Source organism: Molothrus aeneus, chromosome 6 (genome assembly GCF_037042795.1).
Source record: "Molothrus aeneus isolate 106 chromosome 6, BPBGC_Maene_1.0, whole genome shotgun sequence".
Lineage (NCBI taxonomy): Eukaryota > Metazoa > Chordata > Aves > Passeriformes > Icteridae > Molothrus > Molothrus aeneus.
In genome coordinates, this window is record NC_089651.1 from 57,604,431 (window position 1) to 57,665,378 (window position 60,948).

General features: G+C 41.5%; 1 protein-coding gene across 2 annotated transcripts; it reads right to left on the minus strand.

Annotated features, from left to right (window-relative positions):
* Nucleotides 1-20,828: 20,828 nt before the first annotated feature.
* On the minus strand, nt 20,829-55,464 carry PPM1A (protein phosphatase, Mg2+/Mn2+ dependent 1A). Of its 2 annotated transcripts, none has more exons than XM_066552378.1 (6): nt 55,280-55,464; nt 40,481-41,332; nt 38,644-38,761; nt 33,559-33,667; nt 30,820-30,877; nt 20,829-28,489 (listed from the first exon to the last, which is right to left on the minus strand). In XM_066552378.1, the coding sequence occupies exons 2-6, from the start codon at nt 41,312-41,314 to the stop codon at nt 28,460-28,462; spliced, it is 1,149 nt and encodes a 382-aa protein (XP_066408475.1). In that variant the 5' UTR covers nt 41,315-41,332; nt 55,280-55,464; the 3' UTR covers nt 20,829-28,459. The 2 variants fall into 2 exon arrangements, with proteins under 2 accessions (XP_066408475.1, XP_066408474.1); XM_066552377.1 differs by having other exon boundaries at nt 28,474-28,561.
* Nucleotides 55,465-60,948: the final 5,484 nt, after the last annotated feature.

The window sequence follows — 60,948 nt, forward strand, 5'->3', positions numbered from 1 at the left end:
TGCAGTGAGCAGTGCCTGAGTCCCACCCCAGCACAGCTGAAATGGAAATAATTGATGCTGATGGTACCTTTAAGTGAGAGTCCTTAATCCCTCCTGCCAGCAGCAGCTGAGTGTCTGAGCCAGAGCAAGGAGAGAGGGCTCTGACAGAAGACATTATGGTAATGTACTCTAATGGGACTTGCTGATTTGAATAAAGTAGCATGTTAAACACTCCACAGCCTCCTTGCTGTGTGCCATGACCCTATTTACAACTCCATATTTAAGATATTTGCACTCAATACAATTTGAGACAAGCCAACACGCCCACTTTACAGTATTTTTCCATTTGTTTTATTCTTAAAAATTTAAAAAGGGTGCATAGAAACTTTGTCCCTTGGTGGAAACCTGACAGCTCAGAACAAGCTTTGCAGCAGCATTCCCATCATTTACCTCTTGGATGCATCTTTGGCAGTGAAATGCTTGTCCCAAGCCCAAGGTCAGCACAAAGTCACCTGTCACTTGTAGGCAGCACTACTGATCTCAGGAAAGAGCTAACACTTGGGTTTGGAGTTGTTAGAGCAATAAACATGCTTTATTACCCACTCCTAATGGAAAAGAAGAGCTAATATTAATAACTGTACACGCTGGTGGCTGCAGAGCACCGTAACCTGTGTTCGCACAGGCCCTGGAGAGCATTGTGTTCCAGCTGAGTCAGAGCAGCCCAGGATGGGTGTGATGAAAATAATGATTAAATCACTAAAGATTACACTCTGCTGCTCCCCTGACCTGTGCAGGGCTTTGTTCTCCAAACACCCTTTGCAATGCAGCCTCTCCTTCCACATCTAGAGGGGAACATCCATTCTTCCTTCTCCTGCTGCACAGCCCCTGTCCCAAACACCTCCCTCCACCACCTTCACCTTCTGAAATCATGGCTGGCTTCATCACCAGAGGGGCAGGGGCTCTGGGTGCCTGTCCTGTGATGGAGCTCCTCCTGCTCAGCCCCTGCACTGCTGGTCTTGGACCAGAGGAGAATTAGAGCCTGATCTTCTTCCCAGAGGAAAATTAGGGCCTGATCCTCTTCCCATCCCCTCCATCCCCTCAGATTGCAGCCTGCATTTATAAAAAGCCAGGGTTCCATTAAGCTGCAAATGTCATTTGTAGTCTTAATTTAATCTTGTGTTTAACTTGAAATGAGAATCCTTTATTTTCCTCGAAGTCCCTTGACGCAGTTCTCCTTAAAAATAAGGGATCTTAAAATGAAAAATTCTCATAGAAATAAAAAAGTTTAATATTACTACTGGCAAAATGGCTTTTATGAACAGCTTAATTGCATCAATATGATTTACAGCTTTCAGAAATATTTCAACCAGTGATTATTTGTTTACTCATTAGATACCCATCTTGGCCAAGACATTTTGAAGCTGAATCTTTCTCCCTCTTTTACCTGGGGAGGCTGCTGAGCTCTCGTGCTCAGAGCTGTGTGTCACACAGGGATAGAATGGTTTGGGTTGGAAGGAACCTTAAAGATCATCTCATTCCAACCCCTGTCAAGGGCAGGGACGCCGTCCACCACCAGGCTGTCCACAGAAGTTGTGGCTGCTCCATTCCTGGGAGCCTTCAAGGCCGGCTTGGATGGGACCTGGAACCACCTGGGACAGTGAAGGATGTCCCTGCCCTTGGCATGGGGGTTGGAACAAGGTGATCCTTAAAGTCCTTTCCAACCCAAACCCTTTGATTTTGTGATTCCAGTTTGATGGCTGAGGGTTGTCTCTGGTGGCTGCAAATGGGTAACTTTAATCTTGAGAAGATCAGTGCTGATGAACAGGTTGCTGAAACCTGCCGAGCATGGCCAGCTGGGGAGCTCTGTGTGCAATTTCTCTGCTCTTTCTGAGAGGTGCAGATGGTTATGAGCTGACACCATCCACCACAGGATGCCGTGGGATGTGCAGCTGAACAGGACAACCACCCCCAGAGCCTGTGGTGGGGCAGTGCCCAGCTTCTCCCACCTCCTGCTGCTCGAGGAACCTTCTGCAATGCGAGTGCTGGGATGGGAAGGCAGAGGGGGAGCTCTGGGATGGGAAGGCGGGCAGGGGCTGGCATGGGGGCAGGGGCAGCAGTGACACTGCACTGCAATGTCACAGGCTGCTGTTGCTGCTGCTGCTCCTGGGGCCCTGGAGAATTCATGAGAATTGACAGTGAGGTCAGGGAGATAATCTGAAGGAGCTAAAGCAGCTGGAAACCTGGAGAGAAAAATGACAAGTTCTTTTGCACTTTTTGAAGCTGAACCTTGTTTACTTCTGGGGACAGATGGTCAGAAGGACTGATGCACACCAGGGGCTAAGGTGGAAATTCCAGGAGAGTAAGAGAGCATCCCTTTAGAAACAGTTGGGTTAGCAGAGGAAAATAGGCAAAGATAATTTTGGATCTGAGATCAATGCTACTGGAATTTTTCTTTTGATATAAGAAAATTTGCAGAAGATATCTCACTGTTCAGAAACCCCAAGCACACACCCAGATGCACTCAAGCATGGCCAGATCTGAAGTGTAATTCTCTCAGTGACACGAGCATCAACCTGGGTTTTTTTAGCAAATATGGGGCAGGAAGCAGACAGCAGGGAGGAAGAAGCTTCCCTGAAAAGGCAAATCTTTCATTTTGCATAAACCTAAGGTAATTCCATTCTTGTCACTGAATTCCTGGCTCATAGCCCTCTGTGAGCAGGTTTTTAGGGCACAGGTTTGTTCAACACAGAGAGGACTTGCTGAGTGCCCCAAGTTTAAGTGCATCACCTTTTGGGTTCTGTAAATACAGGAATACAAACTGGCCAACAAACTTTTGTGAATTGGACCATGAGTCATGATTAATTTATCAAGCTGTTCTAAATGCATCGACTGAAATAACAGAAATGTAAACAGAAGTTATGTAATTCCTCCTTGCCTGTGCTTGGGCCTTGCCTGTGATGGTGGAAATATAAACTGAACTAGAGGGTATAAAAAGATTTCCAAGAAAAAGCCTTTGTTTAATGTTTCCTATGCATCAGATATCCCACTTGCCTCCCAGACACATATATTCCAAATCATGCTTTTGCTGTCCACAGAAAATTCCCCCATCTATTTATACTTTCAAATCCATGATCTTATACATTAATAAATAGTAATGAAGTCCCCAAGTAAATACCAATGTGACTGTTTCACTGGAGATCTTGCTGACATTTATAAATATCTGCAGCTTTCATGGTTCAGGACACTGGCAGAGCTCACAGATTCTGTTAAACTTTATCATATAATTGTACATATGGCCCCTCTTTTGAAAGTATAATGCACAGGGCTGATGGAATATTTCTGTTAGGCAGCACTGCCTGTGTTTGCATGCTTTATGAAAAGCCATGTTCCTGTGCAGATGTATTTTAGCTAAACCCACCATTTTTCATCTCAGCTGACACCAAACAGCCCACACAGCCTGGACTTCCCCAAGCTATGGAAATGCTGCTATCTTGTGCTTACTCACTGCTCTGACTGAGTCATCCATTTCTATGTCTGTGCATTTATACTCCAGGAGATAATCCAACAGGACTAAAAGCCACTGCACTTGTGTGTGCCCTTGTGTGTCAAAGGGATTACAGGGCTTGGGTCCCCATGGTGGAAAGTTCAGCTCAGTGACCCAAGAAACACTTTCCAATTGAATTCTGTCATTGCCCTGCTCCAAAAGGTAAGACAGAGGAATTTCACAGGACAGCCCAGGACTGAACCTTGCATGGGGCAATCCTGGGCCAGGGATTTTGTTGCTGGGATAAGCCAAGGTAAAGAGCTGCAAAGTAGCAATGGGTTTGAGTCCAGCTTTTCCAGGTATTTAAGTGACCAAGAACAAAGGACTTGAGATGGAAATTCAATTCAGCCTCACATTCAGGGGTGGCACAGGGATTTCTGAGCCAGTTTCTTGCTGGAAACATTCAGTACTGCCTAACTGTGCAAAAAGACAAATTTCTCAACAGAAAGACCCCTACATAGTGTATGGGGAGGTGGGGAAGTGGGAGGGAATTCTCCACTCCAGAGAACTCTGACAAAGTAGGACTTTGCTCCTCATGCCAGCAGGGAAGGTCCTCACTGGCTTTAGTCTCCCAAAGCTCCTGTCATCTGAGCAGGAATCCAATAGTTGCCATCCCTGATGTCTGCTACAACTGGCAGGAAATGGATAACTTCCAGATAAAATAATGGCTAAAACTCCCTTTTTGTAAAATTTTCACACTCTGAGGGAGTTCTGTGCTCAGTCATCCCTCACCTGACATTTGGTGGAGGCCTTGGGACATCCAGAACAAAGGAACTGCTCAGAAAAAACTCCTCAGTTTGTGTGCAGATGAGACACAGACAGAGCTGCTCCCAGGAACTCTGGGATGGTGAAAGGAACTTCCATCTCCTCCTAGATGGATTCTGCCAGCACTTCTGGAGCCCCAGCACTGCTCACACTTAAGGTCAGTTTAAAGTGTTATGTGCCATCTCTCTGGGAAACTCCTTAAAAATGAACCTCTGGGAAGAGCTACTTTAATCCTCTGTCCCTAGGGACATGAGACCTGTGGCAAGTCACTGCTGCTGCTGAGGGTGAGACTGGAAGAGAGCAGCCAAGGCAAATGGGGTGGGCTGCTGCTGAAGTAAACACTGAACCCCAGATCTGGTGGGACTTCTGCTTGCAGGCTGCAGGATGGAGGCTCACTACACAAACCCAGCTTTTGCAAACAATGCACAAAGCACCTTTAGACTCTCTCCAGATTGCCAGAGATGTATTTATACTGGCCTAAACCAAATGTAACACAGAGGAAGGGAGAAGGGCTTGTGCATATGCCACAATACAGATCAAGTCAAGCGAAAAAGCCAGTGTTGGTGGCACATGAAAAATTAGATCCCTGGAGCAAAGTAGGCAACAACTTATTTATGCTGGCTGGAAAAACTGCTTGTTCTACACACTTGTTTTCCTCTTACCTACAGCTCTCCCCAGGTAAGGGTAACCAGCCTGGTAATTTTGCATGTCACATCTTTACATGCTGGTAATGTTTGCAGGCGCTGGATGTGCGACTTAAGCAGTGATTCACTGCCAAGTGATTTAAGACATGTAACCCATCCCCAGTTATCATTCTGATAAAGGGAGGAAAAGCAGTGATGAAAGTGTGTGCCTAAATGTCAGGATCTCTCGCTGGTCAGAGGGACCCCGAGAAGAGTTTGAAAGTCTCTTTTCCCAGCCTGGTGCTTGAAGAAGGAGTCAGAGCTCTTCATTTCTTGGTCTCAAGGTTGTTTATTGTATCTTATCTATAAAATATTTTCTCCTGTCCAGCCAAGGTCTGCTCAGCAGGGCAGTTCCAGGCACTCTGCCTGCCCCAGGGGCAGTGTTATGTCTTTATACCAAAAACTATGTGTACAATGTTTACAATTACTTTCCAATACCTATCACCTATGTTACACAGTGAGCTTCTACTCTAAACCAATCTAAAAGTGCCAACATCACAGCAGAAGATGGAGGCCAAGAAGAAGAAGAAGGAGAAAGGCTGGACATGCCCAGATCCCTCCATCTTGCCTCCTGAATCCCCATTCTAAAAACCCCAAAATCTGCTTTTTCACCTTGTGATAAATTCACTGTCATTCTACTTAATTTGTCATGGCTTGCAGATCTTCATCTAAGGTTGGTAACTTGCTCCAGGGGTCATAATCAAAACCACAGGGGCATCTTGGGCTCTGTGCCAGGGTCTCTGAGCCCCCTGGCAGGGGTCCTGGCTGCTCAGGACAGCCAGAGGGATGTCCTGGGTCCTGACACCTAAAGAAAGGTTGTGAAGTCTTGTTCTGATCCATATGTCACAGAGTCACAGAATCAGAGTATCCTGAATTGGAAGGGACCCACAAGGATCACCAAAGTCCAGCTCCTGGCCTTGCCTCTGCTTTGCCTCCTCTGTGGCTGAAGATTTTGTCCAGTTTGTAGACACGTGTGTGACCCCAACAAATGCTTCGTGTCACCATTTGAGACCCAGGGGCTGTGCAGGGCAGCTGGTTGGTACAACCTGCAGAACTGAAGTGTAGGATAACCTGGGGCAGGAGGGAAGGGTGAGGGCAGCTGGATGTGCCACCTCTGTATCCTACTGAGGGAAAGTTAACAAGGGGCAGGAGGGGTGGAAGGAGCCTCAGCTTGCACCAGGGGAGGTTTGAGATACATATTAGGAAAAAAATTCAGGGCTGAAAAGGAAGCTGGGCATTGGAACAGGCTTCTCAGGACTGTGGTAGAATCACCATCCCTGGAAGGGCTCAAAAAATGTGTGGATGTGGCACTTGGGGACACCATAGTTTTGTGGTGAACATGGTGGTGCTGTTAATGGTTGGACTCAGTACTTTAATTACTCCATGATTCTATGAATGCTGCTAAACATGACCACTGGAAAAATGAAGTTTAAACATGCTTAGGTGAACTCACCACATTAGTGCCCTGGTTGCCTCATTGCACTTTCTCAAGCTGTTCTCTTGCTAGCATGGATAATTACTCCCAGCTCAGAGAAGCCCAAAGGTACCAAAATAACATCCTTCCCACAATATATTTTTTTTTATATTTTGATTCTCCAAAGACGAGGTCTTTTAAAGGTCATATCTTGACAGAATTCCCCTTCCCACCCCCCTGTTGTGCTAAAGCAGATCAGTGTTATTGACCTTGACAACAATGCCTGAAAGGTTTAGTGACAATCCATTCTGTATCAGCGAGCACACAAAACTGCTGTTTATGGGCTGGGGCGCTCTCCCCGCGCAGAGATCGGCTTCTCCTGACAAGGCAGGGAGTAAAAAGATTTAATGTATCCATCTGAACGTGAATTGGATCGTACCCTCCTGACATGAGATCCCCAGCCCCGGGGAGAGCCCTGCCCGGGCTGTGGGGCCGCATTAGTGGCTCGAAATGGCCACGAGAAGAAACAGAGCATGACAAGAGGTAAAGAACATCAGAGCAGGGAATGGCCAGGGTTCCCCAGCCCCTCTGCTCCCCCAGACTTTTTAAAACCTGGAAAGCAATGAAATGCAACTAAAGGGGGTTTATTTTGCCTTTGAAACAGCTCTTTTTTTTTTTTTTTTGAAATAAGCATTGTGGAGGTGGATGAAAAAAAGGATCCATGCGTGGCTCATGTTCAGCTGCTCTCCTGTGAAAAACACCAATCACCTGTTTTTAAAATGTTAAAAGTTTAATAATAATAATAAAATGTTTATAAAATAGCAATATAATTAGAGTAATAATAATTTGGACAATTTGGATTAGGACAATATGAGACAATAGAAACAAAGAGTTACAGACTGTCTGGGTACCTTTTCTGGGCAAAATAAGCCTGAAAAAGGACCTACGTCAACAGAGGATTAACCCTTAAAAACAACAGCCTGTTGCATATTCATACACCTCATCCATGATGCACAAATTCCATTTAAACACAGGATTCTGTCTGGTCAGTGTCAGCTTCTTCCTCTGAATCCTGATGGCATCTTCAGGCCTGAGCGAGACAGGAAATTTGGGTTTTTTTGATAAGAGAGCAATAAATTCTCTTTCTCTGAAAGATTCAGGTGTCCTGTGGCTGCTATCTTGGTGTGAGTCCTTTTTTTTCTTTAAAAAAAAGTATCCTAAATAGCATAGTTTCTATTTTAACCTTATGTTATAACGTAAAACTATATTTAACACACTACTTAAGAAAATGAATACAGCATAACTTTCTAACATAACACATCTAATATTCATTTTAATATTTGTGAAAAGCCAATCATAAAATACACATTTTTCACATCTCCCACCCTTAACTCCAGCCCTCAGCCTGTGTGTGCTCTTACACCTGCTCTGGGGCAAGAGGTCCCTGTTAATGGAATTCTTCTTTTCCTCTTTTCTTCCTCGATGGCCTCTCCAAAATGATCAACAAAAATAAGAGTTGGATCTCTGGCCTCAACAAGGACAAATTGAATGTGCCCCTGGTGTCAGTGGGGGCAGGATTTCACTTGTTCAGTCAGAAACAGGTTCTGCCAGAATCCTGACTCTTTCCCCTCGAGTTATGGTGATTACTGGGGGAGAGGGGAAGGGGGAAGGGAGAGGGAAGAGCTATAATAGATAAAGAGGTGGATAAAACAAACAAAAAACCCCACATACAGTGGTAAAATGTTCACTGACTGTTGTTATTCTGGTGGTTTATAATAAAATTTGGAAAATGAAGCACACGAAGAAAAGAAGACAAGATAAAAATTACGGGGTTTGTTTCAGAGTTTACCTTTCTCTGGTTTAAGGAGTTATAAATAATCTCTCCTAAAGGGCTGGGTTACCTCCCATCATCAGTCTTATCTCCACAATGCCTGTTCCATCATGTTCATTTCAGGGTCCAAAAATCCACCTTGAAAAGCCAGCAACACCCAGCAGATTTCCCTGAGATCCATGCAGGGAGACTTTTTGCCAGCCCTTCCACTATTCCAGCACTGGGAAACCAACCCAGGATTTGTGTGTTTGGCCTCAGGGTGCCTTTCCCTGGATCATTGTGGCTGGAAGCAGCATGGAAGCAAACTAACAGCTCTTCATGGTCTCTTCTGGAGATGCAGGATTGCTGCCCAAGGATTCTTCTCTTTTAATCCATATATTATTGAATTGGTATGATTTGAAACAACATTTGGGAAGAAGAAGGGTCACTCACTGCAGCACAAGTCCCAGGACTGGAGAACAGTGAGCACAGGGACATCATTGTCCAGGGAGGCTACAAAGGGGATCCAAGGGCTGGAGCCCCTGTGCTCTGGAGACAGGCTGAGAGAGCTGGGGCTGGTCAGCCTGGAGAAGAAAAGGTTCCAGGGAGACCTTAGAGCCCCTTCCAGGGCCTCAACTGGCCCCAGGAGAGCTGGAGAGGGAATGCTTGCAAAGGCATGGAGGGGTGGGACAAGGGGCAATGGCTTCAAACTGAGAGAAGACAGTGCTGGATGGAATGTTGGGAAAAAATTCTTCCCTGTGAGGGTGGGGAGGCACAGGGTGCCCAGAGAAGCTGTGGCTGCTCCATCCCTGGAAGTGTCCAAGGCCATGTTGGACATTGGGGCTTGGAGCAACCTGGGATGGTGGAAGGTGTCCCTGCCATGGCAGGGGTGGGACTGGGTGGTTTTTAGGGTCCCTTCCAACCCAACCTAACCTGGCCTGGGACTCTCCCAGGGATGGGGCAGCCACAGCTTCCCTGGCAACCTGTGCCAGGGCATCTTTAAGGTTCCTTCCAGCCCAAACCATTCCCTGATTCTTCCCACCCGTATGGGGATGAGAGACTAAACTTGGATGAACGTTTGTTTGCATACACATTTCCAAGCCCCAGTGTTTATGCAGAGACCCGTAGAAATCCCACCCTCCTTTCTCAAAAGGAAGAGCACAAAAGGAAAATCCCTGCTTTCCTTTCACAAAAGGAGGAGCACAGTGTTACTCTCCCAGTTAAAGATGTTTCTCTACTTCATATTTCAGCCACATGAGCTCGTTTGATCCTGCAGTGGCAGAAAGTACAATGAATTGCCAAAAAAGAGCTTTGACCACAGTGAGCTCAGCAGCACTGCACATCCCTGGCAAGCAGAGAATCACCACCATCACTTACAGCATTAATTTAGTGCCACACAACTGCTGCAGGTCCAAGAAATCCAGCTTGGGTGGCTGGAGAAGCAAATTCCTGCTTCAGTCATTCAGCCAGTTTGCAGATCAAAGGGGTCCTGGTGAAAACTAAGGCACAGGTTATTTGAAATTCAATCTCAGCTGGAATAAGCCACTGTAGGGTTTCCTACCTCCAGTTGTTGCTCTGGGAATGAAAACAAAAAGGGGAGGTAGCAGAGGATGAACAAAACCTCCCAAAAGTCAAGGAAAGAAGGAGGAGGAAAAGAGAAAAGATGAATTATTCCATCACCAGCAGACTCCTGGGCGGTCCATTTGTTCTTCCAGCAGGAAAAGTCCTTGCTTTGCCATCCACAGCAACCACCTGGCCTCTGGCTTGCCTTCAGCCCTTTCCCCACATTTCAAGCTGTAATTACCGGCTCCAGGTGCATCCTCCAGCCCATCCCTGGTGCATTCACAGGGAGGGATTGCAATTCCCTGGCCTCCCCCAGGGCTTTGTCCCGCCCAGCTGTAGCGCTGCATTGACCTGGGGCTCGGCACAAAGGGGAGGGAAATGGAATTTCCCGAGGGAACAAAGGGAATTAGAGGTCCACACTCCTGCCAGGTGACCCTGCAGAGCTGCCTGCGGGATCTCTGGGGAGGGACAAGGCTCAGGGCAGGGAAAACCTGAGCAGGGCAGGCAGGCTGTCCTAGGGTGGCGTTATGATGCTTGTACCCCCATTTGTGTGCTCTGTTTATGTTGGATATCATGTTCTGTGCCTTCAAGACTGGCTCTGAAGAGTGAAAGTTTTGTTTGGGTTTTGTTATCAGCCGCTCCCTCTCGGCTGGCCGGACACAGACAGGGCAGTACATGGTGCTGCTTTTGCTTTTTGCTTGGCTTTTCGCTTTGCTCTTGCTCTTGTTTCTGCTTTGCTTCTGCTCTTTGCTTCTGCTCATTAGTTAGTTTAGCTAAACAGTCTGAATTTTTCCCTGGACTGTTTCTCCTTTCCTTTTTTTGGACCCACTCGAGCCTGCTCCGGGCTGGGGCCTGGCAAACACCGAGAGTTTGCCCCTTGTGGCCGAGTGGGGCCTACTCTGGGCAGCAGCTGCCCCAGCGCCGGAGGGACTGAGAACAGAGCGAGCACCCCCAGAGAGACTTTCTGAATTTGTCATCTTTTTCAGAGCAGTGACACAGTGGTGTCACCCAGTATTGTTCATTTTGTGTGCTGGGGGTGCTGTGCCTGTTAAATAAACAGGTTCTTTCCACTTCTCTCTGAGGAATCCTTCCTGAACTGGTTGGGGGCAGGGGCTGTGTGGGTTTGCTTTCTGGAGGGGCCCCTTTTGGAGGCTTTCTCCCAAATTTGCCCACTCTGGAAAGAGTCACGAGTTTTCATTATTATCTTTTTAGCTTTCTCTAAGTATCCTTTCTGTAAGTATCCTTTCTGTATTCTTTAGTATAGTATAGTTTAGTATCCTTTAATATAATATATTATCATAAAGTAATAAATGAGCCTTCTGAGAAGATGGAGTCAGATTCATCATTCCTCCCTTTGTCTGGGGGGAACCCAAATACAATACTCCCCTGTTAGCCCTGGCTTTGTGGCACACATAGGATCATGAGTGGTTTATGTTGAAAGGACCTTAAGGATCATCTCCAATCCCTGCCAAAGGCAGGGACATCTTCCACTAGACCAGGCTGCCCAGGGCTCCACCCAGCCTGGCCATTCCACTGCATGAGAGATTTCTTGCAAGATTCTTACAATCTCTTTGCACCTACCTGAATCAAAGGTATGTCCTGTCTTTCCTGTTGGAAAAATCCCAACAAAAATCCCAATGGCCTTAAGCTGAAAGTCAGTAGGTTTACATGGGATATTAGGAAGGAATTCTTCCCTGTGAGGGTGGGGAGGCCCTGGCAGATGGTGCCCAGAGAAGCTGTGGATGCCCCTGGAAGTGTCCAAGGCCAGGTTGGACAGGGCTTGGAGCAGCCTGGGACAGTGAAAGGTGTCCCTGCCATGGCAGGAGGGTCAGAACGAGATCATCTTTAAGGTCCCTTCCAAGCCAAACCATCTGATAGTTCCTTGGTTCCGTGATCCAGGGGAGGGCAGCAGTGCTGAAGTTGCTTTCTCTGAACGTCCCCAAGGCAGCAGCTCACAGCAGATGAGGAGAGCAGCTCTGGGCTCTGCTGAGCTGAGCACAACCTCCCCCTAAACCCCTGAGCCAGCCCTGCCAGAGCTCTGCTCCCCCTGCCAGGAGCGTGCCCGCTGCTGGCTCGGGAAAACTCAGCTCAGGCACCTTCCTGCTCTTCCTGCAGATGCTTCTGACTCATGCTGATCTCCCAAAGATTAGGGAATCCAGCTTTTGAAGTGCTCTGAAACATGTGTTATAAAAGAAAATAAATTAATTGAAGCAAGATTGGTCTGAGCCCTATCAAGGCTGAAATCAGCCAGAGGCAGGAGGAATGTCCTTTTTTCCATGGCTCCCTCTGACCCATGGGCTGGAGGAGGAAGTGGGCAGATATTTTTAACAGAGACATTACATCACCTTTTTTTTTTCATATTCTCCATCTATATGAACTGTAGGACAAAGTGGAGCCAAGTGTAATTATTCCTAAAGAAATGGAGGCATGAGCACATGCCCAGCATCAAGGTGGAGACCCCAATATGGGAATCTTCTCCAGTTTGGGCCAAATGAAGATCTGTCCCTCCTTCCTCCACCTCCACCTCCTCCCTACAAACCTGCAGCTACCTGTAGAGCTCCCAGGACCATCTGTGCACTCACTGAGACTGGTGTGACTCAAAATCAGGAGTCACTGGGAAATCAATCTCTTGAGGGACACTCCTTTTCTTGGGTATTTGAAACAGCAGTCTCAGCCTTGCTATTTGGTGCAGTAAATACTTCTCCCATTAACAAGTTATTCAAAATTGGAAATTAACAGCATTAAAAAAAGTAATAAAACCTGTCTCCAAGTTGGATTTGATGCCAAGCACTGTAGGAAATGGGCTCACCAGTGGGATGAGGATCTCATTCCATGTGAAGCCCTCACCAGGTTTTTGCCTGTTTCTCCAGGGTTTGCCCAGCTCACCCCACAATGACCCTTAGAGATTTTCCTCAGCTGCTGAAAGAGGAGCACAGAAGTGGGAAAGAGGCTGCACTGCAGCATTCTTGGAGTTTTCAGGTTCACCTGGATCCCAGACATGACAACAGCCTGTCTGCTTGTCCCTCCCCACTGCCTCACTCTGCCTGGCTCTCCCAGAAGAGGATTTTTCCAGCCCAGGAGCAGAACTGGAGACATCATTCCCATGGAAAGGCTTTGACATCTCTGCAAAAAGGAATTTGCTCAGTAAGAAGCACTGCAGACCACAGGTGTGGGTTTACCAGATTGCAACAGCCTGATTTTCTGAGCACACTGAAAATGCAAGGGTTTTTTTATCAGAGACTATGGGTTTAGCCTGTATGAATATAGGAGACCACCAGCTTTGGATTGTCTATTAATTTTCTATTTATTACATTTTATTTTCTATTAACTTTTTGTTAATTCTGTTTTTCTATAATCTTTCTATTAGTTTTTCTATTTTGATTTTCTGTTTCATTTCCTCTGCTCATTTCCTCTACTTTTTCATCATTCTGCTTTATAATCAGCTGAGATGAACAGACAGTTCTGGCCTCTTCCCATTGATTACATGGGACTGTTTTGGTTTCCATTACCTTTTTTCTCTCTTTTTGTCCTGGAAATCATACCCTGTCTGCAAAGAGAAAGAGAAGGCAAGAAGAGCATTTTGACCCTCAGATTTCTCTCCAGTTTTCTAGTGCTGAGATGTCTGGACCTTGTCTTCACATCAGCTGCTTTTCCCACTGCTCAGCTCAGCAGCAGCCAGACCTTGTGGCAGCATCCCAGGTTCAGCATTCCCCACTAAGCAGGAGAACGAGGCCATCCTCTTCTAGGACACCTCCCTGAGAACACACAGACAATTATTTGAAGCACAGGAGGGAAAGGGGTGAGAAAACTTCAGCAGTGGGAGAGTGGCTGTTCCACAAGCATTTACGAGTCTCATTTATAAACAGGAGATTACTGCAGGGAAGTTCAGAGCTGGCTGGAAAAACCCCTCAAATATAGTTTCCTTTGACTCTCCCTTCTGCAACAGTTGAGACTCAGTCTGAAATTCAAATTAACTTTCATACAATTCCATTTTGTGCCCCAAAGCAAAATCTCCTGCATAATTGTGTGTATTTAGGTCACTTCTCCATTGTTTGCTTCTGCAAAGAAAATCGCTGATTTGCCAGTGGACAAAATTCCTAATACAGTTTTCCAAAGCACTTCTGCAATTAGAGATTGTGCTCCTAAATGAGACTGGAACATAGGCATGGATTTGCTTGGGTAATGTCTTGAGACTTTTTATGCCTGTTTTTGACAGCAGTGACTTCATTTAAACACAGACTGTATTTGACATTTATACAGGGCTGAGCTTGTTTGCCAAACTTTATTAAAAGAAGTATTTATCCTACTTTCATACTTTAATCAAATATTAGCCATAAGTTTGCAATATTTGCAAATATTAATCTAACTAATTAACATTTAATCTAGAGAAATAACATCATCTTTTGCTGTTCTAAGGTGTTTTTCACCACAAATTTTCCCCTACACTTAATGTTGAGTGAAGTTCTTTTGTTTCTAAATTTCTGCTGGGGTTGGTATCTCCTGTTTATGCCTGACTGTACAGCACCAGCCACATGTATGGGCAGATCCATATAAACATTTTAACTGCTCCAGGTATCAAATTAAAATATTCTGAGCTGACTTCAATGACAAAGAAAGCTCTCCTGGAGGCTCAGTTAATTGGCTGAGACCAAGGATCTACACAAAGCAAAGCTGTATCTCTGGCTCTTGCAATGAACAAAGGAGCATGACTCAAAATTTATTTTTTTTTTACATCTTAGAAACCCATGGCTTGTGGCTTCATAAATATATTTTGTGAATGTGCTCCAGAGCAGGCCCAGACATTGAGCAAAAGGCCCCACCAGGGCTGCACTTCAGGGCAATGACACCAAAGGTTGGGCGGTGGAAAGTCAGAAGCTGATGCTGCATGTACATTTCTGGGCATTAATTAAAAAATCAAATCAAATCACTGCCACCCCACCCCCTCCAGACGCGTGCTAGGGACAACAAAGCAAGGCAGATCCACCTCAGGATGCTGGGAGAGAGGGGAAAAAGAATCAGGTCAGAGCACACAATGTACAAATCCTTGTGGTGCCGTAGGGCACAGCATGCAACGACCTCAGACTGTTCTGAAAATCGATTACAGAAGGCCTTCAGCTGAATGGAGTCAATGACCCTCTCCCTGCACAGCAACAGAAAACAGCCACATCTTCCCTGAGCTCATCCACAGAGGGGTCCCAGCCCAAGATCCTCGTGGTGGCAAGGAAAAGGGGATAATGATGGGAACAGCCCCTCCCAGCTACTCCTCCTCAGAGCAGGAGATGAAAATATAGGCTTTCTTTGCAAAAAGATTTGATTTCCATGAGATCAAAGTAGATGAACCCCAGTTTTCCTCTTCCCCCATGGAAAAACATCACCAGCTGTGCTGGGGGTCAGGATGTAATAGCCAAAGAACGTGTTTAATTCAGGAACTACAACTGCCTAGTGAAATACATGTCAAAAGAGACAGCTGGCCTGAAGGCTTGGGCTGCCCTGTGCCTTTGTCTTAAGGTTTTCTCTGGCTATAAGTACAGGAGGGACTGGTGAAATGGGGAAGTTTCACATGGTATGTCCAATTGCCAGTGTCAGCTTTTCTGCACTTACAGGATTTGTAACTCCTGCTCAGTTACAGCTGCTCTGCTCAGCCAGTGAGAGCTGTGACCAACACACAGTGATGAGGTTTGGTGCCAGGGAGCAGAACAGTCACACACAGGAGAAACCCACTGAATCATTCTCTGGGGAGGATAGAATGGTGATTTGGGTAGCAAAGAAGTGGCAGTCCTCAGACTCTCAGTGCTCCCAACAGACACAGAAAAATGAGTTTGGTTGTGTTACTGGTGGGCAGACACTCTGCTTCTGATAATTGTTTCCATCATCCTCATTAGAGTAGAACTGGTGAAGTTTTTGGTTCAGTGCCAAGCATTGAGGCTGCTCTCTCCATCAGGGCTGCACTTCAAATCCTTGGGTCAGTTCTGGGCCCCTCAGGACAAGAAGGACATTGAGGGGCTGGAGTTTGTCCAGGGAAGGGCAACAGAGCTGGGGAAAGGTCTGGAACACAAATCTGATGAGGAGCAGCTGAGGGAGCTGGGGGGGCTCAGCCTGGAGAAAAGGAGGCTCAGGGGGGACCTTCTGGCTCTGCACAGCTCCTGCCAGGAGGGTAGAGCAGCCAAGTGGGGCTCAGGCTCTGCTCCCAGGGAACAAGGGACAGGACAAAGGGAAAGGGCCTCGAGTTGTGCCAGGTGAGATTTAGATTGGGTTTTAGGGAAAAATTTCATCAGAAGGGTTGTCAAGCATTGGAACAGGGAAGTGATGGAGTCACCAACACTGGGGGTGTTTAAAAGATGTCTGAATGTGGCACTTGGGGACATGGGTTAGTGGTGGCCCTGGCAGGGCTGGGTTAACAGCTGGACTTGGTGATCTTAGAGATCTTTTCCAATGCAAATGATTCTATGATCCAATGAACTGAGAATCAGGTTGGAGAGCATTACTTCCACAGAACTCGTAAACTGGAGCACAGGGATTACATCACTTAAAACCACACACTCTTCAAACACTGAGAACATGATACAGCAGCACCAGTTCACCAGACAAACATTTTCCAGGAAATTGTGCAAAAAACTTTTGAAGTCAACCAGTACTGAAATTAAAAAAAAAAAATAAATCAAAAAGGGTCAGAAGCAGCTCCATTAATCTTTTTTGCGTCAGCTAACACAGACTGTGCAACTGTGTCTTCTGTTGTTTCTCTTTCTTCTCTCAGAAAATCCCCCAGAGCAGCAGAAGCAGCAGAGGAAATGAGTTGTGAGCTCTGTGGCACACAAACATCTGAAGGGTTTTACTCTGAGCACGCGAGGAGCTGCCTGGCCCCAGCTGGGGACGGATGCTCAGCACATGCTGCAGGGATGCAGCCATGGCAATGGGCACAGCCTGCCCAGAAGGGCTGGGAGGGGGGCTCACACCATGCTGTGTGAGTTACCTGCCTGCAGCAAACTCACTTTGGCTTTTTAGCAGTGCCTCAAAGCCTGGGAGAGGGTCCAGCCTGCAGAGAATAGAGGAGAACCTCACCACTCTGCACAACTACTGAGGGAGGGTGCAGCCAGGTAGGGCCATGGAGAATGACACACTGTCACTGACATATTTTATGAAAAATCCTTTTGTTAGGATTTTTTCTCCTGAGAAGCTGAGAGGCCTCAGAAACTAAATGTAAACAATAATTATCTGCTGCTGTGGAATGCAACAGGTGCATCTTTAATTGGTATCATGTGGTTGTTTTTAATTAATGGCCAATTACAGTCCAGCTGTCTCGGACTCTTTGGTCAGACACAAGATTTTATTATCATTCCATTCCTTTCTATTCCTTGCTAGCCTTCTGATGAAATCCTTTCTTCTATTCTTTTAGTATAGTTTTAATATATCATTTTCTTTTAATATAATATATATCATAAAATAATAAATCAGCCTTCTGAAACATGGAGTCAAGATTCTTATCTCTTCCCTCATCCTGGGACCCCTGCAAACACCACCACAGATACTATTCCTAGAACTATTTCTATTCCTAGAAAATGCAGAGGAGATGCAAGAGGGAACAAAGTTCCCAACACTGAGGGGACTTTCAGCCTTTTACAGAATAGTCTGGCAGCTTCAGGCCATAAAGAGATGGACAAGGGAGAAGAATCAAAGGGATCAGGTGCACAGGAGAGGTGGCAGGGGGAAGGTGCTTCACTGCATGCAGGGCAAGAGGCAGCCACAGGACAAGACCCAGCTGATCCCTGGGTAAAGGGAATATAAAAATCAGGCTAAAGGCTACAGTCTATCTAGAAACCAGGTGATAAGGTGAGTACACTCCTTATCAAATGCCAATATGAAAGCTCAGTATTGGCTATTTGACAATAAAAGCTGGGCTGTGGCCTGGGGCAGGTTTATTGTGGCACTGAACCCATGCCCATGCTGAGGTTTTTGGGTGCAGGCAAACTGAGAACCTCAGCCTAATATCTGAAACAGAGCCCCTTGGGCTGGCACCTATCAATATTTCCTTCCAGAACAATAAAGTTTTCATACTGAAATTCCCATGAGCTTTAAGAGTGTAAAAGCATTAATACATTTTTGCAATTAAATATTTACATTATTTTAATTCATGCTGCACATTTCATTGATATTACTATCACTAAAAGCCTTCCAAATCAGCCTTCTGCTTTGCTTTTATTTTCTCCCTGGAACTGATTCTTGACATCTGACCAGTGTCCAGCTCTTTACTGGGAGTTAACAACAACCAGCTGGGGGGGTGACTTCACTTGCTCTCCTATTCCAGTTACATATAGTTTGCTAAGACAGCTGTAGGTGAGCATTAAAATCCCGGAAATGAAAAAAAAAAACCAACTTTGTAACAACTGCAAATATAAAGATCCAAAAACCACTCTGAAGTGCACACTTCCAGATACTTACAACATGAGCTAAAACATTCTCAGGATTAAGACTGATTTAAGCTGACGGTGTCACTTCATATTCTTCAGGTAAAGACTCCTCCTGTAGCCCTGACAGGGATGATCACCAGAAGAATAAATTACTCTTCTAAAATAATACTTCAAAAGGCTTCTGGCATTTCGGAAAAGGTAATTTGGATAAGAGGGAAATGCAGGGAAAATAAAACCAACCCACAGCTTAACAGACTTGGAGGATAGGCTTGTTCAAATAATCCTATTCCTCTTGGCCCAGAAACTCCACAGGTTGTTTTCAAAACAGACCAGAAAATGTTTTGTTTCCTTTAAAGCCTTTAAAAAAAGTTTTATTGCATGCTTGTAATATACCCTGAATTGTCTTGCTACCTTCTTATAGTATGGGAGAGGAGTCAAATTTCAGAGGAAGGTGAGTGTTCTCACTGAGTTCCACTTGGTGCTCACGAGCCAGAACAAACTCTGGTGCTCTGCTCAGAGTAAGAGGGAAGAGCCATGGTGCAGCTCCAGCAAGGTGATACCTGCTAAAGAGATCAGCAGGACACTTGTGACACAGTGTCACAAACACTTCTATTGCTAAGGAGCAGAGGTAAAGACAAGAAAACACAGAGTTAATTGTATTTTCTTCATATCTGCTCTACTGTTCAAATAAACTCCCTGTTTCAAATGTCTGTTCAGCAAACCCTTCATTCCAGACAAGTCTAAGTTGTAGGACACAGAGTTTTCAGTCCTGTTTAATAGGATTAAAAACCTGTAGTAAGCATTTTCTTCAAGTAGAGCACATACCCCAGAAAAAGCTGCTAATTGGGAAAAGAGAATAAATCTCTCCCACAGCTGGGGCTAAGTAGGACCTTTGAAGGGCTGCAGATAATTTTAAACTCTCCCACTTCCAGTAAAAACACAGGAAAGTTTGCACTAAAATTGGTATGTACAAATTAACTTCATCAGTATAGGAAGTCTCATTATATTACATATATTATATATATATTATTATATATGTTATATATTATATAATAGATATTATATCCAGCCCTGCAAGCTCACAAATGAGAGCCAAGCACCATGTTCACCCAAGAACATGTCCCAGAGCCTCTCCTGGGTATGTGTATTTGCAGGGATAATTGTCTTAATTATTTCTATCACAGAATCATGAAGGCTGGAAAAGGCTCTGAGATTGAGTCAAACCTTCAGTAAATTTAAGATCTTTCTATTTTTTGCCAAATTCTCCTCTGTTCCTTCAGAAGTTGTTAGAGTAAAAATTGCTGAAGACTAAAACTGAGTGAAATGACTTAACCAGGCTTCAGGGTTCTGCCTCTTTTAAATTAGCTCACATAAATGCAGCCTCATGAAATTCAGCCACAATGAACATCTGCAGTTGGCCTAATATTCCTATCTAAACAGCTTGGATGGCAGTCAAATTTATTATTACATGTAAAGATTAAAAAAACCCATTTAAACAAACCAACAATGCCATTCAGAGGTATATTATTCTTTGGCTTTGAGGAAAAATACATTAAAATGCATACTTTCAGTTAGATAGGATAAACCAGTCCTTTTATACACTCTGAGCTGGAAAACATAGGGATATATTTTGTCTCCCATGTCTGCTCCATTCATGTGAACCAAGGCTAATAGTCAATCTTATCATAGCAATTCCATTTTTTTTAATCCACAGAAAATACTCTTTTCTTTTGCAAGACAATTCAGTGGCTGAGTTTTAATCCTTAAAGGGATGGGGCTGAATCTTTAAGTTCCTTTAATAGACAAGTTTGCTCCAGGTCTCAGGTGACAGCAGAATCCCCTCCTGCCCCCTCCCCAGATTTAATTCATTTAATCCATGTCAGAATCCTTCCAGTTCTGTCTATAAAGATTTCCACAGAAGACAAATGTGAGCTGGTTACACCCAGGCTCATTATTCCTTCAAATCATAAAGGCTAAAACCATGTTTATTTTAGCCTTTAGCATCCTTAAATTCTTAGAAATTATATTACAAAGGTCTAGCTTTTATTTTACAGTACTGAATCCAAATCAGGGCAAAAGATACAAATGTATTTTGCTCCTGTGTGATGAAGTATTCCAGAAGTTGGGCATCCTAATCCATCTCTAGTTCTCTTGGAAGCCCCAGACCAGGCAGCTCTGGGGAATGCTGGGGCTGGAGCCAAGCACATGCAGCTTTATCTTGGAATTTCAACATGAAAGGGAAAAAACAGCAAAAAGGAGGGAGTTTAATAATTGTAACTAAAAAGTGATCACGATAAGCCCTCAGTATTTCATTTTAATCTAACTCCCTTGAGCCAGAAAACTGAAGGAGGCCTGGAAAGTTTGTAAATCAGGGACAATAAGAGAGATGTGAGGATGGTTTGTGTAGCACTCAAATACACACACACGATGTAATTGCCTGTTTTATTTAGTGGAATCACTTTTGTAGATTAGAAATATTTCCAATTCCCGTTTTACTCCAATGCAAGCCTCCACCATCGACAGGCGTAATGCAGTTTGTTCAACTGATTCCAAACCAAAAAAAGAAAAATAAAGGAAAAAAAAAAAAAAAAGAAAAAAAAAAGTACAATCTCAAAAGTTAAGTTAGAAACTAAGTTCACACATTTTCTTTGGGACCAGGAATCTGTACATAGTACAAAATATACATTTATTGAACTTTCTGTAAACACACAGTTTGAATTGTGTAAAACTGTAAATAGTGGGTGAACTACGTGGAGAATAATTTATTATATATTGTTATACATTCTACTTAAGGAAAATAGTTATGCTCTTGTATATTACTCTGTTAAATTTATAAATTCCATAATGAAGCTGTGTAATCTGCAAACATGCTTTTCAAGCTTAAATCTCTCCATTCGTAACACACATTTATACAGGTCATCAATGAAAAAAGTTACACTTTCCACAAAATAGATATAAAGAGGTCATGATTTTCTAAAAAGACAGGCACAGCATGTCACTACAAACGAGACTCTTATGGTGTGGAGTCAATTCTGTGAGAAGACAGGTGAAAACTCTCTAATTCAGCATGTTTGTACGTGGTCTTAGGAACAAGACAGATGCTAGAACCCAAAATCTCTGCTTATAAAGATTTATCAAACAGCTGGTCCTGGAAGTCAAAGTTCACACTTTTCAGATATGCAGCACTCCCTGGCTGGGAGAACCTCAGCTTTTGTCTCCTATCAACTCTTGGTCACCAGTAATTGAGTTTTCCAAGCAGTGAAATACCCAGCACCATTTGCCAAGAACATTTGCATAATTCAGCACTTACTCTAAAAAGTGGATTCCTGGCACCGAAGAGTTAGATGTGGTTAATAAATACAATTTAACTCTTGGTGCCCAAGGTCATCAGCAAAACCAGGCTGGGAAACCCCAACTCCCATGGGCTGCAGGCCATTAACCCATGGAACGTGGGGTAACAGCATCCCAGCACTGGGGACTCTGCTGTGCAATGCCCAGTTTCCAATTTAAGGGGCTGGAAATTCCAAATTGCAGCAGACTTCTCAGTCTGGCATCACTCAGCAAGAATAAAACGTTCTCCTATAAACATTGTCAAAGATCTTTTTACAGAATGGTCCATAGAATGGCTGGGTTGGAAGAGCCTAAAAGATCACCTAGTTCCAACCTCTCAGGAGTCCATCACTGGACATGGATGTAATTCTATGTAAATTCAGCACATTTATTCCTACATTTTCAAGGTTTCATTGTCTTTCCATCCTGGATACTTAATTTTGGATTTCATTTATTTGCAGCTAAAAGCACTGCATCAAAGATCAAACATCTTAAACTGTGCTCTTCTGAGGTTTTAAAAGCAAAAAAATTCTTAGACATTTAAAGAATTAAGAAATTATCTCAGATTAACCAAACATTTTGCTTTAACATTACCACTGTCTTCCCTTTGGCTTTGAAAGCTTTTTCAAATCCCAAACCGAATAAAGATTACATTTGGTTTTCATTCCAAGAGAAGTGGGATAGTTAAGGCTCCAACAACACGTGCAGAATTTGTATGTTGTGAGCAAAAACTCCACCAATGTCAGGAGGATGTGAAGTTAAGTTTGTGCCTGATTTTCCCAAGCCTATCTGACTCTAATTTTCCCCTGCAGTGTGAACAGAAATATTGTATTCCAGCCTGAAATCCCAACAGAGAAAATGAAATTGGGTACCCAGTATTTGCACTGCTCAGACTGGCTGGAATTCAGTAACAGCTGAATTGAAACTCTGGACCTTGCTCTACAGGCATCAATAGAATAAAAGTATTGATTGTTTGAGGACCTGCAGTTTGTTTTCTCATTATTCCTAAAGGTATTTATCAAAATAAATAACAATGGCAGCTCCTTCAAATCCAGAGGCCTCCTCACAACACACATGGGGAGTCCTGTCCACCTGGAAAAACCCCACATTCCCAGCAAGCTCTTCAGAGCCAACACTTCATGGAAAAAAAGGGAATTTCAGCTTTGCCTCAATGTTACTGAGCAAGCTGAGAAGTGCTGATGTTGTGCTCCTGGAGGAAAATGGTACAGGCCTGACACAGCACCCACCCCTCAGACAAATGGCTGGTCACACAGTAGTGAGGATCATTGGTTTTATTCTTCTTATTTTGGATAAAAAAGTAAAAATAAGAAAGGAGGTGCCTAGTGATATTTTAAAAAGTACTTGGGCAGGAATCAGTTCAAGTTATATGTAAAAATCTGGCTATGCATAAACCACTCTAGAAATCTGACCTGTCATCTCACTTCTACCCAAGTTTTGACACTTTCAGATTTTCTTGGTTCTATAAAAGGCATTTGTTAAGTTAAGCCCACTTTCCCAACTTTTGTGGTGCAAAAGTTGGGGAGTTTTGTGATCATTGCATTTAAAGCAAGCCTCTCCCAAAACCCTTTCCTAAGACATCAATATCACTCCTGTTCCCTTAGCCTGGAAGCAAAGACTTTAGAAGAATGTGTACAAGAGATGGGGAAAAGAAAGATCTGTATTACTGCTACTCAAAAAAACCCATCAAACAAAACACAGAGAAAATGAGGAATATGCACAAAGCCTAAGTGACTACAAGTCAACAACTCTGACACAATCAGGAGATTAAAGCTGCAGACATTTTTTTCACATATTAAGTAAATGTTAGAAGTAGTTGTCATTTCTCTAGAAACAAATTGTCAATGGGAGACAATGTAAACTCCACTTTTAACATGTCTATTTTTTTTTTCTACTTAAATGCATTTAGTGGTCCATGATGCTAAAGAGAGGCTTCAAGTTTTCCTACAGCTTCCTGACCTCCTGAGAACACGTGCCACAGCCCAGGCGGCTGCTACCTCATATATAAAGCAATGTTATTAAGCAAAATAAGGCCACAGAGTGCTTCAGATGTGCACACCTGGGTCTGCAGAAAACTGCAGACTGTGCAAGCACTCCAGAGAAAAAGCTCACAAAAGATTGGAGTCTCTGATCAGTATTTCAGACAGGTCAGTCAAAATTATTTAGCCACAGAGTGATACTTTTAAATTCTGCTTCTTTCTTACAGCCTCTATAGAAGGAATCACATTCATTTTTTGGTGCTACAGCATCCTGGAAATTCACATCTTGAGCCTCTTTTCACCACTTAGAGAGTCAAAAAACCTCTCCAGCCAGATGGAGAGTTTACACCCTGAACTGGCCCATAAAGGCTCAGCTATGATCACCTCAGACACAGGTAGTGGTAGTAACAAGGAACCACACTCATTATCTAAGAGACATCATTTTCATAGCTGGTAAAGCTTGGCACCAAGTAACAATTCATTTTCTACACAAGAATGTCAGGTACAGCCCTGTAGCTCTACAGTTTTGCTGTCTCTGAGCCTATGCAAGGTACATCAGGTTTGTATCAAATACTGTATTTGCCAAAGGATAAGGAAAAGGGCACTGGCTTCCCTAAAGGTTAGCCCCTTTCAGACATGGCCAAGTTTAAATACCAAGGAACTGAAACACACCAAGTCCTTTGTGCACAAAAGCAGCTCAAGAAGGTGCAGGCAGAGATGGAGGTGAACATCTTGCCATGATGAAATCCTGATGTACATTGGACTAAGGTAAGCTGTAACAACCATATCATTAACATAATTGTGGCAGCCATGCTGTCTCCCACAGGACAGAGCTCCAAACTTCCAGAGAATGTGAACACAGAGGAAGGTTGTCAGCACAGAACTCACACACAAGACACTGAGACTGAAATTTGATGGTTCCAGTTTAAAGAAAAGAAACATTTATCAAAGTAAAATGTTTGTTTTAAGTGGGGAAAGATCTGCAAAGGCTGTGATGCTCCCTACACAGGCCATCATTTATCTGGGTGTGGTTTCCCAAACTGTGGCAGGAGGGGTGGGGCAAGCATTCCTTTGCTCTCAGTCCTGGCTCCCCACTCTCCATTTTTCCCCAGCACCAGCACCCTACAGCTGGATTATCAATTTACCCAGCTCAAAGGACAGTTGTTTTTTTTTTTTTTCTCCTAACTGCACACCCACTTAAGGACAATCACTGGCACAAAAAAAAGGCAGTAGGGGCAAACTAGGAGCAATGGTTTAGTCTTGGCCTAAGATCATGAAACTACATCCTTAGACCATAAACTACTAAAAATGGAATGCAATAGGAAGTGTCTCCTGTCCCATTGTATAAAATTAAGGTGGGATTCTTATCAGGGAATCAACTGAAGTGAAAACTGATCCCTAATTTTGTTAAATCATCTTAAGCTTCCAACTCCTGAACTGAGCAAAATGGCTCAGACACGAACCTATATAGTGACAGCACCAGCTTTGCAATAAATAATGTAATGGACATTGGAGTCAGTTTGCTACAAGTAAATGTTGAAAAGATCAGCTTTGGCACCTGCAGGAACTCCCAAGGTAAGTGCTCCCATGACTCATCTGCTGCTCAGTATTCACCAGGCACCTCGCTGACACAACCTACGCCTGCCGCAGCTCAGAGCAGTTTAACCACAAGCTGATGAAACTCCTCTCTCCAATTCTGACTCCAGCTCCAAGTTTAACTGAGTGATGGCTGTGCCTCAAGGTGGTGGTGCTGCTGCTCCTGGGCCAGTGAGAGCAAGCCCAGCTGAAAGGCTCAGGCTCTGCTCCTGCCCCAGCAGAGTACTGGGGTCTCTACGGATACAAAGGATTTACAAAGCCTTGCAAACCTAGGATCCTACTTAATGTCACTCCATTTAGTTCATCCAACATTGGTTTAAAGCACATTTTAGAAGCTTCTGTCTTGAACTTTTTTTTGATGCTGAATTAGCGAGAATTGTTTGGAACAGTTGTCTATAAAGCAGTTACAGGTATTCTCCCAGAACGATCAGCCAAACATTTAATCTGACTATAACAAAACTCACAGAAACTGTAGCCAGTGAAGCTGTCAAATGTAGAAGGAAAACAAAGTTGCATGGCATACGAAGCAAAGTAGCTTTACAAATGTCATTTCCTTTTAAAAACAAGCAAATCGGGACCATCCTATTTGAACATGTATTTAAAAATACATCTGGTTAACATCACACAATTTTCATTTTTGTCACACATGAATCTTTTTCCAAGAGGGAAAGAAATAGCACACAATATTTCAAAATAAAAATTGCTGCCTTGCCCCTGAGGTGCTAATGTTTTTAGCATTTAAAAAAAAAGTTTCTGGTGCAAGAAGGAGATGCACAAAGGTGCAAAAGTGCCTTTTTTCTTTTCAGAGCAGTGAAAAAAGTACAGCTTGCCTCTTCTCTAGGATGCTTTATATACTTAACTGGTTTATTCTGTAGTCAAAGTCTGTATCTAAAATGGCAGTGTTTATGCATACATCACAATTCAGTGCTCTGAGCTCATCAAAACGCTGCTGAACGTAGGCAAGAGAGAGAAAGGCCTGAAACAGCCTTTCTGCCACTACCCTCAAACCTACTCACATCACCTGTAGCAACAGCAGAATTATTTTCTTTCTAACCTTCAGGAGACCTCGTCAGAAGAGGCTTCAAAAAATCTCCTTTGTCACTGAGACAGTTTAAGTGATTATGGTTTGAAGTATGGCTTTTCACACCACAGTTTTACTTCCGATTGTTAAAGTTTAAAACTCAAAGGTTCCACAGTCCAGTTCAAGGTTTTGCAGTTTCCAAAACTAAACTTTAGTCTCTATGAAAAAAAAGGACAGAACTTTATCTGCCTAGTCCTAAATGAAGTTGAGCTTTTCGCACTAATACGCCATGTATTATTAAATATGCTCGTTAATTAGGTGCCTGTGAAGCTATAACTTAACATCATTATAGTTTTGCACTCTACAACAAAATTAGACATTTTAAGCATTTATTCATAGGTAGGTAAGGAACTGGTTCTTTAAGCAAAAATTGCTATAAATTTATAAATACAAATAGTGCTTATGTTTTCTTCATTCATGCTTGAACAGATTACAAACTGAATACAATGAAGTTACGTTTAAGCACCCCACATAGACAAGAGGGATAAAAGAAAAGTTTGCTGGTATATACTATACTTAGTTCCAAGACACTATAAGTTACTTTTTCACTGTTCAGTGTTCCCTAACTCTGCATTAGTTTTAAGGCTATATATACAAATATGTATATGTCAAAGTTAGGGAAAGACAAATATAGCAAAATGCATTGTACTACATTTTCCTATCAAAAAGTAATTATACACCAAGTTCTGATTCTGTTTAACTGCAGTAAATGTTACAATCTACTTGTTTTACTGATTTTCCTTTTGAGGAATCTGCCTACTAAATGAGTAAACTACATATTAAATACAATATTCTCAACCAAAAAGACAATACAAGGTGCACAAAACAGCAGTTTTGCAAACACGACTGACTTGAAAACTTAATTTTCGTATGCTCAATGGGAGAAAGCTAAGCTTAAATCAAATTAGTTTATTATCTTATAAAATTTAAATTAGAATTTTAAACAACAAACAGTTAAATATTGTCAACATGCTATACCTCAAATCACAAGTACTGTTTAACCACTAGTCTCTCATTCTAAGTAAGTGGGTCAATTAAAAACACACACCATAAAATGTTAAAGATTGTCAGGCTTTGACAAATGTATTTTTATCAAACAGTAGGCAAATTCAAACCAATGCACATCTTCAGTAGGGAGGGGAAAAAAAAAACACCAAAAAGCCTGAAAAAACCCACATTTGTAAAAAATAGGGTAACAGATTAATCCCACATCATCCTCTAGCATATGGCTATGTCTTGGGCAATAATCAAAATCCTTCCCATTTTAAAAATGGGCTACCAATTAAGAAAAATATTCTTCCACAAGTAAAATATCATTTAAAATGGCACTGACATTTTAAAAGGCAGGAAAAGAAGGAATTACACATTTATGGGTAAATGTCTTGTTTGTTAAATCAAGCTTTATTGATAAAATGGAATTCAAGAGTATTTTTCTTGGAACAGCAGCAGACCCAGCCAATCAGGATTGTAAAAATGCTGCAGACTCCTTCTTTATGTAGAAAGTTGTCTTCGTGCTCAGTGATTAGTAGTTTCAGGTAAGGGTTAATGAAAAAAGAGGTGCAAAGAACCAAGGTGCTCTAATTCCAAGATTGGTACATGTATGAACAGGATACTGTTAACAGGGCATGATTTAACTACCACTGAACTCCAAATCACAAATCCCTTCGACTCAACGTGAGAGCAGGAGTGCATCCAAGAAAATGATGTATGTTTGTTGAAGAATGTGCACTACTCCTAAGTTATTTTTCCATTGCCAAGCGAAATTCACACGCTGTAATTTCTGGTAGGTTGCCCATGAGTTCAGCTTTCATATAAACCAAAAAAGTTCTCTTTAACAGTTTTGTGCACCTCTTGAGCACCTAGCTGGCTAGGCTGCTGCTCCTTGCAATCCAAAACCACAACATGATTTTTAAAAGGGGTATATATTGTTGCATCACACAAGCCAAAACATTTCTTCTAACCTTTATAGTGATTTAAAGCGGTTCATAATTAAATATGAGCATTTGTACAAAGACAATTGCACTTTACAAAAACAAAATCATACAACATAAATCGCTGGAGTCTGATTTACAACATGAATTTATGGTTTGAAATCACGTTTACAGAAGTCTGTTTTACAAAAAAAAGATCAGTTCCTGGGCTAGATGTTGTACTGCTGTAGTCACTCTCACCAACACATCATATTCCCTTCTTTAATTAAGGTTGAGGATGGATGTTAAGAAGGGCCACTGAGGTTGGGCTGCACTTTCATTTGCAGGATGAAAGGTGAACTCCACAGCTAGATGAGCAGTTTTACCACATATCATCAGTTGAGGCAGAATCCTTAAAGAAAAAAGAAGGAACCCTTTAAAGTCTGGAGTGCCCATCCTTGCGGCCGTTTCTGGATAATCCAGACTGAAAAGGGTAAAGACTTAAATCATTTCAGGAGTCTCTTTTCTCTCCCCTTTCAGAAACAGCTTTTATAAAGGATCTAAACCCCACATATTCTTAATTAACAAAAACATCAGAATCAAGAAATTTCAAAATATGACCAAGTGTTTCATCAATCCTGAAAATAAGATCCTGGGCATGTTACTCAAAAGCATTTCCAGAGCCTTTCAAGCTATTTCTTGAGTAGTCAGAAGTAATACAAAATGGATACTCTCATCTCACAGGTGTGAGAAAAGAGCAGGATGTGCTCATGTCATGTGGTATCACCATTATCATTTTTTGTCTTCTCAGCCCTCCCTCGTTGCAGGGGAAGATACAGACATCAACTGACACCCTGTTATAACTCAGAGCTATTTTAACACTCTTAATTTAAGGTTACAGAAGTGTAGTTTAGGCAACTGAAGGAAATTGTAATTTTGGATGGTAATAAAACTGCAAGGGGAAAAAAAGAAATGTATGTAACAAAAATAAAAATATTGAAAGTAGAAACATGCTGTGCTCCAAATCATAATTGTACGGTCACACCACTTGGTATTTCAATCTATCCAATACCTGAGTGTCCCAAAAATTCATTCCATTTAGGCCCACAGGCAACAGCAGATTTTGTATAACTACCACAAGCCTGACAAATGTTTAACCAAATCCTGGTTTAACCAGTATTTAATTTTACCAAGTGTTTTTTAATCCATTTGACTTTGTGTCAGGCCTGTTCCCTTTTCCCTTGCTTAGACTGCTCTGTATTCAGCTTTCTCCACCTCATCAGGTGGCTCACAGGTTAACCAAGAGCAAGTGGAGCCACAGCTCTGCAGCTGAATCAGCAGCACAGGAGTCAGAGCAAACTGCTCCTGTGCACCACCTTTGGGTTTCAGCAACACCTCCTCCTTTTCCCTAAGCAATTAAGGGGCAGGATGGGCTTTTACAACAGTTCATCCTGGTGCTTCCACAGCTACACCTCCCCATCATTACTGAGGCTGCAGGAGGTAGAAATATTACTTCTCTTCAAAAACACTGCCTTAGTGACTCCTTGGAGAGGAGAGAGGCTAATTAAGTCTCTAGCAATGCACACATGATAATTTCTTAGCACTGAAGTTCTGCACCCTTCATTCAATCTTGCACACAGAATCCATTGCAAACCAGAGAGGAACAGTTGGCACGGGGGTGTAGTTAAAAAAACACAAACTGAAATTGCCCTTTGCAAAAGTACCACCTCCAGCTTTTCCTTCAAGACCAGAAGTAGCAAAGGAGAGCAATTACATGAAAGAGTAAAATGGTTGTTTCAAGAATGAAGAATAAAAGCAGCATGAGTAAAAATGCAAGAGCTGCTTGCCAACTATTCCATATGCAAATTTCTGTATCCCAGTTGCCAACAAGATCACAAAGTTTGTGTACTGTGCATTTGTAGAACAGCAACATACTACAGAATGTATTTTGAAGGTAAAGCATCCTCTTTCAGCCCCAATTTAGGAATTTTAATGCTAAAAATAGAATGAAGGCTGCCAAATAAAACTAGTGCACAGTTGTAAGGCCAACGCACAATCTTCATGTCTGGCTGCGTTTCACTTCTGTCACATCCAAGCATGGAAGAAATTTCTGCTGATAGTTAAAGGATCAGTTTAACTGCTCTGTGAGATATTGCATTTTCAGTGACAGAATGTTGTTTCTGCTGATGAAACTGCCACTGGAATCATGCTCATGTTCACTGTTTAGTTTATCTTCCCCCCATCCTGACAGTGGATTTATGTCTCTCTCAGCACTGACATGTAAGAACCCAAAGTGTTTGCTTGCTGTAAGATGCTCTATGCTTAAGAATAAAAGTGTTTACACAGTCCATTTGGTAAACTAATATATTCTTAACACATCCATTTAACCTTTAGATATAGCATTTTTCTTCTTGATATTTAGGAAAAAATGTGTCCTATAAAGAAGGGGGAAAAAAGGTCCCCCCATGACTCTTTCCACCATTTGGCAACACTTGGAAACCCAAGCAGGACTGAAATAATGAAATGCCAGAGGACAAATGAATCAACCCTACTGGAGTTTTGAGATGATGATCAGCAGAAAGCAGCAGAAAACAATTACAAAACACAGTCCAAAAAGCACAACAGTGTTAATCCTTTCTTGGGGGAAAGGGTCTTTAACAGGAATCTGCAATATCTTTCTTTCCAAAACAGCTCAAATAATTGGGGTGGGGAGAAAGAGAATGTAAGAGAAAAGATACTTACAGCATCATCATTCCTGTAGGGGTTCAGTCTGTTATACACAGCTTCAATCACACTCCGTCTAGAGCAAAGAAAACAAAAAACCCACAGGATTTTAAGGCTGTGTTTTCCTTTTTTTTCCAAGTTACATTTCCAATTTTAATTTAAATGCAAACTTTAGAAGATTCTAAATTCACAGAACCATTTTAACTGCAAGTTAGAACTTCAAAACTTTTTTTTTTAAAAAGGATTTTGCAAAAAATCCTTTAAAACCTTTAGGCTTAAGACAAACAAGGCTGAATATCCCTTGGAATTCAGCAGGAGAAGGGCACAACATGACAGTCAGGTCTTCCCTTTGAAAAAGGGCAGCAGAAACCTCAATGGACACTGAATGTCCTGGTCATTTGTGCCAAAAAAACACTGCTGTAGTAGTGTAGTATGGCATGTATTATGTATTACTTCCATAGGGGAACAGAGTTGTGTTATTTTCTGGACACAAAAAAATTACATTCTGAAGTACATTTCTGTTTGTGTTATGTCCTAAAAATGCACTTTCCATGTGCAAACATGAAAGAAATAGATTGAATAGATCTAGAACAGTATCTTCTACAATGACATGGCCAATACTCTCCTGCAATTTTTTTATCAAAGAAGCCAACAAAACCAATACCAAAAATAATATATATATATATATATATATATATATATATGTAAAAAAATTTGCAGGTTTGTGTATTGTATCTTCAGAATGAGATAAATTTTGTCTGGTAAAAAATATAAAAAAAATTATTCAAGCATTTTTTAGTAACCTCCTTTTAAAAAGGCCCCTGTTAGCATATTTAAGATAGCTTAAAATTAACCTTCATCTCTGGAATTCTTGACTTTTCTAATAGTGACAGAAAATCGGTAAGAAACAGATTGATGAAATATGAATACATTTGCAACCAACATGCAAATGAGCAACATGATTTTTATTTATTTCTTTTAACACAGGGTGAAAAACTGAGAGTCTAAAAACCCCTTGAAAACAGGTAATAAAAAAACCCAAAAAAACCAAAACACAAGTGAATGTGAGGCTGAAGGAAGAAGATGCCTATGCCTTTCCTAGTATATAAGGAAAAAACTTTGAAGGGAGAACAGGAAGGAAAGAGGGGAGTAAAAAACAGAAATTACATATTGGACTTTAAATGCAACTTTCTTTTGGATCCCCTTCTGCAGAACCAAGTAAGATGAAGTGGCAGAGTGTGGTGCAAAGCAAAATCCAAAGAGCAACCTTTAAAGTGCTGATGAATGCATGCAGAGCAATCACAAAGGAGTGCAAGAGAAGAAAAAAAGCAGATGACAAGCTTTGTAATCATCCTGTAACACTGAAGAGTCAGGAACTACCACGTTTAAACATCATAGTGAATGGTTATAGGGCATGAAAGAAGAGGTTGGATTTAAAGCAATAAAATCAAGCAATTACACACAAGGTACATTACACATATGGATTGGAAAGTTTCCCATATCTTTCAAGATATAGGTATCTTTGATTCTAAATACAGGCAAGTTTCTTGGAAAGCATTATTTTCCTTCCAAATTGGCAACAGTGCTTTAAGTTACATAAATATCCAATTAAATCAATATTTCTCCAAGTCCCTATTCAAACTAGCATCACTGATACCTAAAATCCTGCTGAAGTCACATCACTTCAGCATTTCTTCACAGCCATGATGCCACTTCCAGCCAAAGGAGATGAAGAAAAATCAATTTGTATGCTGCATTTTATGAGTAACTGACTCACTCATACTTCAACAGTACAGCAGCCCATCCTAAATAGATCCTATTATACTTTAAATTGCCATCTCTTCTTCTCCTAGTCAAACAGTTCCTATAGGAACAATATTGTTTTCTGGAAGCCATCTTTACAATGATCACTTTATAATTTGTTCAATTTATCCCTTCATAATTTGTTCAATTTATTAATTTATTCAATTACGTGCCTAAAGTCCTGATGTTTTGGTGTAACAATACAAAAATCATGCTCTTAAAAGTCAAATATACTCTGTATCATATGTGCCCAATCCTTTTTGACACAGCACAGGCCCATGAAGAATCTTTTGAATCAAAAAGCTCTTGGTTTGGGGTGCAAACAAGCTGAGCACATTGCTTCCTTAAAGACTGAATATTTGAGAAACCACAGAGCATCACCACTGAACCCTTCAAGGACAAAGTCAGCTATATAAAGCTACAAATTTAACTTCCCACTTTTCTTTCTTAATAGATTTCTATCTCACTTTCAGATTTGTCACAAGCAGAGAGGAACAAAGGCAAATTTTTAAGCAATTACAACATGGCTACAGACAAGAAAAGAAAGCTGCCAAGCAAAACATTTTATGCATATCACTTCTTGTTGAAGTGTATAACACTTCAACCCAAGTAATTAAAATCAGGGCATTATTTTCACATGTTCAAATGTAACATCCCCCCAGAAACCCCAGTTAATTACAAAAAACAGACACTCAGGCCACCCTTAAAAACTCCTCATTCCTTCCCAAAAACTACAGTTTGACATTTAATTTTCGCAATGATTCATAGTCAACTCCATTCTTAGGCTTGTCCTTTTCATCCAGAACAACTGAGTAATAAAAACTGGAGAACAGATCATCACCTTTTGTCCTGTGCCCTTCCTCCCTCCCTGTGCCCCCCAACTTTTTTAAGAGTGGCCTTGCAGTCACAAAGTGATTCAAATCAAACCCCACATGTACACGGATGTGAACTCACTTGCTTGCCAGCTCCCCCCCCGGCGGGAGGTTTGGGATGCTCTCAGTTGCTAACGTACGCATCACGTGGACTAAGTCTGGCACTCCTTCACCCTGCTTCTTTATGATCTCTGGGAATCAGAAGTACTTTTTTTGTAAGTGCAGTCCAAATTTTACTTCAAAAGATTGAAACACTCAGTTTTATCAAAAAAGGCAGCTTAACATTAAAAATAAAATTAAAAATTAAAGCGACAGACCGTACTCAACATGGTAATTGTTAACTTTGGTTCCATATGTAAAAATCTGTAACAGATTTGACACAGATTTACTGCTGTTCACATGCTGACTTGGTTTTAGAAATACACAGCTACCTAATAACAGTGGGGAAAAAAATCTTTAATGGCTTTCCTGCTATACATTAGACAGAAAATGTAATATCCTCCCAAGGCATGGGGCAGATATTAACATCAGCTTTATCACTGCAACACAAGATAAAATATTATTGCCATCACAGAAAACATAGTATTTTCAAGAAATAAAAGGTTAGACATGTCAGAAGTAATTCCCATGGCTGTATGTGTATTAACCAATACTTGTACCTCACTGCATTACAGTAACATGCAAATTTTAAGGACTATTACACATAAATTAAAAGCCAGGGACATCTAATTGACAGTTTCATCCTCAACTCAGGAGATATTTAAATTCAGGGCAGAAACTTAAAGCTGATCCACTCCAGCTTCTGGGTGAAGAGAATCTGTATTGTAGCCACAGCCACATTTGTCAAGACTTTAATTCTTTAACTTTATTCTTAGGCCTGGTTGGTTTGGCTTTCTTTTTTTCATTTTTTTTTTTTTCTTTTTTTTTTGTGTTTGCTTTTTTCACTTTTCTCCTCAAGTCAAAAGCACACAGTTTTATTTGAATTCAAGACATTCAAGATCATACCAGAAGAAGTATGAAGAGTCATTCCTTAAACAGGCATTTTATGAAATTTAAAGAACAAGAACATTTTTTAAAATGCATCTCATTCATTTCTCTGTAAACATGAGCTCTCAGAAGTTGCAAAACATGTGAATTATTAAGACCTGGTGCTTTTCATCTTCAAGTGAATACTGCAACATGCATACAATAATGTGTACATATGTGCACATCTATACATGCATGTATGTACATGCACACTGTTCTTCATCTAATAAAGCATTTACACAGTTTGAAAGTAGTTGGAATTCATCAGTACCACTTTTGAAAAATACTTAAGCATTCAGATTTTGCCCTAAATTCCAGAAGAACATACCAAGTTTCCATTTTATAATTTGTGAGATAAGGCACATTGAAAGCTTTTAAAACCAACACGTATCCAGTCCTTTTTAGTCAAAACAAAACAAAACCTAAAAAACAATTGTGAATTACTTTTTGTGTATGTAATGGTTTTTCAGGGCTGTGTGTGTTTACAAAAACCATCAGCTCTGTTCTGCAGTCAGGCTGTGTAAATTATTTGCAAGGTATAGGGGAAACACTGCCTAGTCCTGAACCAGCATCAAACTCTGCAGCACAAAGCTTTAAGCTGTTTACTTCAAAACTTAAATTTTAAATACATGACACTGCACACCAGAGACACCTCAAAAACTTGCCATTTCCTCAAAATCTACAGCCAAAGTTCATGTTACCATCTTACATTTAGCAAAGAAATAATCTATGAATCTTAAATCTGAATAAGAAGCCAAGATCTCAGATTTGGTTTGCCAAGTTCCTTTATTGTGCAATTTTGAACATCTAGAATATGCTACATTGTGCTAGTTCTAAAGTTCTGCTGTACAAAAATAAGGAATTTATAGTTGACCTATACTACACAGTTTCACAACCTGTAACTGCAGTACATTTAACATACAGTCTCCACTAAATGAATACATTTATATTTTGATAAAACTATAGATACAGACTGAATGAACACTGAAGACACAACAAATGGAGTCGGTCTGCTAGCTGTGTTTAATTTATTGGAATTTTCTTGTTTCAATACACCTTTAACCCTCCCCCCAGTCTTTAATTTACTTTTAAACCTTCTATACATTTTCATGGCATCAAGTACTGGAAAAATGTACTTACAACCCTAAAATAAAGGATTCAAAAATGGGAATTCCATACAAAGTTTAAGAAAAAGCCAGAACTTTGTTTATGTGAAAATTAAGGAAGGAACATATAACAGCTAACTTAGAATTATTTATCTCTACATAGGTATAAATATTGCAGGGAATATCTATTACGGAATGGTTTTATGTAAAAAAAAAATGAGAACAGAAAAAAAAGCTTAGACAAGTTTCTTTTTAGAGTCAACACATTGATAACACATATTAGTGCAAATAATAGCAACACATTTTGGAATGACTGATCACTTCTACCATGAAGTTCACAAGATACTTTAGGAGTAACATTGATTTATTGCAAGTAATGGCACAAGGATGCTTCTCCACACTTGCTGCTTCTTCCATTATTTGTTGCAGCTACAAATCTGGACCACAAACACATCAGGAGAGTCTTAAGTGACATGGTAAGTAGAAAAGTTTCTACATTTTTTAAAATCTGAATCATCTCTCCTTATTCAAGATGACCATCATTATTAAATCCTATTCAGTCTTAAAATTTGCACTAGTTTTTAACAGTATAAAGGTGTATTCTGGGCTGAGGGGATAAAAATACAACCAGAAAAAAAAAGCACATTCGAAAGGATCAACTCTCATTACCTGTTGGACTTCAGTGAGTACTGAAGTTCATAAAAATATGTAATATGCATTTTAACCAAGTTTCCATCTTAATGAATTTTAAGTTTAAATTGATATTACAGATTACTAAGATCATTCTAAAAGTACTCTTTATATTTTTTAGTTCCTTCAGCCAAAAATCAGGCTTTTAAAGTTAAGCACTGCCACTCTTATAGTATCCTAAGATAAGAGCAAGATTATTCACTGTAGTGTATAAAGTTTCAGATGCTGTAGTAGTCCTACCTCACTAGTCAATAAGGCATTATCCACTTACTTCAGAAAAAATGCAATGGCACATCAATTAATTAATTATATATTAAATAACAAAGTTATCATCAACTCCTGTTCATGAAATTCTGCCTTGATTCAGGCCTTTCAACTTTCCTCATGCATAAGTCCTAAAAGGCCAAATTCTGCAAACAGCTGATACAAATCACTGCTGGGTTGAGTAGTATTTACTAAATATTCATTCATTTAAATAATATTTTTGTGCAACAACAGACAAAAGATTGAGGATAACTCTAAAAATTAAGCAAAGACCCTTGAGAGGAAGTACAGTAGATCTCCTCAAGTTGTTCAGACATCATCCCATTAAATTAGTATTAAAGTGCTTTATAACTACATACAGAATCCTTCTGCCTCTATGCAATTATCACACTTTGATCATTCCTGCAAATTTCCTATTTGTATAAATGCAAAGTACCAGCAGCCAAATTCCTTGTATGTACCATAACCACATGCAGGTCCAGTGTTTAGGCTGTTCCTTTACAAAATGAAGCAGCTGTACAAAAATGCCAGCTTTCCTCACTGTAACATTCCTGGGGTAGGATGAGGCCAGCTGAAGACGCAGCCTTGGCTTCATTGTATTTTCATATTCTAGGTCACGGGTTTGTCTGAGCTCAGACACACTATCTAAGATAAGAAGGCAGCACTTGCCCAGATAAGGAGAGTTACCAGGCTGTGAATCAATGTGTGAATGTACAGCACACTTGTTCTTCAGCAGATCTGTGGGTGGGCACACACAGAGAGCTCCTCCTGGTGCAAACCTGCTCCCTGCTCTGCTGACACCTCCCTCCCGCAGTGGGACTGCACGGGGACATTCCTGCCACGCTGCCAGGGACATTCACACCAGCACTGACTGCCACCAATCTCTCCTCTCCTCTCCTCTCAGGCAAGTGTGGGCATTAAAACACACAAATGTCTGCCTGGGCATTTGTTCAGGGGCAGAACAGATGCAGTTTTGCTGAGAGCTGGCAAGTGAGGCTTGGAAAAACGTGGTACTTTCTGCAAGAGCACCTACACAGGTTGTAAGTGCTTTAAAATTGCACATGGATTTGTCTGAGCCCAAAATTCCCATGCAGGCAAGTTCCCTGTGAAATTTCTGGAGCTGCACTGTGTTACCATAAAGCAAGTTAAGGAGGAAAAAAGTGCATAGTGTACTCCTCTAACTTACTAACCACTGCTACCATAGCTGTGGAGAACTCTGCCTATCGTGCCCTGTGTGCTATTAAGGATTCCTGGAAGTATACACACACATAACTAGACTTGTAACATATAGAGGAGTCCACTTCAAAAATAGACTTAACCTATGCAAATAATGCATACAGCATGTCTTAGATTTCAGAAACAAACTCCAAGATGTAGTTGGTTTTAAATATCAAAAGGCACTATAAATGCAGTTTTAATCAGAAATCATTTGAATCTACTTGATTTCAAGTATCGTTTTTATGTGATCCAAAAAGCCCCAGACTCACAGTTTCAATTTAAAGTTTAAGAAAAATTTTAAAGTTACTATCAAGATGAGTACCCAGCTTTTGTTTGTCATGAATGCTTAAAGATTAGCTTTGACAAATTTCTGACGTACTTTCAAATAAGTAAATATGTAAGCAGGTGCTTAAAGATTATAGTAATTGAGTTGTAACCCTACTATTATTGGATAATAAAATATTACAGCTAACTGATTTGTACTTAACTATAAATAGCACTCAAATGACCATCTTCACAGACACTTTGTAAGATATTCTGATTATTTTCTTTAACTCCATGTGACAGGAACCAGGATTCACTGGTCTGAAGTTAGTGCTGCCAACAGACTCAGGAAGAACACTGGGCATAAATGAATTCTCTGCCATCCTGAATAATTTTCAGGGCTACAGGCTGCTGCACTTTCATAGCAGAACTTTTTCAGGATATATAGAGTGCCTTTTTCAGAGGTACACAGGATGGCCAATGGCACTTGAAGGTCTATTAAAAAGCCTGTATGTGTTAAGGGTTTAATTGTTGGAAGGGGAAGGGGGCCAGGGGTCTGTTTAGAAACAAAGTTACTTATTTTTTTTTAAATGATCCACCTTCTACTCTGCTTTCCAGGTACTTGTCCAACTCTGCCTCTCTTTTCACCGCCTCTGGTGATACCTTTGGTGCATTCGGAAAACAGATCAATATCACACTCATGTTGTCTCGACTTCCCTGGTGGAAAAGAAAAAATGATTTGAGAAATGTATACACACCAGGCTAAACACACATCAAAGCATTTTAAATACAGAAATTCACAAATCATATTGTATCAGAATCCAGCTTTCACTATTATGGATTAATATTATCATTAGAATTGATCTCCCTGTACCCCTTAGAGAATTCATTTGGTACAACTCTTCAGTCATTGTTTTTTCCACTTTTATGGTCTGAAGACTACATGGAGCCAGTTACAGACACCCCACTGTCATCTAAAAACTGACATTAGTAATGAGTGATGTATAATTACAAAGTTGTGTTCCATCTTGTTTTAAGTGCCATCCAATCATTTTGGGAAAACAGCTGAATGGGTGAAGAACAAAACCATTACTGCTCAAAAGCACTAATCAGGAAGGTGCTAAATTCAGACAGTGCTTCCACTAAAAATCACAGCTATTAGGTTTTTTCCTTCTCCTTTTCATTTAAAACAAGAAAAGTTGAAAGTGATAGAATTTGTTGAAAAAACAGCTGTAAGGTACCCAGATCTTTGCAAAAAATATTTACATTTAATACTCCAAATAAAGGAACCCCAATCCTTGAATATTTAAAAATACAAACACATTCTGCTTATGCAAAGTAAGTGTTTGGTTTACTTACAATACCCCTGTGCTTTGGCCTACAAACATGCATCCACAGGCTTAACTTTTAACAGTAATTAACTCCACTGATGTCAGCAAGAGCCAGAACAAGCCAGTGTGCACAACAACAGTATATGGGTATGGGGAGGTGCTGACAGTTGGCTCCTGCAAAGCTTACAGCATCCACAAGCCACTGCTCCCTTCCTGGTATTTGCTTTTAGGATTGCCAAAGAAAAATAGTAACCAAAAATGTAACCATTATCAATCTGCCAAGGTGTTGGAAAGCAATTCCAGTTTTTCAGATGGGAAACAATGATCCTGTTAGCCATGTGGGAAGAGCAGGGATGTTGTCTTGATTCTCTAGAAAAAAGTTGGCTTTTTTTCTTTATGGCTGCCAGTTTGCCTTTGCAAAATAAGTATCAAGCTATGAAACTCAGTAACTGCATCACACTGCAACTTATTAATACAAAGTAGAAGTTAATGCAGACAAAGTTACATAGTTTTGTTAAACCAAATAGTCTCCATCTGCTAGAGCTGGTTTCAGAGCTGTATGATACAACAGTGAGTAAGAAACACAGTAATTAAACCAAACGAAAAACTAACTTAGGAAGCCAAGTCTTCAAAATACAAAGTCAAGGTTCACTGATTCTGCATTTATCTTGATATAAATATGACAGTAATGTTAATACTATGTGCCCAAGAAAGCAGGGGAAGATTAGGAAGGGAAAATACACTCTCTAGCCTGATTAAGTCTTAAGAGTTGAGGTTTTGTAAAGAACATTATGAAACAGAAAAGGGCAGTTATTGTCTTTAGCTTGCCCATAAATTCCCATTAGCTTCTAGTTTTCCACTGATCACAGTGTATCTGTACATGATTATAACCTCTTAATTAACCAAAACCACCCAGAAAAATGTTTCTGCTGCGTGTTCATTTCCCCTCTACCACCATTTTTGCAGGAAACGTGGTCATCACTGTCAAAGTCATGTTACCATAAACCACTGAATATTTATAGACTGGAAGCAAAGTTATTATTAGCTTGCTCATAAACTTCTAATAGGGAAAGCACAGTAAACTCCTTCTCTCAAGTCTGGCTACCTTGTACAAGCAGGTGTCAACTATCTCATTGCAAACTTTCTCAAGGTCATCAGTGACTTCAAGTCTGGATCTTACAAAGTCACACAGCTCTTCATTTCCCATAACATCCCAGATACCGTCGCACGCCAGGATGATGAACTGATCATCTTCTTCTGATCTCTCAATTTCATAAACTTCAGGCTCGGGTGAGACCAGCTGTTCTGTAGGACCTTTCCCATGGACACATTTGTAATCAAAGTCCCCAAGTGCCCTTGAAACAGCAAGGGAGCCATTCACACGCTGAATCATGACGGAGCCACCTGCATTCTGGATCCGCTCCTTCTCCAGAGGGTTACTTGGTTTGTGATCCTGTGTGAAGAAGTGAACCTTCCTGTTTCGACAGAGCAAACCTCTCGAGTCTCCACAGTTGATGAAGTACGTGTGTTGGGGAGAAATCATGACACCCACAGCTGTTGACCCACTTCTGTCTGCGCCATGCTTCTTCTCAGAGATGACTCTCATGTGTTCGTCAATTTGCAGGAAACCTGTTCTGATGCCGCTCTTTACACTTTCCACAGACGGTGGCCCATCTGGCCCTTTAAAATCCTGGTTGCTCGTGATGTGATCTAATAAATGCTCACAGCAGTACTTGGCAACCTGGGATCCAGCGTGCCCATCATAGACAGCAAAAAACGACCATCCATCAAGTCCATTTGGCAAACCAATCACAGCCGTGTGTGCATCCTCCATTTCCACGCGCCAGCCCTGCATGCTGCTCAGCCCGTAACGCAGCCCATTCCCCTGCCCCTGGGCGTTATGCTTCTCCATCTTTGGCTTGTCTAAAAATGCTCCCATGGTGACCTTCCTTCAGTTCTGCAAAGGAAAAAAAAAAAAAAAAAGGATTATTAAGATATTTCTTAAAAATGCTGTTGGAAGATATTAAATAATGGTACAAGTAAGATGCCCAAAGTACACAGCTATAAAGCTGATTTTTCTGTGTCTCCAGTCAAATTTGCATTGCTTTCATCTAATTTAAACAAGGACGCTACTACTAGCTGAACTGCACTTTTCATATTTTTGTATTTTCAGCTGTTTTACTTGAAAAATTCATGTTCACTGTCATTCATGGTTCTGACAAAAGCCTCTAATAGAACTATGTATGAAACCACTTTCAAAGAGGACTTGTTAACTGGCACACATCTGAATGGCTGTTCCCTGCAACTACTGAGCCATGAAAGAGTTCAATGTTTCTAGGACACTGGCATTCCCTAGATCCCTACCTGCTGGCCACAAATTCCTGCTACCACTGCTTTTCTGGTAGTGATGGGAAAATCAAAGCAAACTGATTAGTTTTTTGGGTTTTTTTTTAAGATGGGGATTTCAGTGGGTTTTGGGTTTGGTTGTTATTTGGCTTTTTTTAAACAGATAAATGATAATAATAACCAAGAGGATGCTAGAGTCTGCATAAAGGAAAAAGCAACATTGGATAAACTAGGACTGGGAAGGAACAGAGCAGCTGTCCCTTTAGGCAGCAGCAAGCCATTAGTTTGGCTCAGCCATCTTGTGAAAGCTCATCCTTAGATTTTCAGTTAAATTACGCAGCAGCTTCTCAGATGTCTGTGCTGCAGATTTACTTAAAACCCTCATGTATTCATGCTTCACTGAAAGACAACTGCCCTTGACAAATCTGAGGAAATCTGTTTGGAAATAAAATCACAGGTATTGTATATTCTTGTGTGAATCAAGATTCAAGCCAGACCCATACACTGCACACCCTCTCCTCCTTGGGCTGTGATGCAGCAAATATTCATGCTGAAGAGAATAAGTGATATTTGCAGGCAGTGTAAACTGACTGGTTTATCTTCATGGTTTTCACACCCTAACCATCCAACCCACCCTTCTAATCCACATCGCTTTATTTGTGCATTCATTATTAAAAAATCGTACAAAATAGGTCACACATTTTACATACTTGCAAATTATGCCTTGGGAAGCATCAAAGAGTCTGCAAATCACTGTTATACAATACAAAGTAATGGAACAAAACTGTGAGCTTTTCTGTTTGAAGACTGTGGACAAAAATTAGCTGTGAAAAGAACCTCAAAAACAGATTTTACCTGAGGCCCCAACTAACAGCTGCACTAGCAGAAAAATCAGTACACCAGGGGTTTCAGGAATGCTTAGCTTGACCATGGAATATATTTGACCAGTTTTCTAAGTGACAGCATCATGTTTTTATAACATGCTTTTTTACTGCAATACAGCACCAGCCATTAATGACACCATATATCCAACAAAGCTCTTCACACTGTCTCTTCCAGCCACTGTCAACCTTTCTGAAGCATCTGTGTTAAAATAAACAGTCAAGAAATGGTTATATTTGATCTCACCACAACAGTGATTCAAATGTGAGGCATGGGGACTGGTTATGCACTCTTTGGCTCACGTGCTTTGCTAACAAAAACAAAACACATACTTGAGCTGTAGGGGGATGGCAGCAGCGATTCACCTCTGCTTCCCCTCACCCCAAACTGGAGTTCTGCCTCTTCTTAAGTGAACACAAAATATTGATGCCCAAGCAAGCTGTAACTAACCAACAAAACAGAGTGTGCACCGTGTGTCTTGTGTCCCAAGCACATGCAGGAGGTTCACATTACTGCAGTTGCTAGGAAAAAAATACGACTTAAGACTTTTTTATCTTCACATGCAACTCTAGTGAAGTCAGAGTGATCAAAATAATTACCGAATGCTGCTATAAATCACGTGGGTAATTATTTTGCTGAATAACACTTTTTATTCATTTTATGATAGGAGCAGAGTTTAACACTGAATGTTCTCTTTGTTGAGGAGATCATTAGACAGAATGCAGATATTCAACTTTTTCACCTTAATTTAGAGCTCAAAAAGCAGAAACTGTCCTGGCCAATATAATTCTGTGAAGTATTTGACATTATTGCTTTATTTAAAATAAAACAAATCTGGACTAAAAAGGGCCATTTTTCTCCTAACCTCTCACCTTAGTATGCACACAACATTCAGGGCTGTGCTTTGTAAACTGTTTGTCCTGCTCAGTAGTTTATCATGTAAATTAGAAATACTTACAGGCAGTCTGCATGAAGTTCTAAAAACTACAGAACTGTCAGCACACCTTCTAAGTTAACAAATCACTCTCCATTTAAACACCAAATTGCCTTATCCCTTCCCAGAATGAACCCTAAAAGCTGGTGGCCTTTGAAGCTAAGCTTTGTAGGTGAGATGTTGATCCAGGATTCTTCAGGGGTGAGAGTTGCCCACCATGGATGAGAATATAGCTGGGCAAAAGGAAAACCACAGAGTGGCCATGGAACCACTCCTTCAGAAGCTGCTCACAGCAGGAAGTGATCCCCCTCTGAAAACTGCAGTAACAGACTGCAGTTGTCTTCCCTGCCATATCCCAGCTAACCAGACTTTTACCAGAATAGCAGTCTAAACCTGCAGGAGAATAGGCCAAGTTTTCAAAATCCTCACTGCATCTGCAGAAAAAGCATTGTTTACTTGTGGATAGGATGAATGTGCCAGATCTTTAGGTTTTTACCCACAATTCCAATTCTCATTCAGAAAAAATTCAGTTAAAACTGACCCAACTGTGAATTCTGATGAATTGGACACTACCTGCTACTTCTCCCCCCATATCTTTAATGTGTAATCAAAACCTAAAGAATTTCAAGAGTCTTAGCTATGAACAAAGAGAATCTTAGTTTTACAAGAAGGGATGGACACACACAGAGAAATGCTGACATAAGAAAGCCATGCCTCCTTCCTACTAAAAATACCTTTTAGACCTGTTTTTGAGTTCATATCTATGGAAACATCTTTCACACACCGGTGTCTGCCTAAATTATGAGCACATTTGTCATTCTTTGATGAGGTGCTTTGTGCACTACAGTGACTGAGTTGGAATGACACCTTTGGTTAAGCACATAACTCTGCATGCAAATCTGATTAACCTATAGCAGTGCAAGTGCCCAAGTTACAGCATGACTTTGTTATGTAAAAACACAGACCCAGAACAGACTGCATGCAATACATAAAACAGATCCTGAACATGGCTTAACTCAGCCTCTCTTCATGTCTTTAGTCATCTTTCTTAAGAGGAGCCCTCATTTTATGATCTTTACTCTACAAGGAATTTTACTCTCTTAATCCAGTCACACATTTCTACAATCATGCCAGAAAACTGCAGTCTCGTGGCAGGAGACAGAACCAGTCCTCTACTCTGGAAGCCTCAACTTTTGGGATGCTTGAATGATGCACATATGTACTGAAGGAGACAGACATTCTTCCTATTAAAGGCAAAGTAAGAGAAAAGGCACTTTAATAATGAAGTTTAGTGGCAAAATATTTTTCCCCTTTTTTTTTCCTTAAAGCAGGACCATTCTGAACAGTATTGTAAGGGTGGTGCCTTGTAAAAAGGTCAGAGGTGCAACATTTTCTTCATAAATGGTGATTCTCACACATCATCTGGTGCTACAACTGCACAGCCATCAGCTGAACAATCTTCAATTTTAATCTAAGATGATTCTTGGATCACCATTTCCAAATCAGTGACTTCCATTAGTTTTAGGTCCTAAAAGAGAAGAGCTTTCTGCAGTCTAAGTTTCTGGATTTTGGCTCTGAAGAAGAGAGAGGCAAAACTGAACAAAACTAGATGTGAAAATGGACCCCTGTGAACAGAAATGAATGTGCAGGGGGTGCATCTCTGCATCTACAAGTGCATTTTAACCACAATTTCTGAAGCACTGATTTTGTGGAGGTCAAACTGAAGGACAGCCTCTCCAGCAAGTGCACAGAAAACTCAAGTTGAAGTTTGCAGACAGAAAAGTAAGAATACTGTACACAAGAAAAATCAACACAAATAACAAGGTCTTGGATAAAACACAAGAGTGCTAAAATTCAAAGGACTGCAGCATTGGAAACAAAACTGAAATAATGAATGGAGCATGCCAAAGAGTCAGTAGCTAAAGTCCTTGAAAGTAGATGTAACTGGAGAACAGAGTGGCAAAGAAAAAGGAGGGTAATTAGTATACCAGGCCATGGACAACCAGGGACAACCACAGATACATCACTGGAATGCATGAAATCTCTTTGCCCCTTCATTTGTTCCTCAAATTGTGCTATCCAGGCAGCACAACTGCAATGCTTTCTGCTACACAGGAAAATAAATTTTACTGGTTTGCTATTTGCTTGTTCATTTGCCTGAAGGTTCAAATGAACATTAGCCCTAAATTGTTCACAAAGGACAGTTAATGCAATTCCACATACCCCTACAGAAATACAAATTAACTCTCCAAGGAATTTGGACAAAGATTTGATCACTTTGTCTCAGAAAACTAACCACCCCCATCTGAAACTTTCACTTGAACAATATGTATATTAATAATCCTTTTTAAACAATTCCAAGCTGTATTCCTTCCACTGGGATAAGCTGCTTACATGAACCACACTGAAGTCACAGGCACTTGTTCTAACTAAGCTGAGAAATACCCCCACACTCCCATTTCCTGGAACAATTCTCCCAGTGACATTACACCCCATGTCTTGTAATGAGGACCACAGAGAAAGATTACAACCTTTACTTGAACTACAGGACACAGAGCAAGTCACCAAATTATACAGACTGCTAGTGACTAGAAAAAGGGCATTTGTTCACTTCAACTGCAGCCTGATCTGCAGTACTGCTCCCTCTGCCTGGATGCAGTAGCAGACAGCATGTAACAGTGCAAACGTGGAAACATTTTCAGAAGTTACAGCCTCCTGAATGAAAAACTGACAGTACATACTGGATGCCCCAAATCAATTAATTTTAACAAACAACATGTCAGAGAACATCCCAGGGATCGGAAGAATGACTAAAATAAAACAGAACACGCAGATGAGGAGACATAATTACACCACAGTCATGGGCTGAATGAAGTCATGAAAAAGCTTCTTGCCAATGAAACTATTTAAAAGCTATTGGAGGCTATATGACTGAGTTCTGGCACTCACAGTTTGAAACATCAATAAAACACCAAAAAATTACAGTTGATGTTTCTGAATGTGTACTTTCAGACACAGGAATATATGGCAGCTAGGAGACATGAACTGTTTATGTAAAAGAAGTAAAAGAAATTAAATACAGAACTGGGGCTATTTCAATAAACACAGACTAACCCACCATTTCCCCACCAGATCATTTGTTTCTTGGGGATGCAGCTGTAGTCTGTGTTCTACTTCAGTAAGACAACTGCAAAAGGAAGAACATAAACCACCCATATGGGTAAGAAAATTTCTAGTAACATTAAGAAATTTTGGTTTAGAACAGATGTAGGAGGTATGGCTTGTGGCAGACTAAAAAAAAAAAACAACCAAAAAACAAAACAACAGAGGAAGCAAGTTAATAACTCTGTGTGTATGAAGGAAAGTATGATCTATTCCAAATTTCCCTGACTTATCCTCCCTCTCTCCCAGTAATTAATATGCAACAGTGATGGCTACTACAACTTCACAGCACAGCAGAAAATACTAAATCACTGCACCTCTGATACAAACACCTATGAGTTCTGATCTCTTCATAGCTGGTCCACATGCACTGCCATTTCACTGAGCTAAGTTGTTTGGAGAGTTGTTTTTTTTTAAACATAACTTCTGTTTAAAATCCCTTCTCCTTGCTAGGAGCTGACAGCCTTTCCAAATGCCTCCCTGTACTAAGCAGCAAAATATTTTATCCCACGTGGTGCGTATGGCAGGGCAGGTAGGATTTAGGAGAGGATTATTAAAGCCTTCTGGAACACAGAAGGTAACCACTTCTAAGTTAACACCCTCCCTCCAACAACATGTTTCAGCTTCTTCTTAAAACATTATTTTCTGCTCCTACCTACCTTTCCTGCAGACAACTAAACCTGTTCCAAGGTTAAATGAGAAGCTTCTCAATATGAGTGTATTTTGGCTGAGGTTCAAACTCTCTCCAGCAGAGACATGTGTAATCTGATTTTTGTAAAAGGAAGCTCTGGACATTGAAATAGATAATTCACCTCTAACAAATTGTTCCTTCAGAAGTTTGAAAGATGGTGATGTAATTTCAAGAATTCTTTATGGAGTTAATTTTGCAATCTCGACAGTTATGGAAAAAACTAAAGTTCTTTCCAGAATCACCAAGAGCACTGCTGGGAATGAAAATTCACTACATTGATTCTGAGAGGAGATACAACTTGCATCCATGAGTGCCAGTCACTCATCAGGATCCTAACATGATGGGCAGAACATGATTAAATATTTCTTGGCCCAGACAGAATTCTTGCTTCTTTCTAAATATCTGTACTACAAATTAGAAGTGGGAAGGCATCAAAAAACCACAGCAGCATCAAAGTATGAGCAGCCCAATCACTATGAAAAACTGTGTAGACAACCAAAATGGCACTAACAAGAACTATGAAAATCAATGAGGTAGCTCTGCATAAATTCATGTGCTGCTGTCTGAACAGCATGAGAATGAAAAGGCCAAGGTCCTTGCTTGAAAGCATTAATAAGCAGAAAACATGTCCATGCTGCTGCTGAGTTCAGCACCTTTCTGGTTATATTTCATTTTCCAAAGATTTCTTACTTAGAAGTGTTGGAAAACAAACAAAAGACACCCATTTTAGACAAAAAGCTTAAACAAGTGCTTTGTTAACACTGCAGAAATTCCTGCAGGCTCCAGCCAAAATTCAGAGCCCCATTGAAAACAGAACAACAGAAAAAAAAGAACTGGAAGATCCAAGGAAGCTGCAGTCTGTGTAGACAGAATTTGGGAGAAAGAAAGGCCTTGCTTCAGTTTATGTATCAATGAGATGAAGTAAGATTCAAATTTTTTGAAAGAGCAAGGCAAACAAGTGAATTTAAGGATTCCAACCAAGCTGCTCATGACAGAAGGAGTACACTGTGCTACACAGCCTTTCCAACAGAACTCCACACAGCAGCAGTTTCACCACAAAGAAAACATGGGTGAAAAGGAAACAGAAAGAGACAACCCAGAAGAATGGAGCTATAGTAAGTCATGAAAGTTGAATTACAATTTTTTCCAGTATTTGTAATACCACGAGTGCTCTGCCACTGTCATTTCTCATCACTGCAGATCATTTCCCCATTCCTAAATATTCTGGGCCTAACTGAAAATTCCTACTTGAGTACAAGCCACTCAGAGTGCAAGAATTTAACAAATCTGAACACATCAAATTATTCAAATAATAGCTAAAATCCTCCTTTTCTCTAAATTGCTTTTTTTGGATCTCTTATTTACAGCTTGAAGCCTCAATATCTTCATTCACTGTCAGTTTTACCAATCAAACAATACCTGCCACAAAAAAAAATAAAGTTAAAGATTCACAGAGGAATGTTTTTTTAGAGGAAGGCTCACGTAATTCCACTGCATTTCTGTGTCAAAGGAAAAAAAACCAAACCTAACCAAACAAAAAGCATTTACTTTTTTTTAATCAAGTTCAATAAATCTATTCAGAAAAATCAAGACAACTGCAGAGTCCTAACCCATTCTGCCCCAACCCAAAAGAGTGAAGACATTGGGTAGAGCCTCTAGAGCAGAATAGGTTCTGTCCATGACTGTTCTGGTTGTTCAAATGCACCTGAAGTCAAGCTACTGCCAATTTGTCAGTGTTTTAGCTAAGTGTTAAAATAAACCAGGAAAAAGATGCTCCATGGAAAAAGGTCCCAATGGGATTATTTGCTGAGACTCCAAAGACAAAGGGAGGCTCAAATAACAATTTTAAAATCAGCAAAACAGCAACTGTATTAATTGAACTATTCCTGAAATATGGGGAAAAAATTATACTCACACAGTTACTCTCAGTTCAGGAAACTGCCATTTTTTTTACAGTTGATTTTGTTTGTTGCCTGTGGCAATGTGTACAAATTCTTACAAAACCCCACCATCCCTCTGCTGTATGGTTTCACTGATAACCTCACCACAAACATCTTAACAATTTAATCAATACAGTCCTAAATAGTTCAAGAAAACTGAACACATGGAATCATTCCTCTATCTGCTCCTTAATTTCTCCTCTCTGCGTTTCTAGTTGCTCACCAATGTCACTGCTCCTTTTAAAAACTAATTATTTAAAGCTTTCAAACTTCAGATCTTCCTAACTTCAACAAGAAGCACCAGCCAATTGTTTATGGTTTGTCTTATGAGCAATTTATTTTAACAATATGGCTGAATGAAACCCAAGTGAAAATTAAGTTTATACAGACAGAGCTTGGGAGTAAAATAAAAATAAACTATTTTGAGAAAACACAACCAGTATGCGTGTGCCCAATAATTAGAAGATGATGTTTGCACGGAGGCCCCAAAACTTCCTGTTTAGTCAAGCACTCAATATTATGAAATAATGCACAAGCAATTTCCCAGACCCTTCACTTCACATGAAAACATTTGTGGGGTTCTAATCTCAGCAACATTAACACTATTCTGGTAAGGATACAGGAAAAGCAGCATACAGGAGAGACTTGAAACCTGATGACTACACACGGGAATAAAATGGTAATAAAATAGGAAATGCTCTGAAGTTACAGCTGGAACCTGGCTTTGCTTGCAAGGAAATGACATCAAAACTATGCCAGAAGCACATTAAGACCTGGAAGTTAAATCCTCAAAGCTTAGGAAAAGCTGGAGTTTGCTCTTTTGTACACACACAGAGCTTTTATTTACAAAGCTATTTTGCCCTCACGTCCCCAGCATTCCTATCTCATTAAAAGAACAAGGACAGACGATGACTGATGCAATAAAACAGATTTTTCGCCCAAGACTACATAAAAAGAAACCAATGAAAAAAACAACCCTTGTTCTTAGCCTTTTATGCAGACAGAAGCTTTCAGGACAGAAGGCTTTCCTCTGAGGGCACAGTGATTGCCAAGCTCACTTCTATCACTACAAGCAGATTTGCCCATCCGGGTAAAGGTGCTCCTCTCACTCCAGAGTTCATGACAGCTCTAAACAGTCTGGTCACTTAATGAGGACAATGTTGAATTCACCTGTTCTTCAAAAATCAAAGCAGTGCTAATGCCAGCATTTCCTAAGCTTACAGGGCCTTGCTCTGCAGCCTCAGAATGGTTTTTTACAGAGAGCAGCAGCAGTTGATTTTTAACAAGGGTCTGTCCAAATACTTACTCTAATTGACTGAGGGAACTAGAAAATTATTTACTGACAGCAACCGATTCCTTCTTCATTAAATTTTCCTACAATTTAATGCTAGCTGCTTAACCGCCCACGTTTTTCCACATTCTGCACTCCTTTCCAAAGACTGGGTTTTACTCAACAGCTGGAGAATTCCTTAAACTCATCCTTAAACACAAAGAGCTCAGGCACAGTCTACACAGTTCTCGTGGCTACTGCATTTTAGAGCATTTCTAAGGAAAAAATACCACAGAACTTAATGGAGAAATAGCTATGATATGATCAAGAAGAATACAGGCTGCTATTTGAATTTCAGATGACAAGGACAGTTGGCAGTAAAAATGAATTGCACACATAGATACAGAAAATCCTTCAAGTTGCAGCTGAGACCCAAATATGAGAGCACATTTCATTCTCTAGGTCACAATCCAGCAAGGCATTGAAGATGAGAGCAACATCACAAATCTGAGCAGTCCCATATAATTCAGCTGCACGTGGCATATCACCACAAGCACACTGAAGTGCTTTGCTTTATTTAAACTGCAGCTATCAAAATACAAGTCATGTTACACTTGAGTTTGTTTGGTTTGTAAATTATTATCTTAGAAGACTTTAGAGACCTTTTTATCTACTAAAATATTCTTACTTTTGAGAACTAACCTGTTAGCAATGAAGAGGCTAATGTACTTTTTCCTCTCTCTGTAAACTGCATTTCTCTACGTTTCAATATTGAAACATGGACAGCCAGTTTTGCTTTTTCCTTCCTGGCACTCTTAGAAGCTCTTTTGCTACATATAGATATATACTGCTTTCAAGTTTACACTCTAAGCAGTAGAAGTGTACTTCATTGCAACTGTGTGTCAGTGCAAGAAGTTTTTATTCTGTTGTTTTAGTCACATATAAACACCTTTCGAGAAGAGCCGTTAAAAAAATCTGAGCAACTGTTTCATGTATTTATAAACACACTCTGTTCTGTAGACTCCAACAGGCAGCTGAAATATCCATTAGTGAATTGTACTGGTATTTGTGTTTAAACACAAACAAAATAAATAAGAAAAAAGATAGCAACTTGACAGAAATCTGTAACTCGGTATGTGGTTTAACACAGACCAGAGTTTAGCACACAAATATAGAAAAGCAGACCTTGCAGCCGTAGCTTAACACCAGTAACACCCAGTGGTTACTGACTCTACCCAGGAACAAAAATCAGCCTACTCACTCCCATGCTATCACCCTTGCTTTCTCCTCCTGCCCTGATTACAATTCCCTTGGCCTAAACATTCTTCCCAGTCTTAAGAGTCAAGTGATTTACTCTAGAAATATTAAATCTTATTAAATGCTAAATTGTTCCTTCACAGACAGACAGCAAACATAAAGAAGCTCCAAGTAGGAAACGTTATCTCCACTGTGATATGAACCATGTCATGGCTCAAATATATGAATCCTCCCTTAAAAATATTTTTTAGCACTGGTGAATGGAATGCACATAAAATGTACATTTATGCACGTTCCCTGGATCTTCTAAATATCCTAAGAACACTGACATTTTTTCAGGGATTACATATTGTATACACAGACTTGATACTTTGCATTTGCCATTCATTCAATGAAGAGGATTGTAGTTAAGAATGTGTAAATGTTACAGAAGTTTATTTCTTATCCTAGTATTCCTAACTGAAATTTGGATCATGTGATTAAAAGTACAGAGATCAGTAAGAGTTCAGCAATCAAGTATTAGCCAAAAAGAGATTAATTTCCAAAAGAGCAAATGAGATTACAAGTTGCGTCATTTAGAGTGAAACAGATGATACATCAATTTTTTAAAATAAAAACTGAAAGTCAAGTATGATTTATGAGAAAAGAGGAGCAAAAATGACAAAGGTCCACACACCATAGAAGAATAAATGCAGTTTGGCTCAGGTTTAACTATGATAAACCACTATTGTCTTGAATTCAAACATTACTACTATTCAAGTCCTTAAAATGTCTCTGGGTTGCAGAAGCAAAATGAAAACAGTTATTTTACAGTACTTCCCATTCTAAAACTTGTTTATTTATTAGCACAACCTGCATCATTCCATCACTTAATTGCAATGCCGTTCTGCTCAGCCAATTACGTAAGATTTTGTACATCAGAATTGACCTGAACACATAAAAATTAAGCCAATAGCAATGTCAACATTTTAGTAAGAAATATGCTATTCTTGAATTATTTATATTTAGGTCATCTTGTAAAAGCAGCTGCTTTAGATTCTCTAGTTCCACTAAAAAAAAGTGCAATGAGATCTCTTATTGACAGCTGCATTCAAAAACATACCAGTTACATAAGTTTGCAAATTATACTGTGCCAGAGTTAAATATCTAAGCATTTTAACGACAGTTCTCAAAATGCTACCTCAGCAAGAATGACTCAACTCCACTGTATAAGCTGCACTCCAGATAAGAAGCAATGAGCTTGATTTTACAGAAAAAAAAAAAAAAAAAAAAAACAAAAAAACAACCAAAAAACAACAAACCCAACTTTTAGTATTCTGCTTTAATTCAAATTGCCCTGAGTGAGTTCTGCTTGTTTGGACCTGCAAGCTTCGCCAGTCATTTGGCATTTCCATCTCTCCTCGCTTTCAACAAAAGTATCCCAAGCATACCTAGAGACAGTTAAGGAAATACTTGGAAAACAGGAATAGTTTTCTACTGTACCTCCAGGGGAGAGATTTACCTGACAACCACCAGGCAGAGGACTAGACCTGTAAACCAGAGGTAAGCCTTGCTTGTATATGAGAAAACATGGCCATGCCAGAGGAGAGCAGAGGACAGACAAACTCTCTCCATGTTCATCTGAGGATTTTAACAAAGATCTCTGTGATGAAAACATTAATAACTGGCACTATACATCAGCAAGTCTTTTAGCCCAGTCTCATATATAAAAAGGAGACTCAGAAGCTTTAGGGAGTGAAAACTTTAGGAGCAGCTAATGCTCCTAAAACAAACTTTAGGTGCACCAATCCAAGCTGCTGTCCTTTAACACCTTCCCTTTGAACACTGCTGTGATTGGATAGGTAGAGTGCAAAACTTCCCTGGCCCACGTTTTCTCTGCTGTTATTCACAGAAGAAACTATGAACAGCAACAGATGGGAAGCTATCAGAGAAGAAATGTGGCTAGAAATTGCAAAAGAATTGACCAAATTCTTGGTAATTTGGCAACTCAGGGTCCTGAGTTAAATCCAGCCTTAATTCCACCAGTACTGCACAAAACCTGCTTCAGCCACCTAATCACTGAACCAGCTCAGGAAAGTGCTACAAGGGCTCATGTTTGGAAACTCATTTCCTAGAATCACAAGAGTTAGAACTTCTACTTCATAAATTGATTCTGCTTACTCTGATGCTAAGTATCACAATCTAAGGAAAATGTATCACCTACCTTCTTTCCAACTACTGCTCTCGTACTCTAAAACTGCCTTCTGCTTAACAACATAAAAATAAAACTTTCCTTTGGATGAAATAACTTAAGGACCTTAAACTTTAAGGTTTCCACAGAAGCCACCCCAGTGCACAGCACTTTTCCATTTGACATAAAAATACAGCTCCAAAAATTTAGTTTTTCCCAAGTGCTACTGTAAACTTAAACATTAGTTCTGTGCCTTCAAAATTTTGCCATCCACATGGCAACACTAAGAAATATTTTAATCGTACCAAATAAATACAAATACATATCGAACAGATGTCTGCAAAATCAATTCTCCTGAAACTGTCAACCTCTAGCTGTTGTATCGCAGCTACCAGAATACAATCTAATGTAACAAAAAGGTTAGACCTATGCTCAGAACCTCTGGCATTTCACAAGCAAGCCCAATTCCCCAGCACGTCGCCGCACAACTTTCTCACCGAGGCCAGCATTTTCTTCCACGGACTTTTACCACGCACGCCGTGACAGATCACAGATCGTCAGCGCAACCTTCGCTCACGACATTGTTTTCAAAGGCACCGAAACCTCTCACAAACTTTAAACGCCCGAAAGGCGTTGGCGAGGGAAAGCCGCCCGCTGCCTCACAATGTCACTACTTGGGGAGCGCTTGATGCTCCGACCCTCACCAGGGTGGGGTGCTTTATAAATAGATGCGTGTTGTTGTTTTTTCTTTTTTTTTTTTTTCTTTACACACCCCCCCCCCCCAGTCAGTGCCGTGCCCCGAGCGTCAGGGTGGCGATGGGAGAGGAGGCTGTTTATAGCCTTCATTAAATGAACTCTGGGCGAGGAAAGGAGGGGGCAGGGAGAAAGGGAAGCTGCTGCTCCTACCTGAGCCAGGCCCAGACCCCGCTGCTCACCCTCCCCCCGCCGTGCCCGGGGGGCTCCGGGGACACCCCCACCCTCAGCGGGCGCCTGCAATGCAGGGGCTGCGCAGGGGGCTCCCGGCAGCGGCATCCCAGCGGGATCGCTCCCCCCGTCCCCTTCCCCATCCATCTCCCTCCCTCCCTGCGGCCGCCCGACCCGCTCCCAGCTGTGCCGCCGGGGATGGCGCCGAGCTCCCGCGCTCTCCGCGCTCCGCCGCCCCCGGTTGTTTACAGGCCCCGGGGCCCCGCAGCGCCCCGGCCCCGCCGCCCCCTCACCCCGCCCCGGCCCCGCACTGCGCAGCGCCACTTACCCCCCCGGCCGCGGCGTCGGCGCCGGCTGTGCGGGCAGGGCCGCGCTCCCGGCGGTGCGCGGGGGAGAAGGGGAAGGAGGGGGGGACAAGGAGGAGGAGGAGGAGAAGGAGGGGGGCACCCGGCTGGCGGCCTCGCCTCAGCTCATTCACAGGGCGGCTCTGTGCCCAGGGGGAGCCCAGCGCTCATCTCGCCCCCGCCGCCGCCGGCCCCCCCCCCCGTCCCCGTCCCCCGCCGGAGCTGCTCCGCGCCCACCCGCGCAGCGCCGCGCGGAGCGCCGGCCGCGGACGGACGGACGGACGGGCGGACGCACGGACACACACTCGCACTGCGCTGCCGCCGCCGCCGCCGCCCCTCTGCGCAGGCGCGCACGCCGCAGGGGAGAGGAGGCGGGAGCGCGCGCGCGCGCCCCCGCGCCCTTTCCCTCCTCGCCACCTCCCCTCCCCCGTTAAAAAAAAAAAAAAAGAAAAAATCAAATAATTAGAACATCCAAAAAAGCGGCAAATGGAGCTTTTCAGATTAAAAAAAGAGAGAGTAAAAAAAATATATATAAGGCGGAAAAAAAAAAAAAAGCAGCACCCCGGCAGGGTACCCGGATGTCGGACGGAGCAGGGCCGTTACGGGTATTACATCACCCTCCGCCCCGGGTCCCGCGCCGCGCCGCGCGGGGCGGTGACGTCATCGGCCCCGCCCCTGCCCCTGAGGGGGAGAGGCTGGCGCGAGAGCCGGGGTGGGTGTTCCCCATCCCGATCCAAATCGCGATCGCAATCCTGATCCAAATCCCGATCCACATCCCGATCCACATCCCCATCCCGGTCCTGTTCCGATTCCAATCCGGATCCCAGTCCCGGTGCGGTGGCGGCGGCAGCTCAGCCCACCTGAGGACGATGGAGCGCACAGTGGGTCCCGAGGCGGGATCAGCCTCGTCTCCCTGGATCACAGAATCATTTAGGTTGGAAAAGATCTCTGGGATCATCGAGTCCAACATCACCGTGTCAACCAGACCATGGCACTGAGTGCCGTGTTCAGTCGTTCCCTATGGATTCCATCGCCTCCCTGCGCAGCCCGATCCAATGTCTAATCACCCTTTATGTGAAGAAATCCCTCCTGATGTGCAGCCTGGCACAGCCTGTCACTCTGTCCTCTGCTCCTGAGGGACTCACACTCGCCTGAGTCGGAGCCCCGCAGGATTTCCCCTTGGAAGCACGACCGCTGGCAGAATCAGCAGCGGATTACCAGTAATGAACGCATAATGGGTTTAATAATCCCACGGGTTTCAGCCCCCTTTGATGAAGGCCGGCCTGTGGACAAAAGACATGGGAGTGTGTTCATGGAGCGACTCCCCCACCAGCCTGCGGGGAGCACATTGAGAGGAGAAGCTTTTAGACAAATCTCTCTTTTGTCTCAAGGAGGGGAGGAGGGACGCCCAAGGAGGCTGCGATGGGAGGGGGTGATTCTGGGAGGAATGGCTGGTTCCAGCAAGCCAGGGTTAAACCTTGTGGCTGGGGATTTCTGAGGGGGAGTGGGTGCCAGGAGTGCTTCAAGGGGAGGATCAGGAATGCACGGTAGCTCTGAGGATGTGAAGAAGGAATTGAATACAGAGGCAGAGATGCTGAGGACTGGGAAAGGTGAAGTGGGTGCTTGGCAAGGTTGTCTAGGTAGTTTCCATCTTGAACAGTAATGGCAGCAAACAGCCATATGTTAATGGCTTTAAACTGAGAGTAGATTTAGATTGGAAATGATGAAGAAATTCTTTATTGTGAGGGTGGTGAGGCCTTGGCACAGGGTGCCCACAGAAGCTGTGGCTGCTCCATCCCTGGAAATGTTCCAGACCAGATTGGACAGGGCTTGAAGCAACCTGGGATAGTGGAAGGTGTCCCTGCCCATGGCAAGGGTTGGAACTGGTTGGTCTTTAAGGTCCTTTCCAAACCAAAGCATTCCCTAAACTGAACGTTTAGAGAGGTCTCCAATTGCAGGTTATGCTCCCACAGTCGACAGCCATTAGTGCAGTTCATCAGTGACTGAGGGCAGATTACAGCAAAACCTTGAGAGAGCTTAAAGAGCTGTGAAAATACAACCAAACCTCATTGCTCTATGGCTTTCCTGTGACAGATGAACTGACCGTGTTTTGGTACAATTGCAGAATCTCAATTTCCCCGTTGCTGCCTGTGGATGGATGGAATGTTTGGACCCAATCTCCCTGTATTCATCCTAATCGTGATCCTTATCACGATACTGAGCACTGCTCAGTCCTGCTCGATGTTCTGGTAACTATTAAGGGTCTTTAGTTTAGAAATTTCAGGCCTTTATAGTTAAATGCAGTGAAATTTGTTGGTGGAAACAGATCTTTAGAGACATTTAAATGTAAGCCCTAACTCTTCCCTTCCCATGATTACAGAGTTGTTCCTGCAGGCATGTGCCATGTTTCTTTACCTTCTCCATTTAAAAATAAATGTAATTTTTCACCCCTCTTTTCCACTTTAATAAAACTCTCCTAGCACTTTGAATTATATACAATCATGGATTTCATTTAGATTCCATGTTATGTACAGGTGTGTTTTGAGTCCTTTTTTTTTTTTTAATAAAACTGAATGAAAACATGGCCCTGTATCTTTTTGGCAATGCCCTCATTTTAAGCTGCAAGAATGTAATGACAGCAGAGAATTTGCTGCTCTCATTTGCTATTTATACACTTTTCAGGGGAAATTGGACTAAGTTAAATTACTACAATATTTTCTTAAAGCATAACTTTTTATTTAGCTCCCTAGATTTGCTTGGCCTGTTGCACTGACAATGGTAATAAATATTTGCAAGAAATTCAAGCATCACTTTTAATTAGGATAAAACAGCTGTGTATATAATATCCCTCTACTAAATGTATTTGTAGTTGATAAGACTACATCTCCCAATGTACAACTATTTATTTTCTCTTTAGCTGTACACCAAGTTGTGATACAGATGGTTGGGACCTGTAGTCACCATACTCATTAGCAACACAGTAACGAGAACCATTGTGAAACTCAACTCTGTATCATAAATCATTTATGAGTTATTGAGAAGGATCATATTTCACTGTTTGGAACAAGAAAGTTCTTTTAGCATTATAGTCATATTTAAAATGATATGCTGCTCCCCAGCCTATTTTTAGAAAATATTATTTTGGACAGTTTTAATTCTGTTTCCTGTTACAGCTTTTTAAAAGTCTCTGGATGGATGGTAGTTGCCAAGAGTATTTCTAAAAAAGAAATATAAACCCCTGTGTATCTAAATAAGCAGCTTTTTGTCACCAAAGCACACTCAGTTATTGCAGGCAGGAGGATGACTTTGTCCTGTCTATTCATTAAAACTCAATTTAGAAAATTCCACACTTGGCCCAGTGAAACTGTTCCCAATGACATCATTTCCCATAAAAGAGAAAATGGGGCCACAGTGGCTGCTGGGGTCACATGGCAATGGAACTGCACTTTGGAACCAGCTTCCATCACAGGGGCCATATTCTGTGTGAGCCTGCTGTAATCTCTGCATGCTGGATTGCCCAACACCCCTTTTAACTCTTCCTGGTTTAATACCAGTGATTAAACGTCTTTTATTGTAAGGCATATCATGGAGTATCAGAGTTTTGTCTGTGTTTTTCTCAAATAAGGGACTTTTAATACCAATATCACAGAATCACAGGATCACAGAATCACACAGCAGCCAGGTTGGAAAGAAGCTTTGGAGATCACCCAGTCCAACCCCCTGCCAAGGCAGGGTCACCTGGAGCAGTGACACAGGAACACATCCAGGTGGGTTGGAATGTCTCCAGAGAGGGAGACTCCACAACCTTCCTGGGCAGTTTGTTCCAGTGCTCTGCCACTGTCAACCTGAGAAGTTCTTCCTCGTGTGGTGGTGAGCCTTGCTGTGTTTTAGTTCATGGTCTTTTCTCCTCATCCTGTCTCTGAGCATCACCAAAAAGAATCTGGTATGATCCTCATGGCATCCACCTCTAAGATATTTTTATGCATTGATGAGATGCCCTCCCAGGCTCTTCTGAGCTAAACAGGCCCACCTCCCTCATCTCTCCTCATCAGAGGGATGCTCCAAACTCTTGATCATCCTTGTGGCCTCTTCTGGACCATCTCCAGTAGCTCTTTGTCTTTCTTGAACTGAGGAGACCAGAACTGAATATTCCAGGAGTTCCCTTCTGCTACCCAAAACTAAGAAAAAGAAGCTCCAAGACTGCTCTAATTAATACCAGCACCTAAAAATGTTTCCTGCGTTGCCCAGGATCAGGCAGAAAAGGGTGGTAGCACAGGTGTCAACCCAAAGATGTTCAGGAGAGTCACAAAAGACAAAAATGGTTCATTTTGCATGGATTTGAGGTCTCCACATGTGGCCTCACTGGGGCAGAGTAGAGGTGGAGGATCATTGTTGTAACTGTGAACTGTTGTATTGCACCATTTAGATTTCTTGACTTCTCAGAGAAAAAAACTGAACTTCTCTCATCTGAAACCTTCATTTCAGCTTCCCTTACTTACTGTCCCTGTTCCTCCTCTCTTTTATGGTCTGCCATGAATATCTCATGTAGGTGGGAGATAATACATTTCAAGTTGCTCTGTAGCCTAAAAAGTTGGTAAACTGTGGTGTTTTGTTTGGAGAAGGATTTGTATCACCTGGTAATACTCATCTAAATATTAGATGTATAATCAAGCTGTTGTTCAGGTTGCCTTGGTTTGGTGGAAGGAGACAGGTGATCATTACTGTCATGTTTTTGCCAGTGCCTGGAGCAGGTTGGGTGAGTCCTTTGAAGGTGACTTTTTTCTCTTCTGTAGTTTCTGTGAGTTCAGAAGAAGCTGAGATGACTACTTAGACTAGATCCTTAATTTTTAGATAGCTAAAATTAATTCATTACCTTAGAGATACTTAGAGGTTATCTACAGAAATCTTCATATTAATGATATGTGGGACCTGTAATAATGGGATGTTGCCATAACTTCATGCTTGGCTTGGGAAATACTGATCCCCATCCCTTCTCCAGGGGGCTGCACCTATTTTTGGGATCCCAAAGCCAGATGGACGATTACCCTGCAGGCTTCCCATCTTCCTGGTGCTATTCCTGCAGCACCCTGGTGTGATGGCACCTGGAGGGATCTGCTCAGGTAGCTGTGCCTTTGGGAACTCCATAAAATGCTGGCACTGTGGTGATGATTAATAATCACATGATGTTTAAATCATCAAAAGCACACACCTAGGGTGGATCCTGCATTCAACCTGAATTTATCTGAAGGATGTCACAAAGATTTTGGTCATCACATACAAACATCCTGCATTCCTGAAATGCAGTACTTTTGACTTAATTCCCTTTCTGCTGGACTTCTGAAAAGTGCTTCCCAAACTTTGTTGCCTCTGAGACCAGATCCATGCTCTGCTGATTGCTTTTAAAAACAACAGTTATGACCTCATTTAAAAACCAAATGCTGGTAATTTTCAAACTACAAAATTAGGTACAAAATCATTAGGGCATCACAATGTGGTTTTCTTATTTTAGCTGTAAGAGAAAGCAAATGATGCTCAGTCATGAGTTTTATTTTTCCAGGGAGAATTTGCCAATGGAAGTAACCTATAATTCAAGAAAATCAGCAAAAGCAAAGTACAGTAAAGACCAATGTATCAACAGAAGAATAATCCTCTT

Bases quoted from the DNA above. Each gene is read 5' to 3' on its own strand.
- PPM1A (XM_066552377.1), bottom strand. From the start codon at position 41,314: ATGGGAGCATTTTTAGACAAGCCAAAGATGGAGAAGCATAACGCCCAG. The intron at 38,762-40,480 runs GTAGCCAGACTT...CTTTTCCACCAG, and splicing joins TTGACACCTGCTTGTACAAG to GGAAGTCGAGACAACATGAG. The intron at 30,878-33,558 runs GTGAGTTCACAT...TCTTTGCTCTAG, and splicing joins GGGGGGGAGCTGGCAAGCAA to ACGGAGTGTGATTGAAGCTG.